This window comes from Triticum aestivum, chromosome 4B (assembly GCF_018294505.1).
Source record: "Triticum aestivum cultivar Chinese Spring chromosome 4B, IWGSC CS RefSeq v2.1, whole genome shotgun sequence".
NCBI lineage: Eukaryota > Viridiplantae > Streptophyta > Magnoliopsida > Poales > Poaceae > Triticum > Triticum aestivum.
The window spans coordinates 466,964,614-467,036,029 of NC_057804.1; the positions used below are offsets into that span (position 1 = coordinate 466,964,614).

Genomic DNA, 71,416 nt, shown 5'->3' on the forward strand with positions numbered 1-71,416 from the left:
TGTCTTCTGAGAACTGAACGCCAGATGACGCCTGTTGCAATTGGATTTCTCCGTTGTACGAGTTAGATCGCGGTCGTCTTGGTTGGGTTCTTGAGAAGGAGGCCCGCAGAACTTGTCAGCATACCCATTGTCAGCAAAGTACTTATCAGCGTTGGTAAATGTACCGTCGTCATTGTCGTTGTCGTCCGAATCCTGTGCCATATGCATGTTCGGATCCTGTGCCATAGGGATGTCTGCCAGGTCCTGTAGCGTTGCGGCGTTCTTGCCATGGCTTGCCGCCGGCACGACTGGCGGTCTTGTCTGTGGGGTGGTGTCCCCCGCCCCCAAACGAATCTGGTTCTTCGGCCAAAGCAGGGGCCAGCTTACGCAGGCGCTGAGGGTCATCTCATCTTCTTCATCGGCCCCAGCGGGTCGAATCGGAGGTAACAGCTCGTCGCAGCCTGGCAGCACCCGAACCACTTCAACCCTATACACTGTGGGTGGCATCGGATTACCGTGGAACACGGGGTTTCCCGGTTGAACGATTCTGCCCTTGGAGACATCGACCAACTCACCGCCCACGAAGTGCAGAAGAGTGCAAGGAACGTCGGCGCCGCCCTATGAAAACATGTAGGGCATCAGGGATGCCCAGTCAAAGGCAAGGAGATGAAGTCACCGCATGAAAGGCTTAGTTACCGTGATGCCATCGAGCTCGGTTAATGTCGAGGCACCGCCAACGGCGGGCGTGCAACTGACGGAGGGGCCGCTTGCTAGCAAGGTGCCGGCCGGCGTACACCCGGGTGCATTAAGCTCCAATGCCCGTGCCGGCGCCGGAGACACAAATACCGCCTCCGCCGGAGACACTAATGGTGCCGCCTGCGCGCTGTGCGAGTTGCTGGCCGTGAAGCTGGGAACCGGGGGAGGCCCCTGTTGGCCGCCCGCAATCCACGTCGTCAGCCCATGAATCAACGTAGGCACCATGGCGTTGAGCTTCGTTCCCAGTTGTTGTTCCACTTGCTCTTGGACAAGCTCCGGAATCCGCGCCACTTGTGCCTTGAGTGCTTCAACCTCGCGTGACTGGCTTTCCGAGCTGGTCTTTTTCTCCTTTCGCCCACCAGCGGTATAGTATGACGACCATTTTGTGGACAAGCCTTTGCCGGCCACACGACCAGCTGACGTCAGCTTACTGAGCTTATCCTTGTGTTTCATTACGTTCAACGCCCTATTTAAAGGGGTGTTGAAAGGGGAGCTCTGAGACAACCCCGCGCTACTGCTTTCAGTGTCCTGCGGAAGGAACGTAAACCATTTAGAAATATTGGGGATTAATTAGAATGCAACCATATGGAGCTAATTATGTGGGGGTGTATTCCTTACCAGAACAAGCTCGAGCGCCCTGGTCTTCGGATCCGTGGTAAGCTCCTTTGTTACCGGGTCCTCCTTGTATCGGGCCCTGAGAAAGTTCCTGGTCTGCTTGTCACGGTATTTCTCGAAGCAGGGCGGTAGGCCTTGCTCGGCACGCTCCGCGTCCTCCTTGTCCCATATAGGCTCCGCCACTCTGTAACCGCCGGGATCGAGTTGGTGGACCCCTAAGTTCAACTGCCGCATTTCTTTCCCCCACTGACTTGATTCGGAGGTTGCGCTGCTCTCGCACTTGATCTTGAACTCATTGTAGTCATCTTCGCTCATCAAAGGATATTTTGCCTTGATCTTGTCATAACTATCACCTTTTTCAATCATTGCCTTCACCGTGCTTCTCCAAGTAGACAGGGCCGTGCTCATCCTCGTGAGGGCGGCACTGTTCACTTTATTCCCTGAGAGGCGTGTGTTTGCAAACTCGGCGGGGAACTTGTATCATTCGTGCAACTTCGTGAAGAGGAGGCTGCGCAAATTCCCTCGGTCCTTATGCCTTAGGTTCTCGGTGTTGATCGAGACGGTGCTCCGGAGAATGCACCTGAGCTGAACCGAGTACCCCTTGACTACTTGTTTGGGTGCCGTCGGATTCCCGTCGGAGTTCACTTTAGTAAATTCCTCCCTGACGGTGCCGAGCATGCTCGGGTGCCGTCGGAGTTCACTTCAGTAAATTCCTCCCTGACGGTGCCGAGCATGCTCGGGTAGCCGTACTTGTACAAGTCTTGCTCATTGGCTACTCCATCCATTCCAATGATCTTCCTTTTGCCTCTCCTCACGACAACATGACTGGGCTTTGGCGGGTCGGTAATGAAGAAGCATTGGTCCACTTGGGAAGCTAGTACCCATGGCTCATTTTTCGCGGTGACGTTTGCGCCTGCGGTCTTGGATTTGGCTTCGGGTATAACCATGGTGGTGAAATACCGGTCTTCTTTTAGGACACTCTTGGACCATCTAACACGGAACATCGGGACCTTCTCTCCAGCGTAGCTCAGCTCCTAGATCTCCTCGATCCTTCTGTAGTATCTGTCCTTATCGTTACCGGTGTAGGATTCCATCGTTACCCCGGAGTTCTGATAACCATCGCTCTTCATGTCCTTGTCCTCGGTGTAGAATGTGTAGCGGTTGATATCGTACGCCTCATAGGTCATCAGGTTGTGCTCGGCGCCCTGTGACAAGGCGAATATGAGTTGTTCTTCCGCAGAAAAATCCTCATGTAAAGGGTACAATAGAAGCTTATGCTTGAACCAACGCGTGAAACATGAGTTGTGCTCTTTGATTATATCTCCGTCCGTCCTCTGTTGGCCTCGGTCATTGTACATCTTCTCAATAAAGGTTTTGTGCTCTACCACCCAAGGATCAACCACGTCTATGTGTTGTAGCGCGACTAGGTTTGCTCTTTCAAAGTCGGCGAGTCGACCCTCGAAGTCGACATGCATTTCACGGCGACCCTCACGATGACCCCATCCATCGAGCCTGCCGAGGTGCCTGTTGACGGGCAGACCAAAGGGTTCTTGATGCCTAGATAATTCGTGCAGTAGGAGATGCACTCTTCGGTCAGAAAGCCCCTGGCTATACTTCCCTCTTGACGTGACATGTGGCGAACGTATCCTTTGATGACACCATTCATCCTTTTGAACGGCATCATGTTGTGCAGGAACATTGGCCCGAGTTGGATGATATCCTCCATGATATGGACCAGCAGATGCACCATAACGTTGAAGAATGCGGGCGGGAAGTACATCTCAAGCTCGCATAGTATCACCATGATCTCTTCCTGTAGCCTTCTGAGTTGCCTCACGCCAACCGACTTCTGAGAGATGACGTCGAAAAAGTTGCATAGGCCAAATAGCGTTTCACGGACGTGCGCGTCCATGATCCCACGGATTGCAACTGGAAGTATCAGCGTCATCAGCACGTGACAGTCATGAGAATTCATCCCGCTGAACTTCTGCTTCACTGGGTCTAGGTAGCTGCTTATCTTCCCCGCATAACCATAAGGAAGTTTTACTCCTACGAGGCAGGTGAAAAACTGCTTGATCTCCTCCTGACTTAGAGTGAAGCACGCGGGAGGGTATTCATTTCCGGTCTTCTTGGCCTTTTTGCCTTTGCGACGACTTTCTGTGTCCTGCTTCACCTCATCATCATCATCATCATTAGCGTGAAGCTCCTGCCTGATGCCCATTGATTTCAAGTCTGCCCTTGCTTGCGGCCCATCTTTGGTCCTCTCTAGCATGTTGAGTAGGGTACCAAGCAGACTCTCGCACACGTTCTTTGTGATATGCATGGCATCAAGGCTGTGAGGCACACGGTGGATCTTCCAGTACGGAAAGTCCCAGAAAACAGACCTCGTTTTCCATACCTTCAGAAGTGGCTCTGGCGCCTTTCGCTTCTTTCCCGGCTCTGGCGCCTTTTGCTTCTTTCCCGGTAGTGGGCAATCTTTCCAATTTTTCAACAGCTCGTCTATTTCCTCGCCGCTCCTCGTACGCGGGCGCCTTCGGGGTTCGGTTTCACCATCGAACAGATCCTTGAGTTTCCTCCACGGGTCATCGTCGCGAAGCCACCTTCGATGTCCCATGAACACGGTTTTCGAAGACCCGAGATCTCTATCTAGCTGGCGATACATTGTGTCATCCATGCACCTTACGCATCCAGAAAATCCGTGGACCACCTGCCCCGCGAGATATCTGTAACCGAGATAGTCGTGCACCGTCGTGAGTAGTGCGGCTCTCATAAGGAAATATTCTTTCTCTGCGGCGTCCCGCGTATTGGTTGGTGTTTTCCACAGTGTGTCTAGCTCCTCTTTCAGCAGCCCCAGATACAGATTGATGTCGTTCCCTGGTTGTTTCGGCCCTTCAATTAGCATACTCATGTGAATGTACTTCCTCTTCATGCGCAACCAGGGGGAAGGTTGTACATCCACACAAACACAGGCCAGGTGCTATGTGTGCTTCTCTGGCTGCCAAACGGATTGACTCCATCGGTGGTCACGCCCAACATGATTTCCTTGGAGCCTTCCCAAATTTTGGGTCTTTGAAGTTCAACGCTTGCCACTGGCTCGCATCCTTAGGGTGACTCAGCATCTTGTCTTTTTTATTTATCTCCGGATCATTTCCGTCATCTTCCCGCTTCTTCTCCTCCCTATCCGCGTGCCAACGCAGGAGCTTTGCTACCTTAGGGTCCATGAAATACCGCTGCAGACGAGGAGTGATCGGAAAGTACCACACCGATTTTCGAGGAGCTTTCTTCCTCTTCTTGTATCGAGTGATGCCGCACACCGGACATATGGTAGACTCCGCGTGCTCGTCCCGATAAATGATGCAATTGTTCATGCACACATGGTATTTCACGTGCGATAAATCCAGAGGACACACGATTTTCTCCGCCTCCTCGAAACTGGTCGGGCACTTGTTCCCCTTGGGAAGATGTTCGTGCCAGAATGACATGTTCTCGTCGAAGCATGCGTCGGTCATTTTGTGTTTTACCTTCATCTCCAGATCCATGAGCGTTACTTTCAGGCGGGTATCCTCGGGCCTACATCCTTCATACAATGGAGTAATCGCGTCTATCTCCAGTTGATCCAGCTTGGCTTTCTCTCGGGTGGCAACTCTTGCGTTATTCGTCTGCTTGAGAAGTAGCTCTTGAATATGAGGGTCCTGCACCCATCCTCCATCATCGTCTGCTCCGGCATCTTCATCTTCATGATCATGCCCTTCGTCTTGATCTTCCTCATCATCATGTCCGACATCTTCTACATGATGACTGTGTACAGCATCACCGTCGTGATCATGTCCTGGAGATTCTTCGTCTTCTCGCCCGCCCTCGCCGCGGTGGTTGTCTTGCTGCCTTTCCTCATTTCTTGCCCGTCCCCCTGGACGACTTCATAGTCATCTTCATCACCTTGCCACCAATAACCATCCATGAAACCACGGAAGAGCAGGTGGTCCCGCACCTGCCTGGAATCCGGGTCTGCAATAAGGCTCTTCAGCTTGCATCTTCGACACGGACATCTTATCTCCGTCTCGTTCTTTTGAAGCATCTCGGCCTTTGTGGAGCTCAAAAACCTATTCATGATGCCTTCGGTCGTCGTGCGGACCATGGTCGCCTGCGGGGTAGAGCAAAATGATATTTTAGAACCAAGAAAAAATTTGGCATGACTTTCCCTAAAAATAGGACCAAAAAGAATGCATAGTGCCAAAATTCTCGCCGAAAGGGAAATGAATCAACATTCCGGCAAAATATTGGCAACTATCGCATTTCAAATACCGGTACCTGCAAACACAAACATATATGCAACACCACAAACATACATAGATCTAGCTAGGCCACAAGAAGTGCATGTGCACGTTGTTGGAGCGAGCTAGGGAGAAAAAAAGTAGATCTACAACATGAAGATAGCTTTCCCCTTACTTACCTATCAAAAAAAGGTAATTTCACCACTTAATTTTGATGAATCTATGGTGCAAATGAGGTGAGGAGGAGGCAGCCGACAAGCTTGGAGAAGGAGGTGGAGGGAATGAAGTGGGGAAAATGAGTGTGTAGATGTGGCTGTGCAAAATATCTAGCTGGTCCCAGGTTACTAATGGCACACCACACAACCATGCGCCATTAGTAACATAACATACTAATGGCGCACCACACAGCCGTGCGCCATTAGTAGTTTTGCAAAAAAGTAATATATATATATATATATATATATATATATATATACTAATGACGCACCGTGGCATAGTGCGCCATTACTAGTTTAAACAAGTAATGGCGCATTTTGCCACGGTGCGCCATTAGTAGTTTTGCAAAAAAAGGAATAAAAAAATATAGTACGGGCGCACTCTGTGGCTGGTGCGCCATTACTAGTTAGAACTAGTAATGACGCACTTTGCCTAGATGCGCCATCAGTATGTTTGGAAAAATGAAAAAAAATTGTTACTAGTGGCGCACCTTGTGTATGGTGCGCCATTAGTGTCTTTCATACTAATGGCGCATCACCACATGGTGCGCCATTAGTATATAGTAATGGCGCACCACTTCTCTGGTGCTCCATTAGTGTCAATTTCATGTATAGCCCTTTTCCTAGTAGTGAGAGGGGAAGGGTGCGGCAGCCCTCCCACCTCCCCTATATTTATAGGGGCAAGGAAGAGGGGGGCCGGCCCCCTCTAGATGGATCTAGAGGGGGGCGGCGGCCAAGGGGGGAGGCTTGCCCCCAAAGCCAAGCCCCACCCTAGGGTTCCCCCCAACCCTAGGCGCATGGACCCTAGGGGGTGGCACCCAGCCCACTTAGGGGCTGGTTCCCCTCCGTATTCAGCCCATGGGGCCCTCCGGGGCAGGTGGACCCTCCCGGTGGACCCCCGGAACCCTTTCGGTGGTCCCGGTACAATACCGATATACCCTCGAACACTTCCGGTGACCAAATAAGGACTTCCCATATATAAATCTTTGTCTCCGGGCAATTCCGGAACTCCTCGTGACGTCCGGGATCTCATCCGGGACTCCTAACAATATTCGGTAACTACATACTAATTCCCATAACAACTCTAGCGTCACCGAACCTTAAGTGTGTAGACCCTACGGGTTTGGGAATCATGCACACATGACCGAGACAGCTCTTCGGCCAATAACCAACAGCGGGATCTGGATACCCATGTTGGCTCCGACATGTTCCATGATGATCTCATCAGATGAACCACGATGTCGGGGATTCAATCAATCCCGTATACAATTCCCTTTGTCAATCGGTATGTTACTTGCCCGAGATTCAATCGATGGTATCCCAATACCTTGTTCAATCTCGTTACCGGCAAGTCACTTTACTCGTTCAGTAATGCATGATCCCGTGACTAACTTCTTAGTCACATTGAGATCATTATGATGATGCATTACCGAGTGGGCCCAAAGATACCTCTCTGTCATATGGAGTGACAAATCCCAGTCTCGATTCGTGCCAACCCAACAGACACTTTCAGAGATACCTGTAGTGTACCTTTATAGCCACCCAGTTACGTTGTGACGTTTGGTACACCCAAAGCATTCCTACGGTATTCGGGAGTTGCACAATCTCATGGTCTAAGGAAATGATACTTGACATTAGAAAAGCTTTTAGCAAACGAACTACATGATCTTGTGCTATGCTTAGGATTGGGTCTTGTCCATCACATCATTCTCCTAATGATGTGATCTCGTTATCAATGACATCCAATGTCCATGGTCAGGAAACCATAACCATCAATTGATCAACGAGCTAGTCAACTAGAGGCTCACTAGGGACATGTTGTGGTCTATGTATTCACACATGTATGACGGTTTTCAGTCAATACAATTATAGCATGAACAATAGACAATTATCATGAACAAGGAAATATAATAATAACCATTTTATTATTACCTCTAACTATGAATAGCTTTGTAACATCCCAAATTTTCAATTTGGAATGTTATACATTAGATCATCATTGCATATCATATTTTATTACATTTTTGGTTGATCCTAGAAATTCTACGCAACTCAAGGACCCACGGAGAGAGTTGGAGATTTCATTATTTTCATATTTGAGTTTTCTCAAATTTTGAAAAGAGGATCATTTGGTTTTAATTATTTTCTCTCCGAATATTTCCAATATGAAAAATAAAGAGAGAGGATAAAATGACTTCCCCAAAATAAAGAAATATTGAAGGGAAAATATTAAAATCAAATAAGCGTTTTATATGGAGTTTTATCACTATTTTATTTGAATTAGAAAAGAGTGCATTTTTCAAAATTGCATTAGAGGCCCAAATAAATGTTCACTTTGTCCGCTATATTTTTAGAGGACGGTGAAAATTTATTTCAGGATTTTTGGAGTCCATTTAGTATTTCTTCCATTCATTTTTCTGCTCGTCGGACTATTTATAAAAAAAGTCAAACCGACCTACGGGCCGTGGGCGACCCGGACTCCCCCGCCGCCCCGGGCCTTATAAGCCGCCCCACCCCGCCGCCAGCGGACCCCGCCAGCCCAGCCCGCCGTCGCTGAAACCCTAGCCACCGCCGCCGCCGCCGCCTGCTGTCGCCGTCGCCCCGCCGCCCCGCCGGAGTTGCCCGCCGCTGTCGGAGCCGCCGCCCACCGCCGTTGTCGGAGCCGCCGCCCACCGCCGCTGACACGTTTGCTGAGGTAGCCATCGGTTTTTTTAAAAACCGTTCGATTTTATTTTGAAAACGTAGATTCATTTTATTTAGATTAGATCAGTTCGTTTTTTTCTTGTTTAGTTAAATAGCGGGCGTTCACCCATTAGCCGCAGACAGCGAACGTTCGTTCGTTGGCCTGTTCATCAGTTTTTTCTTTTTCCAGGGTTTTTCCGCGATTATTTTCGATCGCGATTTCTGCTCTAATATTCATTTTAGTTTATCTTTTCGCTCGTTTATCTGAATCAGGCGACTCAAGCGCCTGGATCTTTGACTCGAAGCCCTCTTTCTGTTTAATCAACTTGAACAAGATTTTGGTACTGTAAAATTTGACTTTAGTCCAGATTAGTAAACGGATCTTGTTTCTTTCGCAGTTTGAGTTTCGTTGCTCCGTTTGATTTGATTCTTTTTGCAAACCGGAGTTCTTAAGATGAACTTTCTGGTTAGATCTCTTATTTGAGTTTTACCCGTGCTTCTTTTTGAGTGCTTATGTATGTATCTATTTGTTTGCGATAGAGTACCCGGAGTGCAAAGCATGCTACTACGAGTCTCTAGGTTTCACGGATCATCAGCAAGGCAAGTAACACTTTGATCATACCTCTTTACTACCCAGTTTTTATGCATTAGATCAACCCTCAAACATTTGCATGGTTAGGATCTGATTAACATGTGGGTTTTGGGAAGTAGATGATGAGGTAGAACCAATTGCCCTGTTTATTGTTAAACCTTTGGGAGTTACTTCTACATTATACTTATATTGCTATGGTATGATCGTAGACGTGGTTTGTGTGAGTGTATCCATGACAGATGTGAGTATTGCTAAATAATGGTTAACTTAAGGTGGCTACTTTAATACACATCTGGGTGGATTGCTTGAGGCACCGTGGAGTACCCAGTGGTTGTCAGGGCACCTGGAGAATCCAGTGTTGTCCAAGGATATCCCGGAGTATCCGTGTGATCATCCTACGGTCCGCCACCCAGGCTCAAAGGGATCATAAGATTATTGATGCTAGAAACTTCCATGTGCAGCCACAAGCTATTATGGGGTCTAGCATAGTTGAGTATGTTGCATGACCTCTTTCAGTGGTGGGCTAGCAGATGTAGGGAAAAGTAGGTGTAACTGTCCACCCAGAGTAAAGAGTTATTGTTTCAGAAAGATTGTGTCTCGAATCTCCGACCATGGATGTGTTCGAGTCTTGTGGGGAAAAGTGCACAAACCTCTGCAAAGTGTACAAACTAATCATGGTTAGTCGTGTCCCCAGTTATGGACGTTTTGAGTATCTGGTTCTTGGATTATCATGTTGATCTCATCACTCTAAATATAATTTGATTGGGTTTAATGATGATGCTTAATTGGGATTGAGTTGGAGGAACCTTCTCAATGTTTAACAACCACCATGATAGTTAAACAAAATTTATTTCTTTGTTGTAGGGAAAAATTGGCTTTATGAAAAACTGTAACCATAGAGCTTTCCACCAGCCATATATGCATGTAGTGATAGCATTTATTCCGTTCATTACTCTATGTGTTACAGTGCCAGCATATTCCATGTGCTGACCCATTTCGGGCTGCAACATTTCGTGTTGCAGACTTTTCAGACGATGAGTAAGGTGCCATAGGTCGTTGTCTTTCACTCAGCTATGCCGTTGGAGTTGATGGACTCACTTTTTCTTCCAAGCCTTCCGTTGTTATTGATTTTAGATGGCCTTAAGCCATATTATTGTAATAAGTTCTCTTTTGAGACATTCGATGTAATAAGTGTGTGATTGCTACTCTGTTATAGATCCTCGAGTACTGTGCGTGTCAGCATTACCGATCCAGGGATGACACTGATGCACAGAGATCAGACTATTTGAGGTCTGGTCGCTACAAGCTTGCTGTTATTATAGTACGAACTCTAGGATAGATTGATCAAAAATAATAGCTTTGAGGTGGTTTCGTACCCTACAAACATTTTCTATCTTTTGTTCTCCGCTAATAGGAACTCGGGAGTGATTCTTTATTGCACTTTGAGGGATAATCGTATGATCCAACTATGTTAGCATTGTTGAGAGATTGCACTAGTGAAAGTATGCACCCTAGGCCTCGTTTTCCATAGCATTGTTGAGAGATTGCGTAGTAGACATCATATGTGTAGTTGTGGTTGTCACATTAGCCATGTTCTATGCGCTTTTTGCAATGATGATTATGGGTTTTGTTTGACAGTATTGCTAAAGCACATCTAGATGTTCTCTAAGTAATGCACATCTAGGTCCTATGCCATTGATGTTACGCGAGGATTCATGCAGATATTTTCCTTTGTCTTTTTTTCTTTTCCTTTGTAGTTTGATTATTAGTTTCTTCATCAATAAGAAGAGCTCAATGTATTGCTTCCCAACTATCATACTCCGTTCTTACCGGTGCATAAGTCAGATTACGAAAACCAAATAATCCCAAACCTCGTTCCTTGTTTTTGTCCTAAAAAAAGAAAGTAGCCCATAGGAGTCCTACAACTAGTATGCATTCAATGACTTCAGACTACTTAGCATAACATGCATGCAATGGTCAATTCTCTGCATGCAATGGTATTGATTACCAAATAATCATCAAGTTCTCTCGTTTTCCCCCATCTAGTTCGCCGGTATGGAGGGAGTAGTACGAAAAATGCTTGTTTCATATTTGGACGCTCCAATGCGTGTGCGTAATTAATTATCACATTGAGAACCGTTCAACCCCAGGAATTTGGAGCGACTGGGTACAAATAATTACGGTTGATTATATCAGCGGCTAGGTAATATGTCAACCCGCGCTTCAATTGGCATTCCTCTTCTCTGCATACCCCGCTTAAGTGTCCACCATCTTCATCGTCCCTGGCCGGCCACGCTACACACTTGCATACACTCTGCAATCCCGCTTTCTCGCGGTTTTTATACGACCGTAGCCATGTCGAGTGACAGCAAGGACGGCACTTCCCCCAGCAGTCTGGCGCCCGATGATAGGTCAACATCGAAATCATCCCGCTCGTCTTCCATGAGTCCGACGTCGAGCACATACCTCGATTATATCCGGATCATGGAAGGGACGCCGCCTCCGAAGTCGTCAGACGACAACTATATGGACGAGAAGACGTCGGAGGACGAAGAAGAGCATGCCGATGATGATGAGGAATGGTTAAACGAGGAGGAGGAGGACGACGATAGCAACGACGATGATGATAGCGTCGGCGATGAAAAGCCAACGGTTAGCGGCAAGAAGTGTCCTCGCCAAGACGATGGCGCGGGGCCATCCAACAACAATAACAAGAAGGAGAAGGACTAAATTAAGAAGACTCTATATACTCCCTTCGTTTCAAAATGTAGTGCTTCCTCTATTTTTGTGCTTCAACTTTGACCATAAATTTAATCAACGAGACAGGCTGCGGCGGGAGCAAAAGTTATACCAGTGAATTTGTATTCAAAAGAAGTTTTCAATTATATAATTTTTTCTCCCGCCGCAATCGGCCTCGTTGGTTAAATTTCTGGTCAAATTTGGAACTCAGGAAGCGTGGGCGCACTATATTTTGGAATGGAGGGAGTATCTCTGCTTCCGTTCGCTCAAATTAATTCATTATCACTGTCTCCCTGTCAATCTCATCGCAGACGGTTAGTAATACGTACTCGACAAAGATCTTTTACATTATCTCCACAAGTTGGTTTCTTGAATTGTGCGCCCTGAAGAGCACAAATTCACAAAAAAGACTGTAGGGCTGTCTATAATGATCGCACACAATTCTGATTACCGACCTGTTTGCCGGGTATCACACGCATCTTGTTACACCGAATCATTTGTGTTCAACTCAATCATCGCAAAACGGTTCATCAAAGCAAAGTGTATGCCGTATATCTCACACACCTTGATATGGCTGCCCGTTTCTGTTATTCTGTCTCATCGCAAACAGTTCGCATGGATCAACCGTATGCCCCGGATCGCACACGCAACTAAAATTTAAACCGTGTGATGTATCCTTCATTGCAAATGTTTTGCATCTTTTTTGACGATTTTTTACATCACCATTTGCGATTAATGCATCGCACACAGTTTCGTCAAAGGGTCTCTGATCGTAGTGTCGCGTTAGCAGCATCTTGCAGTAATGCCATATGCATGATACTACATCTGTAGTGCATAGTATTATAGCCGGTATCTTAAGTGGTCTCATTTATTGCCATGCATGACACATAGTAACATAGAATTTATTATGATAATGTATCATAATATGATACTCGACCTTCTTTTTCTTCCTTTAATACTACGCCACCTCATCAAGATTGCCTAGTTGGCATGCATGATACTTGGTTTGATACTTCCATTACAGGCAGTCTAAGGGAAACAAGACACCTGCAAGAGCCCTTGACATACTAGACAATGAAGACCACAATAGTCACCCACCACTAGCAACAAGATATAGTGGTTATTGATGGAACATCAGTTGGGGCTTCACCCCACGTAGTGTAGGGCTTGTAATCTTTCGATGTTGTTTTAGAAGGTTTGGGAAACCAAGAGCTAATCAAAATGCTAGATAGACACATCAATTGCCAAGATCAGGAAAGAGCCAACAAATCTGGTAACACCTAGCCCTAACAAGAATGGAGCATCAAAGTTAGGAGACAAATACTATGATTGTTGCATCAACTAATTAGTTTATACACATAAATTTTGATAGTCATAGTAACTATCATTGTTCTAACTCGAAAAGATGCTTTGAGCTTGGAAGAAGCACTATTTCGGCCTAAAACGACACAAAAGTCCACTCGAACAATTTTCTCCAAAATCGTTTGAGTCGCAATCTAAATTATCATTTCTCTCACTACCATATCACTGCCGCACCGGTGTCATCTCAACAATTTTGTTTATTTACTTATTACGATTTAGTTCTACTCACTTTGCTTAAAACCTATTGACCAACATATTTTAAAGGGACATTTGCATTTTTGCCCCTAACTCTAACCACCTACTCAGATTTGCCCCTAATTTCAAAGCATGCTCAAATTTGCCCCTCTGCCGTTAAGTCACTACTCAGAAATGTCCTTCCGTCCAGTCAAAGGCCTTTGACTGTCAAAGGCCCATGTTTACTGTAGCAGACAAAAAGTGCTACAGTATTGGACGAAAAAGTGCTACAGTACTGTACGGAAGGGCATTTCTGAGTCGTGACTTAACGACGGAGGGGCAAATTTGAGCATGCTTCAAAATCAGGGGCAAATCTGAGTAGTGGGTTCGAGTTAGGGGCACAGATGTAAATGTCCCTTTTTTAAAAGAATTGGAGTTTATTCTGGGAATATTTTCTTTGTAATGTATACTTTTATCATGGCAATGACGCATCAGGAACAAATAGCATCCAGTTATGACAAAATCATGCATGAAACCATCGCAGGACAAAAAATGGGTCTTTTTCAATAGCATGAGATTGCAATTCAAACTTTTGTATGCTTCTAATTACTAACTATCATACTGATCAAAAGGTTAAAATGTGTCATTACTTTACTTAAAAGACTGCAAATTGATTTAAAAATGTGATATGGAGCATAAGACTTCCATTGTGCTAAACATACAAAATGCTACCATTATTCCGAAAATTCATTTCTGAGCCCGGGCTCAGCTGCACCTGATATCTTAGCCATCCAGTCACATGTGGATCAGCGCCATAAGTTGTATTCTAACAAGTATTCTCACTGTATGTGATATAGAAATATTGTGGGCCATCATCGCATTTAAAGCGGCCGCCGTTAGAAGGAACAGCTCGTCCCGCACGGCTCTGCATTTTTCCTGCGCCATCCTGTATTCCTGTTCCATCTGCCATTTACCACATGCACGCTGAAATCTCCATGCATGTAAGCTAACATTATTAATCAAAGATCGTGTTTAGCAAATTCTCCTCTACTCTTCTTCTCACCTCGCCGATACACTTCACCGTGATAAACATACATGCACAAATTAACATTCCACGCCATTTCAACCATGGGCCATTAAGTTTCTGGCTGTACAACAGTTTACAAAAGGCTAGGGATTTTGGATTCCTTTAGTTTGAACAGCCTGCTCCCAACAAATTTCTTTCACGCACAAGGGTGTCACGAATCAGTAAACAACTAATCGGAAAAACAAATCAGTACACAACGTACGTGCCATCCAAAATGGTCAGTGGCAACGTTGCTATCTCCCCAACATCAAAGTCCATCTATGGTTCAATTCGCCCTCGCTTAGCCAGACCTCTGCTCATCTCCTCTGTATCTGATTCCTCCAGCTTTTCAGCGCCGCCAACGCTATCAAGAAGGCTGGTACATCGTTGATAATGACTGCGCCGGCTGGATCGTGCTCGCCGAAGCTCTCCTCACCCGCCAGCTTGACCGTGCTAGATTCCCCGCCTTTTGCGGAGGTCTTCCATGCTTCCTCCTCAAACTCCAACACCTCACGCTGCATTGTTGTTCATGTTACTGCCTGACAAATACCGTCCGAGAGAAGACAAGACAATCTTTCTGAATAACGATCTCACCTCGTATTGATCCCACTGCTCTTCACCCTCCTCGCCGGTCGTGGTCCACGCCTCCGGCTTCATGGCCGTCCTGCAAGCGGCAAGTCAATGCAACGGCCATTGTACTGCTACATACTACACATACACTATCTGTATGTCAACGTACCTCAGTGACATCGCCCCTACGCTGCTCAGTGCCACCCGTCGTCTTTTTTTTTCTTCTGAAACTTCACCCGTCGTCGTTATCTTACCACTTGCTTCACCAACGACTGCCGCGGGAGCCATGCACGCTCTACCTGCTCTGTTCTGAACAAAGTTTTGAGAACCAACTGGCTGGTTGTACCATCCTTTTTATAGTGCTCCTGCCTGGCATAACAATCCACTGCAATTTTAAAAATCGCATTCACTGAAGCAGCAGTTCAAAATTCGAATTGCATCACGCTACCCGAGACCTGCACAAGTTGTATGCCTACTGAACCATGTGATTAGCACTACCGCTAAGTTGGGTGCCTGTCATCTCAGCGCAGAATACACCCTTGAAGTAAGGCTTCACCCACTTAGTTCTAATATCATATATCTGCGTCATATATGGATGCTTCCGTAAATTGTACTTATCCAACAGCATACCTGAAGCAGCCTCAAACTCGTCGATCATCAACATGTGGTTCACAACCTTGTGAAACTCAGGTCTGAACTCATTCTTCTTCATGCACAACGGACCCAGACACTCCTTTGCTTTCTCAGTATGTGCCATTTGCACCATCTGTGCACACTGTGTGGATACACTTTGGCAATGGCCGGCTTAGCTATGATATAGTCTGCAAAGACTGTCAAAAACAACTAGTCAGCTATATCAAATGCAAGAAAACCAGAAATGAATATTGCCGCCCCAAGTTAGTACAGTGCAAAACCTATGAGTATTGTTTTTGGAGCAGGTCCACCCATCATAATAAGAAATTGTGCAAACACCCACTCAAAACTTTCTACTTGCTCGTCCGTGCACATCAAGTCCACATAATAAATAATCCATGTTAATCCCTCCTGTCAGAAAGCACTGTCATCGAAAACAAAATTCAGATGAACACAAATATCTCTCACCAAAGAGCCATACACGATCTCTTGCACTAAATTGGTTCTCTCAGGATGCAGTCTACTCTTGCCATACCATATCCCAAAGCCAACCTCCGCTGAACAAAAGTTGTCAAAGTCATACGCCTCACCCAACTAGTCGAAACTCAAACCAAGTTCTGGTTTCACCACACTCTTAGTAGGTTCTTCTGTAAATTTGCGGATAGATTGCTTGAGGCCACTCATCCGTGAGGCACATGGGCTTCTATTGTGTGTGTGGGTGGGCGGCACTGTCTAGCCTCAACCTGAATTTAACCAAACCCACGTTTTAATTTTAACAGTAAATGAACATTCAAATTTACAGAAATCACATACTGTAATATTAGAATTGCACTAGACATTTATCACAGGATGCGAACATACTGCAATATTCAACCATGCCACCTGCCTTCTGAACATTCTTAGTTGCCGAGCAAAATGATGGCCACGTTGAACTGAGAAAAAAAACTCTGCATTATCTCGTGCACCTAGGGGCATCCGGTTTGACCTTCCCCGAGGATTGTGCAGAAATGTCGGCGAATCATTCTTCCTTCGCCGGATCTCACATTCGGACCTCCTAGGGCTGCCGTCGCCTAATTGCCAGGCGGCCCAGGCCCGCAGTTTTGATTCGCCGGCGACTATCGGGTCTGCATCTTCCAAACTATCGGCTAACTCCTACCTAAGTGGAAATCTGCGACCCAGAACGGAGTTACCGGCGGCCGGGGATGGGGGAATTCCGTGGATTACGCAAACAAATTTGTATGAATCACACAGATCCGGGGAGGAGCGCTGGTGTAGGAGAACTCACCGGTCTACTGAATCCAGCAGGAACTCCAGCCCGTCAGCTTCCATCGCGGCGCCCCCGGAAGAAGCAGCAGCCGCCGCACGACTCGTCAGCTACCCCCACGAACCCTCCACAACGACCAGGTGTGACGGCTCAGCTTTCCTGTAACGTCTGAACCACGGCCCATGACCACCGCGCGCTACGAAAAGGGCCCACCTGAGCGCACTGCAGCGGGGCGTATAGGTCTCGTATCCTTATTTTTTCCTGGTTCAACTCTGCCACGTCTGACACACTATCTACGATCCCAACGCACTAACCAAAGGATCAGATTTCAGGGTCATCTGAGCCCGAGCACCAAATCGCCTCGTCCCCATTATTCATCTTTTACACATGCTTGTGAGAGATAATCTCACCATTCCTTTACAAGAGGTGAGAAAAAATAAATTCATCAATTCCATCTCTCCAAGCAAACATGAGATTTAACAATTAGATATATAATTGAAATCATCTCATTCAAAGGGAATGGAACCATCACACAACATTCGCCCTGTTCTGCAAGCAAACATGCCCTAAAGAAAACTAGAATTATGGAGGAAAATACCCCCCTTCTGACAAAATAAGAAATCAGAAATTATACAAAATGGAAGAGTAGAGTTCGCCGTTGGATTCTCGGTTCTCTCATCGAAATAGTTTTCCTCGTGACATCACGCTAGCTCTTCTTTTTCGAAAAGTCCTCCAGTCTGTTAATAATTTGCAATAGCAGTACAAAGATCCCCAAAAGTAACAAAAATTATAACTAGATCATTGGACCATCTAGAGACAAATACAAGCACTGGTTCAAGCCAAAGGTAAACCGTCGCCATCTCTTTCCCTCACCAAAGCCAGGGAAATCTTGTTGTAGTAGACAATCAAAAAATCACCGTGTCTCCAAATGAGCAGCGCACCAGAACAACAACCACCATCGAGGATGAGAAGTGTAGATCGAAAAGGCCATCCATGCAAACAAATCAACGAAAACATGGGCTGGCTGAATCCAAAGCAGATTCACCAAAATCCATCGCCGACTAGATCAAAGAAGATTTGACGTAGACACACCTCCACACGCCGTCCGTCGACACTAGGCGCATTGTCCGAGCGGAAATCAGATGGGAGGACATTATTCTAACCCTGCAGTGACGCCACTGCCCTTGACCAAGACACTAAAACTACCTAATGCAAGGACATGATCCCTCCTACCAAACCGGGGGGGGGGGCACCGGAGGCGGCGTTGGCGAGGAAGATGGAAACCCTAATCTTTTCCCGAGTCGCGTGTGAAGTAAGAGGGCAACTGTTGCCAACAAATCGTATTTGCCAAAACTGAATTCAGTGTGGCTAGATCCCAGTCAAGTGACATAATAACATGTGAGAAAGAAAAAAAAATTGGACGGGCCTCAATGCAAAATCTTACGAATATAACATCGACTGAGGCATAATCAAGCCTATGTAGGCCGGGGCGAACCCCCCATTTCGAAAAAAAAAAATCAAGCCTATGTGGACTGAGATTTAACAAGACCGATCTTCTTTTCCCCAACCCAGAGGCAGGAATAAGAAGCGGCGAAACTGCCTCGTTTTATTAAATAAACCAGAGATAGTTCTCCAATTATTCAGAGGAAAGACATGTACGACCTGGCTGCGAACACAGGCTGAGAACCAGTGAGAGCCTGAGAAGATCCATTTGATGAGACTACCCATGGCGTCGGCATCAACATTGAGATATTTCTGACGCCAGTCATGGTTACGTTAACTGAAGATCCCCGAAGTGCACATGCGCGTGCCTGGAGACTGCAGCTCGTGCCAATTTGAGCAGATGGGATCGGCGACCCAGCCGATCTGCCCCCAATCCGAGCGAACAGTTTTGAGAGGCTAACAAACTTCCAGAATGGATAATGCCGATATCCGAAAAGACCAAGCCTGGCCACGAATGCCCGCTCTCCCGGATATCCTCTCCATCTTTTCTTATCCTCACGTAACACGCCGAAAATAAATCACAACAAGATATACGTACCTTCTAAGTTTTCACAGCAGAGAGCATGTGAAAAATATTGTCAGAAAAATCTCTTTGACCAGCTATGATCAGGAACGTACACAACTCAAAGAAAATTCACAGGACACGAATCCTATTTTTTGCCATCATTCCGTGAACACCATATCTAGGTGCTGTAATTTAGCTATACCATAGTACTAGCTAGCTTCTATTTTTGCACCCCGCAAAAAAAAGAAGCTTATATTTTGCAGCGTAATATTCAGAATACAGACTGACGTTCAGTAACAGAAAGGAGAATTCAGACTGACATACTGACTTCAGAGGGCGCTGTTTCACCGTAAACTGCATAAGGGCACCGGATAATTCCTTTCAGCTAGCTAGCTTCCAAGCAGCCGAAAATGACGCGCGTGCTTCAGATATCCCGGATCCCAGGGTCTTCTCCGTCTAGTGATCTTTTTCAGCTTCGTTGGACCCAGAGCTGGCCATTTTCATCCAGCCCTCTCTCTAGCTTGGCAATGGCCGCGAGGGCGTGTCCTGCTGCTTCTGGTTACCGTGTGTGCTGAAGCATCTGACGCGCTTGCGCCGAGCAGCAGGAGCTAGCCGTTCATGCTCTTCTTCCCTCCCCTTGGCATCTGAAGCAGTAAGAGCTCAAGTTCACAGAGGGCGTTCGTCCGATCTACAAAGCCCAGGTCTGGTGTTTTATGATGGTTCGCCTTTGTGCCAGCTTAAGTTTCAAGTCGTTCTCCATCTTTGCCGTCTTATGCATGCAGACATGCAGAGCTTAGTGTCGCCTGCGACTGTAATTAGTACTGCTTCTTTCTCTTCTGCCCTGGATGAAACCGAAGCAGATTCTCTTCTCCTCGTTATCGTTTTGGCTTTTGGCTAGTAGACCATCGATGATCGATGATCGATCGTTGTAGTTCTGCTCTTTGTTTTGATCCATCACTTCTCCTGCCTTCATGTTTTGCCTGCATGCAGGTTTATTACTCTGATAGTAAGATCTTAACGCCGCCGATCATGCTGAACACACCACCTGTGATGAGTGTGTGACCTATTTTAATTTGAACTAGTCCATTTTGTGAGAAATTGTTCACATGCAGAAATATGCATGTGCACGATAAGCAAGAGATAAGTAGGCCCCCTTGTTTGCACTTCGCCGCCTATATATGGCTAGTCTCGATTCCTCATCTCTCTTGATCCGCCACATCCTGGATCTAGATAGTACCAAACTTTGTAAATTATAATGAAGATTATCCACACCTCGTCCTCTCTACTGCATATACCCTCGATCTGATGGTTCTCGCCATTCTTTGACATGTTGATCGATCTCTTTGCAAGCGTCGCATCATCTAAGCTTTGCAAGTATATATTTTGAACTAGGTAGCCGTTGTTACTTACGGGATGGTGCACAGATCATTCATTTCTAACACGTAATGAACCATCTTGATTTTCTCCATGCAGCTGTACATCGCCTTAGCTAGCTTGCAGATCGCAAGCTAGATAGTAATGGAGAACCACCAGCTGCCCTACACCACCCAGCCGCCGGCAACGGGCGCGGCCGGAGGAGCCCCGGTGCCTGGCGTGCCTGGGCCACCGCCGGTGCCACACCACCACCTGCTCCAGCAGCAGCAGGCCCAGCTGCAGGCGTTCTGGGCGTACCAGCGGCAGGAGGCGGAGCGCGCATCGGCGTCCGACTTCAAGAACCACCAGCTGCCGCTGGCTCGGATCAAGAAGATCATGAAGGCCGACGAAGACGTGCGCATGATCTCCGCGGAGGCGCCCGTGCTCTTCGCCAAGGCCTGCGAGCTCTTCATCCTCGAGCTCACCATCCGCTCCTGGCTGCACGCCGAGGAGAACAAGCGCCGCACACTGCAGCGCAACGACGTCGCCGCTGCCATCGCGCGCACCGACGTCTTCGACTTCCTCGTCGACATTGTGCCCCGCGAGGAGGCCAAGGAGGAGCCCGGCAGCGCAGCCCTCGGGTTTGCCGCCGGAGGGGTTGGTGCGGCCGGTGGGGGCCCAGCCGCCGGGCTGCCGTACTACTATCCGCCGATGGGGCAGCCGGCGGCACCTATGATGCCGGCCTGGCATGTTCCGGCGTGGGAACCGGCGTGGCAGCAAGGCGGGGCGGACGTGGACCAGGGTGCCGGGAGCTTCGGCGAGGAAGGGCAAGGGTTCACGGGCGGCCATGGTGGCTCAGCTGGCTTCCCTCCTGGACCTCTAAGCTCCGAGTGATCGATGCCAGAGCTGTATGCGCGCATTGGATACTCAATGCTGTTTACCACGGCGCGCAATGTAACTGTAATTGTGTAAGTATATGGCATGTCTTGCGTTAGTTAAGGACTAACAACAAGCAGTTATTTATCCATTTGAAAAAAAAACAAGCAGAAAACTACCATGAGTTTGAATCCAGACATGCAGGATATGCATCATCCGTATGCGGCCAAATTTCATGTTTTGACCTTTTTAGGTTGCTTGAGCAAGATCTAACCTTCGCCTACCGCTATGTGCCCTGGCGGTAGGGTTGAACAAGCTACCGCCGTGGCCACCGGCATTAGAGCGGCAGCCCCCGTCAACCCGCCGTTTGTGGGATCCAACAACCCTACCGCCAAGGCTTAAGACGGTAGCATGGCTAAAGCTACTGCCGACGGACACGGCGGTGAGGTATGGCGCGCCTTGTCTTCGTCAATCCATTCTGTGACAGAAACGCACAGATTTGTGTGGTAGGTTCACACATCCTACCGCCACACCCGACAGCGGTCGGGTGTGCCTGGCGCAGCTTGCGTTCTGTGACTGAAAAGGGAAAGTTCTGTGCGGTAGGATTTCAAATCCTACCGCCAGGGTGCCTGGCGGTAAGCTGTGAAATACTACCGCCGTGGTACCTGGCGGTAGGGTCCCCACCCACTTTTTTAAACAAGAACTTGACTATTTCAATTACAACTATGAAAATAGTGTTTGCATATGACAGATAAACACACTGCAACAAAATAGTGTCTGCATATGAAAATATGATGACCTCACACAATATATATAGCAAATTACATCCAATAAGTTTAAATATCAAATAGTTTCAACATAGTAAAATAGGTAGCAATAACACAAAACCGAGTACACTAGTAGATAAAGGGGCTTTTGTCCCGGTTGGTAAGGCCCTTTAGGGCATCTCCAACCGTTGGCCCCCCAGGAGGGGCAAAAAATCGCCCCCTGGGGGCGCACCGGCGCTAAACCGCGCACTGGGGGCGTGTTGCCCCCCAGTCTCGGCGCCCACGGGTAGTCAAAAAGTCCAAAACGACTCAATTTTAACACAAACAGCGGCGAGTTCAAACTTAAACTTAAACATATTTCGTCCAAACTTAAACATATTTTACAAAAAAGAAAGAAACTACCGCGGGCTACCCCCGCCGTCTCCCTCGCCGCCCGCCTCGTCGCACGCCCACGCGGTTCTACATGCCGAGGAGGCTGTAGAACCGCGTGTAGTCACCGCCGTCGCCGTCGTCGTCGTCGCCGCCGTCGCCGTCGTCGTCGTCGCCGCCCCCACCTACGCCTCCGCCGTCCCTGCTGCATCCCTCCCCCGGTTGGCGCGGCGGGTTGGATGGTCCGGGGGCGGCGTCGTCGTTGTCATCGTCGCTGTCGAGGACCACGACGCCGTGCTCGTCCTCGCGCCCACGCTTGCAGGCGGCGATCTCCTCCAGGGCCCGGCACTGCCGGACCGTCTCGTCGCGGAGGTAGTCCTCCCGCGCCCACCGCATGGCGTCCTCGTCGGAGAAGCCGCGCCGGGCTATCTCCTCGTACTCCGAGGGAGGCCCGGCTCCGGCTTGGGCTCGACGAGGACGAAGCGGCCAGTGGGTGGTGGGGCGTTGGCGCTGATGCGAACGCGGAACTGCGGGTGCGTGCACTGACCGGCGTACCCTGGGGCTCCGGCTTGACGGGGTGGAGGCAGGGCGAGCCGCCGGACGAGGAGGAGGACCCCCCGGTCTCCATGCGCCTCGGGGTCCAAGAGCTTCCCCAGCGGCGTGAGAACTAAGGGGGATCGGGGTACTCGAGGCGCGGCGTGTTGCCGCCCTCGATGTACTCGAGGACAGCCTCCAACGTGCGCCCGGGCACGCCCCACCACCGACGCCGGCCGGCGGCGTTGAGCCTGCCGGAGGGCACGACGCCGTTGGTGGCCTCGAGCTGCTGGGCGTGACGGCGGCGGAAGTACGGTTCCCAGAGCGGGCTGTCGGGGACGTACCTTGGCCCCTCCCTCGCCGCACGCGGCAGGTTCGAGCGGATGCGTGCGATCTCCACACGCCGCGCCGCGCCGGTGGGTACCGGGGGCACCGGCACGCCGCCCGCGCTGATCCTCCACGCCCCCGGCACCCGCATGTCCGGCGGGACCGGGTACTCGGCCTCGTAAAGGAGGCGAGCCTCGTCTTCATGAAGATGGCGGCGGCCGAAGCCGTTCGCCGCCGCGCCGTCGCCTGGGAAGCGCTCGGCCATGGCCGTGAACTGGAGACGGCGAAAGAAAGGAGAGGAGAGGGAGGAACGACGACGGCGGGAGAGTGTGCGAGCCGACGAGTGCGTCGGGCGCGGCATATATAGGCCGAGGCGCCGCCCATGCGCGTGCCACCGTGTGTACGCGTGGTGGGCGAGGGAGGGCGAGGGACGCGCGTCGTCCGGTCTTCACTGCGCCGCCCGTGAGGCATCAATGGCGCAGGCTGACCGGCGCGGCAGCGCGCGGCAGCTTTGGCATTGATTTGCCGCGGGAAACGAGGCGATGCGGACGACGAAGAGTCAAGAGAGCCGTGTCGCTGACGCGGCGGGCCCGTGGCTTTTTCGCGCCAAAACAGTTCGCCCGGCGCCCCCGGGCGCCCCCAGCGCGCCAGTTTCAAAATATAATGTGTATTATATTTTTTAAGTCAAACTTCATAATTTTTACCAAATATATATAGAAATTTAACAACATCTTGAATACCAAAGCAAATAACATTTGATTCATTATATAATATGTTTTAGTATGATATGTATTTTGTATTGTATATGTACATATACTCATTCTGTTTCAAAATACTTGGCATGGTTTTAGTTCAAATTTGACTTGTCGTGGTTCTAGTTCAGCATTGAACTAAAAACATGACAAATATTTTGGAATGGAGGGAGTATAATTTTATTTGTAAACTTGGTCAAAGTTTGTAAACTCCCGCAAATTTTTTTGTAAAATTTGAGTTTTGCAAAGGCCAATATGCATTACATTGGGACGGAGTGAGTGTGGTATATAATTTATACTTTGTTCTCCCTTTGGCCTGTGGTATATATACTACATATAATTTATTATCTTTGAATACTTTATTATTACCACTAATCCTACATTATGTCTAAATAGTTTATTTCCACTAACTCAATTCTATTAACATGCGACTATGCCAACTCACAATGCCATCATGCATGAAAGAAAGACTTGTCTTAGCATGCATCATGCATTGCACTAATATTCAAAGATGAGAAATTATATGTACTTTAGTTTCAGTTTTCATATAATTGTTAATCCAAATACTAAAGTTTCATACTGTCAAATCTCATAGAAATAATTGCATCGAATTCTTGCAGCAAACCAAGGGGTATCATCTCTACTACATATAAAAGTATACAGATCAAGCATACAAGACAAAGATTCCTGGCTCCAATGGTGTTACTGAGGTCCCACTGTAGCATCGAGCTTCGCCCACAGGGTGCCGTCGGGGAGTGTAAGAGGAAGACAACTCATATTTTCCCAAGGACTGATGTGTAATTCTTAATTTCTATAAGGACATCTTTTCAAGGGTTGATTTACTTTAATATATGACCTTTGGCATTTTCACAAATAAAAACATACAAAAATAACATTACTGTATTTTTATTACAATGCCATCTTTATGTATAGTACTCCAAGTCATTATTTTTATTATTTCTAAATGTATCACAAGTAAAAGTTATAGTCAAAGTTATGCCTTGCAAATTGTTTAAAGTAAAACATGTCTTATATTTCTGGATGGAGACAATAGAAAATTTTATGTCTTTGGGATGCTTAATCACTTTCATTTTCATGTATTTTTGCTCCTCTGCCACCTAGAACGGGAATAAAAAACAATTATCTTGCAAACAAAATATGCTTTGTTAGAGTTATGAAAGGGCATTTCCCTCTCTAAGTGATTTTGGTGTTGTTGACAATGCATTTTACGGACTAACCGTGTGCTTAAGTTACACGTGCATATTCGAAAGTGGCACGAGATGGTTAAGTTCCCCCTGGGAAAGAAAAAGAAAGAGGACGGTGTTTTTGGCGGTTTTACTTTCTTTGAGTCGTAGGAAAATCGTACTATTAAGAGGGGATCCATGTTGGAAGGTATGGGTGAAATCAAATCATGTACACAAAATATTATTTGCACCCATGCTACCTTACCACTTTTTCTAGGAAGATTCAAATTCAGCCTATGTTTGGTTTACTAGGTAGTACCATAGTGGTAGGCGGTTGTACTATTAAGAGTACTTCTGCTGTCTGCTCCAGGCGGGTAGTATCATGTACTAGGCCGGTAGCACCTCTCCCCTACTAGATCGACACTAGCGGAGCAAGTGTCGGACCTACTATTGTAGAGACGTCATTCTGTTTTGGTAGCGGCAATGCCACAGAAGTACCGGCTATTGTATTTTAGCTGGTACTACCGGTGTCCAAAGCGGTAGTACTGCTTGGACATGTCTACTGCAGCTCTGCAGAGGGGTTATTCCTCTCTGTTTTGCACACGGTGCTAGGGCGACACTACTACGGCACTACCGTCTATTTATTTTAGCCAGTACTACCAGGATCCTAAGTGGTACTACTAGTTAAACCTTCATAGTGTTGTCTGAAGGTACCAGCGGTAGTACCTTCTTCGGAGCGGTAGTACCGTTTAGTGCAAAAAACTATATAACAATTGGATTTGGAGAAGACTATAAAAATACGATCGTCTTTCCCAAGTCGACCCACCTCTTTGCGCTCTCTCTCTCTCTCTCTCTCTCTCTCCTTGTTTGTTACCCAAAGCTCTTTATATATCTTGCTCGATTTCCCTCCCTAGCAACTCAAACTTGTTGATCTTCTAGGATTTGAAGGAGACGACCTAAATCTACACGTCCACCAAAGGGCGTGAGGAGAATAAGGTGAGCTATTATGGTGCTCGGTGAGCATCGTTCCACTTTACCTTTCCAATGGGGATGTACGTCCCCCAAAGGAGGGAACTTCGTGAACTACATCATCATCCCCACTTGCAGTTTATTCTTTACTTCACTTACTTGTTGCAAGCTTACTTTAAGTGTTAATCTTTCTAACTTGTTATTCTTGAGCTTGGCATGTAGGTTGTCCATCTAGTTGGATATCTAGATAACCTATATTCATGTTGTATCCCTTCAAATTGAAAAAGAAGTTAAAAATTGTTAATCGCCTAGTCAACCCCCCGCCCTTCTAGTCGACCATACTGATCCTTTCAAGATATAACAAAACTAATTTGTATCACGTGATGATCATCTAGACAAGCGTGATATTATAGAGGGTTCTGTTTTAGCTTGGAGGCAGATTACTGAGGGTGTCGGTAGTTAACGTAGTCACAAAAAGTGTTATTTCACTATGAACTAGCCCACCATGTGTCCAACTAAATGAGATTCTTTCTTGATGGGCTTATCTTTCTAACCTTGTCTTTTATTACTTCTCTCTTTCTTTGATTTGACCATGAATATTGTCTACGACCTACATTGACTTGGTCTTGCTCGTCCTTTCGCCATGTGGATTGTTATGTAGGATTATGACAGACCCTTGGTGAATTCTTTTAGGAGTATGACTGTTTGTTCATAATATCGACCAACTATTATTCTCTCATGAACAACGGCCTTGCAACTTCTATGCTAGTGTTGGGAAATGTTGCATGGAACTACGCACACGCAATGATCTAAACATGGAGATGCATAGCAACTAGGGGGAGAGTGTGTCTATGTACCCTCGTAGACCGTAAGCGGAACCGTTTCACAATGCGGTTGATGCAGTCAAACTTTCTTCGCGCTCCACCGATCGAGTGCCGAACGTAAGGCACCTTCGAGTTCTGCACACGTTTAGCTCGGTGACGTCCCTCATCTTCTTGATCCAGCAAGATGTCGAGGTAGTAGATGAGTTCCGTCAGCAGAATGGCGTGGTGACAGTGATGGTGAAGTGATCCTCGCAGGGCTTCGCCTAAGCACCGTGAGAATATGACCAGGGGTGTAAACTGTGGAGGGGGCACCGCACACGGCTAGGAAATTGTCTGTTGTGTGCTAGGAGCCCCCCTCCTCATATATATATATATATATAGGTGGGAGGAGGGAGGAGCAACCATAGGAGGCGCCCAAGTAGGAGGAATCTACTTGGAGTCCCTCCCAAGCCACGCGCCCCCTGCCATATATAACCGAGGGGGAAGGAAAGAGGGGGGAGAGGGAAGGAAGTAGGAATCCTAATCCACACTTTCCTTGCCCGCCTGTCTTTCCTTCTCCTCCTCATAGGGCTGGCCTCTATAGGGGTGCACCAGCCCCTTGTGGGCTGGTGTGTTCCTTCACATGGCCCATAAAGCCCATATCTTTGCTGGGGGTGCCCGAAACTCCTTTCCCGTGACCCGATAAGTACCCGGTACCGACTGAAACACTTCTGGTGTCCGAATACCATTGTCCTATATATCAATCTTTACCTCTCGACTATTTCTAAACTTCTCATCATGTCCGTGATCTCATCCGGGACTCTGAACAAAATTCGGTCACCAAATCATATAACTCATATAACACTACATCGTCAACGAACGCTAAGCGTCTAGACCCTACGGGTTCGATAACTATGTAGACATGACTGAGACACCTCTCCGGTCAAAAACCAATATCGGAACCTGGATGCTCATATTGTCTCCTACAAATTCTACGAAGATCTTTATCGGTCGAACTGTGATGACAACATACATAATTCCCTTTGTCTATCGGTATGTTACTTGCCCGAGATTCGATCGTCGGTATCTTCCTACCTAGTTCAATCTCGTTACTGGAAAGTCTCTTTATTCGTTCCGTAATACATCACCTCGTGACCAACTCCTTAGTCGTTTGGTTGCAAGCTTATGAGGTGTATTACCGAGAGGGCCCAGAGATACCTCTCTGATACTAAGAGTGAGAAATCCTAATCTTGATATATGCCAACTCAACAGACACCTTCGGAGATACCTGTAGAGCATCTTTATAATCACCTAGTTACGTTGTGACATTTGATAGCACATAAGGCATTCCTCCGGTATCCTGGAGTTGCATAATCTCATAGTCGAAGGAATATGTATTTGATATGAAGAAACAAATAGCAATAAGACTGAACAATCATTATGCTAAGCTAACGGATGGGTATTGTCGTGGTGGGCGCACAGCAGATGCCAAGGGATGGCTAAAGAGAGGAGGAGGCTCGAGGGCGCTGGTGGGCTCTAGAGGCGAGGTTGGCATGCGTGGGCGCGGGACGCTGGACATACCCAGGTTCGGGGCTCTCTGGAGAGATAATACCCCTAGTCCTGTCTAGTGTAGTTGGATGATCGATAGTACAATGTTTCTCCTGGAGCAGTATGGGGGAGGAAGGAAGTTGGCCAAGGCTTGGGCTTCTCCTTCTCTCCGGTGTTGCGGCTTTGGTGGCTAGTCCTATGCTTGCTTGTGTTTTCCTTGTGTCTCATACATATGCATATGCATGTCTCTCGTATCGTCCGCCCCTGTAGGCTTGGGTTCCTGGGGGGTTTTATAGATCAACCCACCCAGGGTTACAATGGTAATACGTTGAGTCGGTGGGTCCGTATTGTCGGTCTCTAGGATAACAGGATGGGTCCCGCTTGAGGGCTTGTGGTTCGCCGGGTTCCCCTAGGTGCGGGCCCCGAGTGCCTAGGGGACTATGCGTTGTCTTGTCGATCGTCAGGGCGCGGCCGGGTCGAGTCGTGTACAGTGCTCTTCGTCAGGCTGCCGCTTGCTGTCGTCAGCGGTGAGGGCGGGAGCACTGTTGCCACGCCAGCCCTAGTCAACGGGTAGGTGAGGGGCACTGTTGCCACGCTCCGGCTGACCATAGGCATGGGTGGAAACACTGTTGTCTTGGTCAACGGTGGTTGAGGTCTCGTCCCATCATACGTCCTGGAAGGGACGGGAGCTGACCCATGGTTGGGTTGCCGTGGACGCCACGGGTGGGGTTGGCTTATTGGGGAAGCCTTGGTTGCGCCGGGTTGAGTTGTCTTGCGCCAGTCGCTGCGGTCGGGTCAACGTACCTTGCCGGGTCGGAGAGCTTGGCCGGGTTGTGGGCCTTGCCGGGTCGAGCAACCCAGCCAGGCGCATGCCGGTTCGCGGGGCGATGCAGGCCCCGCTGTTTTTGAAAAGGATTCGGGTTCCGTTGCCTTCCCCGGGTTCATCCCCCCGATAGTAGTCCCCGAAGCTGTGAAGGTCCGCCATCTTCGGATGAATGGGCCTTCGCAGTTTCCCCCTTGAGCAAGGCAGATTCTGCAAGCGCCGGGTCCGGCAACACCCACTGTGTGCCGGTTTTCTCGAAAACCGAATCGCGGCATCCCGGCCGTGGCGGGAACCGAGGAGTCCGTCGAATCCTGAGGCAATCCCTTGGGCATCATGCAAGCTCCACGTGGCGCCCGGAAGTCGAAGGGGCCTGACAGGTCACGCGCGTGATGCAACCGATGCACTGTGGCGCCCGTTGCTCCAAGCAGAACTTCCTCCGCCGTCCATCTTCTTCTTCCTTCTTCTGTTCATGGCGCTGCCGTCGGGCTCCTGGATGGGCTCCAACATCACCATCGAGGACATCACGCAGCTTCGAGCTTGGCGGCGCCTGCCGCGGGAGACGGACGTCGGCATCCGCCTGCCGCGCGGCGAGCAGAGGTCCCGGCCCGAGGGGCAGGAGCGCATGGTCTTCCTTACGCATTTCGAGCGCGGGTTTGGGCTGCCGGTGAGCACCTTCTTCCGCGCGTTCTTGGAGTTCTTCGGGCTCCAACCGCACCATCTTGGCGTCGGCGCCATCGTCCAGCTCTCCGGCTTCATGACCCTGTGCGAGGGGTACCTGGGGGTCAAGCCAACGGTCGACCTCTAGGCGCGCTTCTTCTCCTTGATGCAGCAGGCCCCGTCAGCCAGGGAGTTCGCCGACTGCGGTGCCGCCGTCATCTCGAAGCGGTCGGGGGCGGATTTCCCAAAGATCCCGCTGGAGGATTCTGCCAAGAAGTGGCAGAACTCCTTTTTCTACGTCCGCAACCTCGGCGCGGACCACATCAACCTCCCGCTCTTCGCCATCGCGCCACCGCGGGCAAAGACGAACTGGGGCTACTCACTCCGGCGCCCATCGTAGGAAATCGTCAACCTCTGCGAGCGGGTGACGGTGATGAGGACACAGGAGGGGCTCACCAGCACCGACCCCCTTGCCGCGTTCATCACTCGCCGGGTCCTTCCGCTTGAGAGGCGCTCCTGCCTCATCGGCGAAATGATCGGCCTTCAGGACCCCAACCGTATGGAGTCGATGCGGCTGTCCGTGGAGCAGGTCACACGCGGTGTGAACGGCATCTCCAAGGCCAACCTTGGAGAGGACTGGCGATTCGGTAAGGCACCGTACAGCCAGTCGAACCCGGCGCCGAAGGGTGAGTGTTTGGTCTTCTTACTTTGCTGCCGCGTATCTTCTCATTCGTCTCGATGCGACGCGGGAGATACTTCTGAACGCGATTCGGCATCCTTACGCCCGGGCCCCATCACAGGTGGCGCCAGAGGATCCCACGGCTCATGGCGGCGAGGAGGTGGACGAGTCTGACACCGGCGCTGGGTGTCGCGCGGGTAAGTTTTGAATCTTTCTTTCTTCATTTGCCTTGAATTGTTGATTATGTCGTCGTGCGGGCGATGCTGACGTCGGTTATTGGTGTAGCAGCATTGGGCGGGGAGGCGGCGACGCGGGCGGAGCCGGGTCCTCACATGGGGCGGCGTCGATCCGCCCACATGGAAAAGACAGCGTCGCGCGTGACCCCGGTCCCCGAAACGCACGGCGGACCCGGCCGAGCCTGGGAAGCCGGCCAAGAAGAAGTGCGGTGGCGGGCACGGGAGGCCAATCCTGGTCCCGGTCTTGACGAGGTGAGCTTCATTTCCTGTTTGCGCCTGGATTTTTTTGAGCCAGTCTTGTCTCTTTTTTGCTTATTCTGCCTTCTTCTTCAGGTCGCCAATCACGCTGGCAAGGGCGGCGACGGAGGCCGCGGCCGCTGAAGGTGCCGTGTTCCGCAGGAGCGGGTCTGATCTCGCTGTCCTGGCCGAGGAGGAGGGACAGGGCGACTCGGACCTCGGCCTGGACCTGAATGATGCCGAAGCCTTGTCCTGGCGGGACAGGAACCGGGCTGAGGCGGAGCTGGAGGCAGCGTCGGTCCAAGCTTGGACACCCGCAGCGGCGGCATGGGCGCGAGCCGGCGCGGAGCCGGCCTGGCGCGAGATGTCGGAGGGCATGGTGGTGGCGGCGACGGTCTTTGAGCCGTCGTTGGCAAGGGAGCGTGGTCGTGGAGGCCGGGCTGAGGTGGTCATCCTCGACCAGGAGGTCGTGGAGGTGGGGGCGACACCCCGCCGCGGGCCGACATGGTCGTGTGCGTGGGGACCGATGGTGGTGGAGGCGGCGGCGTCTTGGAGGAGGCACTGCGGGCGGCGGCGCCGGAGGCGCCGCCGGCTATGGTGGAGGCACCATGGGCGGCGGTGATGGAGGTGGCGACGCAGGGCGTCCCGGTGTCCGGGTCGTCGTTGGCGCCGGAAGGGGCGTCGGAGGAGGTGTTGGCCGCATCACAAGCGGCCAGCGGGGGGCACGCCTTGGTGCCCCGGCAGGGAGGGCGCCGATCTGCCGTGCCGCAGACCGAGCAGAGCGGAGGTGCCGCTGTCTTCGGGCCTCAGACCCAGGAGGAGGTGGCGCTAGATGTCGTTAGCCGCCACCTGCGAGGCCGGACAGAGCGGCTTGAGGCCTTCGCCCAGGCCGAGGTGGAGCGGACATGCGACCTGGAGCACGCCGTGCTGGTAAGTCTTCTTTCTTTTGTTTCCTTGCAATTTTCCTTTATGGGGGCGCGCCAGCGCACCCACTGGGTGTAGCCCCCGAGGTTCGGGTCAACTACGTAGTAGTTGGGTCGAATCTTTAGATCGTCGGCCTTGTTCTGACTTCTGTCTTTTTTCAGCATCTTGACGCCTTCCGGGTTGCCACTTTCAACCGTCTCCTGGGCAAGCACCGGGAGCTCAAGGAGCAACTTGCTGCCAAGGAGGAGGAACTTTGCGTCGCCGCAGGTACTTTTGTGCTCTTTTCTAGCGGGGGCGCGCTAGCGCACCCACTGGGTGTAGCCCCCAAGATTCGGGCCAACTGTGTAACAGTTGGGCCAAATCTTAAGTCTTGTCTTTTTCTTCTGCTGAATCCTTCTTTTTTACAGCCGAGGTGTTGTCTTGGCAGACTCGGTTGCTCCAGGCCGGTCATCATTATGACCGGCTTGTTGCCGATACCGGCCGTCTTGGCGTTGAGGCAGCGCAAGCGAGGGCGGAGGCGGCCGCGGCCCGACGATCTCTTGATGAGGCTGACCTGTCGGATTTTGGGTTCCGGCAGACCTTTAAGGTTCAAACTCTGGGGTGCGCGCGGAGATCACTCCCCCTACCAGCTCACATCTCGTCGCCTCACAAAGGATCTAGGCTACACGAAGAACAACACAAGGGACGCAAGGTTTATAGTAGTTCAGGCCACCATGGTGGTGTAATACCCTACTCCAGTGTGTACTGTGTGGATTGCCTCAGGGGCTGATGATGAACAATACAAGGGAAGAACAGCCTCGCAAGGGATATTCTTGCGTTGGTGGTTCTGGCTAAGGTTCTACTGGTCGATCCCCTGCCTTGAGAGTGGCTAGTCCTATTTATAGAGCGAGGCCCTGGTCCTCTTCCCAAATATTGAGCGGGAAGGGCGCCAACAATTGGCCATTTTGAAGGGGAACATCTAGTACACTTATCCTGACTAAAGTTGGTCCTCCCCTGCCAAAGGCTCTGACGATGACGCCTTCCTGGGCTCCATGATGACCTCCATCATGTCGTTCTAGTGGTCTTGGTCTTGTTGCACCGAAATGGTAACCTTTGCCTGATGCCTTGGCATGTGCTTGCCCCCTTTGCACCAAAGGGGAAACAAGGACACTGCCCAAGCCGGCGCCCACCTGGCGCCCGCCTGGCTTCGGTCGTCATGGCTTGTGTCACGGGCACCTCATGAGGTACCCCACCTTGATCTCTCCGCCTCCTCGTGAGCCAGCCTGATGAGGTTGTGCCTGAGGAAGCTTCCTATCGTCCGCCCCGCGAGGCTTGGCCCCTCGCGAGGGTCTTGAGCTTGTGTTTGACGAAGATGGGCCGTACTGGGCCGCTCCTTGAGCCACACCACAGGCCGCAGGCAGGCAAGTCTGGGTACCCCCATTCCCAGAACACCGACAGTGGCCCCCGGGCCCAAGGCACGCCCGGACTTGGCTTAGCAGAGAAGCGAAGGGGCAAGTGCAAAGCGCCGCGGGCCCCAACAGCCTGCGGCCTTGGGCGACGCATGGCAGTTGATTGGACGTGGGCATCCCCGCTTCCCCACGCCCCTCATTACGCGCCCGGCTTGGCAGACCCGTGGTTGCACACAGTCATTCCCCTTTTCGCCGTTCGCGCGTCTCCTGTTCTTCTTCCCCTTGAGCTCCAGCCTCTGCTTCCAATCCAACCTCGAATTCTTCCCCCTTCCCATCACCATGGCGCCGACGAAGAAGGAGAGGGGGAAGAAGCCCGCACCTTCTTGCTGCTCGCCGCCGTCGGCGGCTCCTGCCATCGATCGGTCGATCATACTTAATCTAGAAGCCTTGGGCAAGGTTAGCTCTGCCCTCGCCACCATCTTTAATGAGTGCCGGAGGACGACGGTCTGGCCTGCATCTCACTCCTCCTTTGACAGAGTAGTTACCGAGGTCCGATTCTTCACCGATGCCCTGTGGGCGGGTCTGGTTCCCCCCTTTTCCGATTTCTTCAATGCTGTACTTTCCCATTATCAGATCCACATGATGCACTTGGGTCCCGAATCATTACTCTCCTTGCTGTTTTCGCCTTTGTTTGTGAGGCGATGATGGGCATTCCTCCTTCAGTTGCCCTGTTGTGCCATTTCTTCTCTTTGCACCTTAGCGACCCCACTCAATGCTCGGGGTGCGTGAGCTTCCTTGCTGCGCCAGAGGCAGCTGCCTCGGGGGTTGATTTCAACCTTCCTCCTCCCGTGTCTGGGTTCCGAGAGCGATGGCTGTATGTGGATGTCGGAGTGCCCAACCCCCTGCTCTCGGAGCGAACCTTGCCCGTTGTCCCCAACTCAGGCTGGGGCCATGAGATGCTCACGAGCCCCCGGCTCGCCTTCGTCTGGCGTTGCTTCGGGAACTTGAGGGTGCTCGACGTGACGGTGCCCAAGGTGGTGAAGGAGTTCCTTCAGCACTGCATTGCTCCTCTCCAGCGTCACTCCCATTGGATGTGGGCTTTTGCGGGGCATGAAGACCGCATGAGGCTCTAGGAGGAAGACCTGGCGCCCGAAGTGCTGAGGAAGGTCCTTATGATCCTGACTGGCGATCCTTCCCCAGGCAGCCTTCGGCAAGGGGCTGCCCTATTGTATATTTGCTCGGGCAGGGCCAACTTTGTGAAGCAGATGCCCATCTTTGACGAGTGGGGAATGCGTCCGGCTGGCCTCACGGGGCCCCGCGAGAATCCCGTCGTTGTGATTGCCCTTCCGGGCGCCCCAAGCGGCTCCGCCTTAGGTGATGAAGCAGGGAGACGGGAACCGCCGGGAGCCGAAGGGGGTGATGTCGAGAGGCTGACGCCGCGCAGAGCCCCAGAGGCGGCATCTCCCGAAGCCTGTCCTGGGGCAGCGGCAGGCAAGGAGTCGCGGCCTTCAGCTCCTGAGGCTGGGGCTTCTAAGGCCCCGGCCGTGGCTCACGAGGCGGCGCCTGGTGGCGTCCTCCAGGCTGATTCCCCTTGCGCTGACCACCCTGATGCCTCCTCCATGCCGCAGGCGGACCCTTGCGCCGAGCTCCTAGGCCGCTTTTGCATAGACTTCGAGGCTCTTCGAAAGAGAAAGGAAGCCTCGGGTGGTGATGATTACCCCTGCCGCCTATTGAAGCGCAGAAAGTACTTTGCCATTGGCGAGTAAGTCTTCTCCCTTCTTGGTCCCTTACTTTCCCATTGCTTCAACTGACCATTGCCTTGCAGGGCCCTTCCCGCCGAGTTCATGGAGGCGGTTGAGGAGTCATCCCCTCAAGCTTCGCCCTCTCCACCGATTTTGAGCGCCCCGAGCTCCAGTCCCGCTCTTGCCGTGGGGTTGGTCGGAGAAGTGAGCCGTCCATCAGAGCATCTTGACCCTGCGCGCCTCATGCCCCTCCTTCGCGAGCTCTCCTGGGGCACAGCCAGCCTGCCCAGAGCCCCTCCTTTGGTCATGGACGGCGACTGGCTGAGGTTGATCTTGAATTCTTCCTTGGGGGACAAACCAGCTCCAGGCCAGGTTTCTGGTGGGGCATGCCCGGCCATCATGAGGGCGCCAGCCCCCAGCCCCCTGCCCGGAGGGGGCGTGCCAGTTCATGGCCCTCCGCATGCGCCAGGGGCGGAGGACGACGCGGAAGACGTGCTCGGGTGCGCTCGGGAGCGCCGTGCCCCTCGCCAAGAGTTTCTTTAGAGGGCGGCTGATGCAGTGAGCCAGCTTGGCACGGAGCTTGCCGGTGAGGACGCGCGCCTTGAGGCCGAGGGCCTGCGACTTGTTGAGGAGAGGCGCAAGCTGAAGGTAGCCGTCGCCACTGCGCGTCATCAGCGTGACCTTGACAACGCGAAGGCCGAGGCATCGCTGGCGGCTTTGCGGGAGGCCTGCTCCCAAGCCGTCGAGGAGGCTCAGGAGGCAGACCGACGACGCAAGGCTGCAGAGGAGCACACGTGGGAGATCTAGGCCTGGAGCAACTCCCTAGAACAGCAAGTGGAGTTGCGTCAGGCGGCCCTTGTGTCGCTGAAGGGGGCTTCCGTCGACCAGGCGGAGCTCCAGAGGCATGAGGAGGCGCTGGCGCTGGAGGCCGCTGAGCGCACCCTTGACCTCGAGCGGTTGGAGACGAGGGAGCGCCTGGTGACTCAGGCGGAGGATGATGTCGACGCGCGGGAAGCCCGAGTCCAAGAGGAGGTTGACCGTCGCGTGGCGGAGGCTCGCTCGAATCTTGAACGCGAGTACGGAGAAAGGTTGGAGCTGATAAGGGTCAAAGCGGAGGGCAGGACCGCCGCCCATAAGGCCAAGCTGGATGAAGTGACGCGGCGTGCGGACGCCTCCGGGGCTGCCCTTGTCGTAGCGCAAGCGGAGCTGGCTTCCTCCCGCGCCGAGGTGCTCCTTCTTCATTAGAGGGTTCATGAGGCTGAGGCCGTTGCGCGGCAGAACGAGGACGAGATACGTCAGCGGCAGACCTTGGAGCACATGCATGGCCCCATGCTCCGTGCGCTCCGGGAAAGGGCTAACGCGGCCTAGGGCAACATCTGTGAGGCGGCCGTTGGGGAGCCCCGTGTGATTAACTTTGCTGGCAACCTTCGGTTCTTCACTGACATGGTAACGCAACTGGAGACTCGGTCGGGCAGGGCCGATAGGCTTGTGGAGGAGAGGAACCGTGCTCTGCTCAGACGTGCTTTCTCTCGCATCTTCAGTTATCTTCACGACAGGGACCCCCACTTTGATTTCGACGCTGCCATCGCACCAGTACCCGTGGCTATCCGGGGCGATCTGGCGCATTGGGTGGAAGACAATGTGGACACCCTTGTTAGGGCCTTCACCACTGATGACGACGGCGTGGTCGTGGCTGCCGATGAAGGCGGCGTGGTGAATGATCTGGACGCTAATAACGGCGACGGCGTGGGTGATGGTGAGGCCAGCAACGCCAGTGATGACTCTGGAGGTGCCCTGAAGACGCATTGGGAGATTTATCTGATTGACCGCGCATCTCCTCCGCTATTTACCCTACGCGAAAACAGTTGGGCTTGGCCCTGAAGATTGTAAGAGCATTTTGGGAGGGGGAGCCCCTCGTGTAAAGGTTTGCGGTCGGCATGTAACACCCCGGATGTAACTTTCCATCTTTGTAACTCCAACTCTTGCCATTTACGGATATGTGATATGATATTTCCTTCGTGGTTGGGTTTTTGTCTCTCGTTTTGCATTTGTGCTTGGTTTCATCTTGCATTCTCATCCTCATCATGTGCATGGTGTGATTTCATACATTTTATGTCGTTGTATGTTCCATGCATGAATCTTGCATCATCACCAATTCTCCTTCCTTTCCTTTCTTTCATTTTGCAAGTGCACCTTTTACCTTCTCCTTTAATGTTCATCTTCTACCTATAAATCTTGTAACTTGTCTAAAACCTCTCTACCAAATCTCATGCATTTTGGAGTTCTTTTGGTTAGGTTCAAAAATGCCTCAAGTTTGAATTATATTCAAACTTGTTTTATTTTTCTACCTCTAAAAATGCCCAAACCAATTTATTCAAATAGTTCATAATTCCAGGACCCCAGACATATTTTTATATCTCCCCAACACCTCTTTTAGCTCTCTGTGCTTTCTTGTTATTTTCTGGTTGAAGAAAAGAGAATAGCAGTAGCAGAGCAGCCCAGCAGCAGCACCCCCCTGGGCCCGCCTTCGAGCGCACCAGCACCTGCAGCCCAACTCGAGTAGCAGCAGCAGCCCATCCAGCCCGCTAGCGGCAGGAGCGTCGTCTCCCCTGTACGGCAGCTCATCCAGACGCGCCACATCGACGAGCTCGTTGATTTGACGGCCGTCCGGCGCCCCTAGCCCATATATATGGTGTCCTAGACCTAGCCCTAGTTCCCCTGGTCCACTTCCATCCCTCTCTTTCCCTCGCCGCCGCCAGGTAGGTCTCCACGGGCCTCGTCGTCGCCCTGCCCGCCATGAACCGACCGAGCTTCAGCTCGAGCTCGGGATAGCCGTCGCCGGCGTGCACTCCGGCCACCTCCGCCTCGCCAACATCGTCCGTCTTCCTCCACGACGTCGACTACGTCCCCGTCGTCCTCTTCCTTGCCTAGGATCGTCATGTCCGGCTACCTCCCCATCGTAATCTTCCTCCCTTGCTTCGCGGACAGCAGCCCCACCAAGTTCAGAGGTCCCTCGCCTTGTCTCCGGCTCGTGTCCGTCGATCCCATCTTGCCCTAGGGTGAGTTGGGTAATGCTCCTCCCTCTTCCATCCATCCCATGGCATGTAGGCACCCGTAGGACTTGCCTGATCCGTGTCTTTGCCGCGCCCGTAGTGCTCCGGCGAAGCCTGAAGTTTATTGTTGTGCGTATCTTTGCTGTAGCGCACCCACACGTCCCAGCTCTCCGGTTCTAGCCTAGCCGCGTTTCTCCTCACTGCGCTTGCCTCACGCACTCGCCCGCGCTGGAAAGCAAGGAGCAGTGGCCTCGCCCAGCCTTGCCGCTGTCGTACCAGAGACGAGCTCGAGCTCGTGCTCGAGCACCGCACGCACACGCGCACACATGCGCGCATGCACATGCACGACCCTTAGCAGTGCTGCCTCCCAATCCCGCACCCTCGCCGGTGTTCCACTGCTCTGGTGGTCGCCGTTGTTGCCCGCTGGCGCTGTCACCATCTTCCCCGTGCGGTGGAGAAGAAGGCTCGACCTTCCAGTGGTTCAAAATTGGCCGAGCTCCTTCCTGGTCACGTACGCATGCATAGCCCGACTGGTTGCTCCAACACGCTCTAAAGTAGGAGGTCTAGGGTTCGAGTCCCATGGCCGCGCGTTGTCTTTTATTTTTCTTTCGTGGTGCTGACACGTAGCCCCTTTGATCAGTCACACACGCACCTAGGTCCACCTGTCACCCCACTCCACCTTCCCCTTTTTCTTTTATGTTTATTTTTCCCAGCGAATATTCCATTTCTAGCATATGGAATCTATCCATTTTGGGCAAGTCCATATCTGGACGTTTCCAAATAAGGAAAACGCCATTGTTTTCATATTCCATTTAGGGCAGGTTTTAACTTGTTGCACTTGTGATGATTTTTCTACAGCAACCCCAACATATTATATATGTTTTCGGGGTATAAAAATCCCACCAATCCAGTGGTGGCATTAGTTTCTGCATTTGAGCAAGTTCATGAACATGTCATTTTACATCATGTTGCTGTTTTGTCTTTCATGTGTATATTTATGCAAATATGCTATGAGGTAGTTTTGCAGATGAACATGCTCTTCATCATGCCTACTTGCTTCTGAAATTAAGCTTCTGCCATGATATGTGTTATTTTGAGTTAAACAAGCTTGTTAACATGCCAACATGAATCTGTTTATGCCATGCTCTGTTTTTCTGCTAAGTCTGAATCTGTTAACGAAACTTGATGTGTTTACATGGGTGCCATCATATCTTCTGGTCCTTTTTGGCTCATGGTTAGTAAGGGACTTTTGTTCTATGCATTTAGTACAATCATGCCATGCCTTAAGTTTCTAGGATATGTTCATGTAGCATGATGTTTGCTTGCCCTAAACATTGCTTCCTGATGATGTTTCTGCCATGTTCAGTATTTTCACCAAGTCTGTGAAGCTGATATCTTTTGCACTTTTGCCATGCTTGTTTTAACCTGCTATTTTGTGATTTAGCCGTAGCTCAGTGTTCATCTTTTCTCAAGCATCTCCTGTGGATCACTGCCATATGCTTTGTTGCTATGTTGGGGTGCTGTAGCATAGTTTCTTGTTGCATGCTAAGTAGCATCATGCTGTTAATCGCAGAATTGTGTCATTCTTGTTTTGCTTGCCATTTGCAAACCGTGCATCTGTTTCCAGTGATCTTTATATCGATTTCAACCAAAATCACCGCATCTTTCCAGCGGCATACTTGCTTTGCCAAGTTGATTCCTTGATCATTATTTCCCTTCTGGAGCACGTATATGCATTGCATATCATATCTTGCATATCATGTCATGTATTGCATCATGTTGCTTGTGCATTGCACCGTGGTTGATTGTTGTTCCATTGCTTGTGTTCTTGCTTTGGGTAGAGCCGGGAGACGAGTACGTGAATGAGGAACCTGTTGAGTACGCTAACAAGGATCAAGCTTTCGACAACTCTGAGAACTTTGCAGGCAAGATGACCATACCCTCGATATCACTTCTATCTTTGCTTTGCTAGTTGTTCGCTCTATCGCTATGTTTGCTCTACCTACCACTTGTTTATCATGCCTACCATATTGCCATGTCAAGCCTCTAACCATCCTTTCCTAGCAAACTGTTGTTTGGCTATGTCACCGCTTTTGCTCAGCCCCTCTTATAGTGTTGCTAGTTGCAGGTGAAGATGAAGTTTGTTCCTGGTTGAAACATGGATATTTTGGGATATCACAGTATCTATTGTTTAATTAATGCACCTATATATTTGGTAAAGGGTGAAAGGCTCGGCCTTATGCCTGGTGTCTTGTTCCACTCTTGCCGCCCTAGTTTCCGTCATACCGGTGTTATGTTCCTTGATTTTGCGTTCCTTACGCGGTTGGGTGATTTATGGGACCCCCTTGACAGTTCGCTTTGAATAAAACTCCTCCAGCAAGGCCCAACCTTGGTTTTACCATTTGTCCCCTAAGCCTTTTTCCCTTGGGTTATCTTTATTTACCCCCCCCCCCCTGGGCCAGTGCTCCTTCGAGTGTTGATCCGAACTGAGCTGCCTGAGGGGCCACCTTGGGGAAACTTGAGGGCTGGTTTTACTCATAGCTAGTCTCATCCGATGTTTCCCTGAGAATGAGATATGTGCAGCTCCTATTGGGATTTGTCGGCACATCGGGCGGCTTTGCTGGTCTTGTTTTACCATTGTCGAAATGTCTTGTAAACCGGGATTCCGAGACTGACCGGGTCTTCCTGGGAGAAGGTATATCCTTCGTTGACCGTGAGAGCTTGTGATGGGCTAAGTTGGGACACCCCTGCAGGGTATTATCTTTCGAAAGCCGTGCCCGCGGTTATGAGGCAGATGAGAATTTGTTAATGTCCGGTTGTAGAGAACTTGACACTTGACTTCATTAAAATGCATCAACCGCGTGTGTAGCCGTGATGGTCTCTTTTCGGCGGAGTCCGGGAAGTGAACACGGTTTGGGTTATGTTTGAACGTAAGTAGTTTCAGGATCACTTCTTGATCACTTCTAGCTTCTCGACCGATGCGTTGCTTCTCTTCTCGCTCTCACTTGCGTATGTTAGCCACCATATATGCTTAGTGCTTGCTGCAGCTCCACCACCTTACCCCTTTCCTACCCATGAGCTTAAATAGTCTTGATCTCGTGGGTGTGAGATTGCTGAGTCCCCGTGACTCACAGATTCTACCAAAACAGATGCAGGTGCCGAGGATACCAGTGCAAGTGGCGCAACCGAGCTCAAGTGGGAGTTTGATGAGGACCTTGGTCGTTACTACGTTTCGTTTCCTGATGATCAGTAGAGGAGCCCAGTTGGGACGATCGGGGATCTAGCATTTGGGGTTATCTTCTTTTCTTTTGGATTTGACCGTACTTGGTCTATGAGTGTATTTTGAATGATGTATGAACTTATTCATGTATTGTGTGAAGTGGCGATTGTAAGCCAACTCTCTTTATCCCATTCTTGTTCATTACATGGGATTGTGTGAAGATGACCCTTCTTGCGACAAAACCTACAATGCGGTTATGCCTCTAAGTCGCGCCTCGACACATGAGAGATATAGCCGCATCGTGGGCGTTACAAGTTGGTAATCAAAGCCATCCCCGACTTAGGAGCCCCCTGCTTGATTGAATCGCTGGCGTTGTGGAGTCTAGAACAAAAATGTTTTGAGTCTTAGGATTGTATATATCGGAGAGTAGCATTCTTTTTACTCCTCAGTCCCTTCATCGCTCTGGTGAGGTCTCCTAACGTAGATGTTTTGACTTTCCTCTCCTCAAATTTCACTAAAAAAATTTAGGATCACGCGGGTATCTTGGGATCGTTCTGATAGTCTGGTGACGAGAACATTGTTCTTGGTGCCTCCTGACATTTAGGGGTTGTGGCAGTTGTTGGGGAACGTAGTAATTTCAAAAAAATTCCTACGCACATGCAAGATCATGGTGATGGCATAGCAACGAGAGAGGAGAGTATTGTCCACGTACCCTCGTAGACCGTAAGCGGAAGCGTTATGACAACGCGGTTGATGTAGTCGTACGTCTTCACGATCCGACCGATCCAAGTACCGAATGTACGGCACCTCCGAGTTCAGCACACGTTCAGCTCGATGACGATCCCCGGACTCCGATCCAGCAAAGTGTCAGGGATGAGTTCCGTCAGCACGACGGCGTGGTGACGATGATGATGCTCTACCGGCGCAGGGCTTCGCCTAAACTCCGCGACGATATGACCGAGGTGGAATATGGTGGAGGGGGGCACCGCACACGGCTAAGGAACAATCCGTAGATCAACTTGTGTGTCTATGTGGTGCCCCCTGCCCCCGTATATAAAGGAGTGGAGGAGGGGAGGGCCGGCCCTCTCTATGGCGCGCCCTAGGGGAGTCCTACTCCCACCGGGAGTAGGATTCCCCCTTTCCTAGTCCAACTAGGAATCCTTCCAAGTATTAGGAGTAGGAGACAAGGAAGGGGGAGGGAGAAGGGAAGGAAGGAGGGGGCGCAGCCCCTCCCCCTAGTCCAATTCGGACTTGGCCTTGGGGGGGCGCGCGGCCTGCCCTAGGCAGCCCCTCTCTCTTTCCCGTATGGCCCAATAAGGCCCAATACTTCTCCCCCGTATTCCCGTAACTCCCCGGTACTCTGAAAAATACCCGAACCACTCGGAACCTTTCCGAACTCCGAATATAGTCGTCCAATATATCGATCTTTACGTCTCGACCATTTCGAGACTCCTCGTCATGTCTCCGATCTCATCCGGGACTCCGAACTCCTTCGGTACATCAAAACTTATAAACTCATAATAAAACTGTCATCGTAATGTTAAGCGTGCGGACCCTACGGGTTCGAGAACTATGTAGACATGCTATTCTCGGTCAATAACCAATAGCGGAACCTGGATGCTCATATTGGCTCCTACATATTCTACGAAGATCTTTATCGGTCAAACCGCATAACAACATACTTTGTTCCCTTTGTCATCGGTATGTTACTTACCCGAGATTCGATCGTCGGTATCCAATACCTAGTTCAATCTCGTTACTGGCAAGTCTCTTTACTCGTTACGTAATGCATCATTCTGTAACTAACTCGTTAGCTACATTGCTTGCAAGGATTATAGTGATGTGCATTACCGAGAGGGCCCAGAGATATCTCTCCGACAATCGGAGTGACAAAACCTAATCTCGAAATACGCCAACCCAACATGTACCTTTGGAGACACCTGTAGTACTCCTTTATAATCACCCAGTTACGTTGTGACGTTTGGTAGCACCCAAAGTGTTCCTCCGGTAAATGGGAGTTGCATAATCTCATAGTTACAGGAACATGTATAAGTCATGAAGAAAGCAATAGCAACATACTAAACGATCAAGTGCTAGGCTAACGGAATTGGTCAAGTCAATCACATCATTCTCCTAATGATGTGATCCCGTTAATCAAATGACAACTCATGTCTATGGCTAGGAAACTTAACCATCTTTGATTCAACGAGCTAGTCAAGTAGAGGCATACTAGTGACACTATGTTTGTCTATGTATTCACACATGTATTATGTTTCCGGTTAATACAATTCTAGCATGAATAATAAACATTTATCATGAAATAAGGAAATAAATAATAACTTTATTGTTGCGTCTAGGGCATATTTCCTTTAGTCTCCCACTTGCACTAGAGTCAATAATCTAGTTCACATCGCCATGTGATTTAACACCAATATGCATATCTGTATATGATTAACACCCATAGTTCACATCGTCATGTGACCAACACCCAAAGGGTTTACTAGAGTCAATAATCTAGTTCACATCTTTATGTGATTAACACCCAAAGAGTACTAAGGTGTGATCATGTTTTTCTCATGAGAGAAGCTTAGTCAACGGGTCTGTCATATTCAGAGCCATATGTATTTTGCAAATATTCTATGTTTTCAATGCTCTGCATGGAGCTACTCTAGCTTAATTGCTCCCACTTTCAATATGTATCCAGATTGAGACTTAGAGTCATCTAGATCAGTGTAAAAGTTTGCACCGATGTAACTTTTACAACAAACTCTTTTATCACCTCCATAATCGAGAAACATCTCCTTAGTCCTCACTAAGGATATTATTGACCGCTGTCCAGTGATCTACTATTAGATCAAAATTGTATTCCTTTGTCAAACTCAGAGCAAGGTATACAATAGGCCTGGTTCACAGCATAGCATACTTTATAGAACCTATGACTGAGGCATAGGGAATGACTTTTCATTCTCTTTCTATTTTCTGCCATGGTCGGGTCTTGAGTCTTACTCAACTTCATACCTTTGCATCACATGCAAGAACTCCTTCTTTGACTGTTCCATTTTGAACTATTTCAAAAATTTATCAAGGTATGTACTCATTGAAAAATCTTATCAAGCGTCCTGATCTATCTATATAGATATTGATGCTCAATGTGTAAGCAGCTTCACCGAGGTCTTGCTTTGAAAAGTTCTTATTCAAGTATCCTTTCATGCTATCCAGAATTTTGATATCATTTCCAATCAACAATATGTCATCCACATATAATATTAGAAATGCTATAGAGCTCCCACTCACTTTCTTGTAAATACAGGCTTCTTCAAAAGTCTGTATAAAACCATATGCTATGATCAACTCATCAAAGCGTATATTCCAACTCCGAGATGCTTGCACCCGTCCATAGATGGATCGCTGGAGCTTGCACACTTTGTTAGCATCTTTAGGATTGACAAAAACTTTCTGGTTGCATCATATACAACTCTTCTTTAATAAATCCATTAAGGAATGCAGTTTTGACATCCATTTGCCAGATTTCATAAAATGTGGCAATTGCTAACATGATTCAGACAGACTTAAGCTTCGATACGAGTGAGAAAATCTCATCGTATTCAACACCTTGAACTTGTTGAAAACCTTTCGCAATAAGTCGAGCTTAGTAGATAGTAACACTACTATCAGTGTCCGTCTTCCTCTTGAAGATCCATTTATTTAACATGGCTTGCTGATCATCGAGCAAGTCAATCAAAGTCCATACTTTGTTCTCATATATGGATCATATCTCAGATTTTATGGCCTCAAGCCATTTCGTGGAATTTGGGCTCATCATCGCTTCCTCATAGTTCGTAGGTTCATCATGGTCCAGTAACATGACTTCCAGAACAGGATTACCGTACCACTCTGGTGCGGACCGTACTCTGGAAGACCTACCATGTTCTGTAGTAACTTGATCTGAAGTTTCATGATCATCATCATTAGCTTCCTCATTAATTGGTGTAGGAATCACTGGAACTGATTTCAGTGATGAATTATTTCCAATTCAGGAGAAGGTACTATTACCTTATCAAGTTCTACTTTTCTCCCACTCACTTCTTTCGAGAGAAACTCCTTCTCTAGAAAGGATCCATTTTGAGCAACGAATATCTTGCCTTCAGATTTGTGATAGAAGGTGTACCCAACAGTTTCCTTTGGGTATTCTATGAAGACGCACTTCTCCGATTTGGGTTCGAGCTTATCAAGTTGAAAACCTTTTTCATATAAGCATCGCAACTCCAAACTTTAAGAAACGACAGCTTAGGTTTACTGCTAAACCATAGTTCATACGGTGTCGTCTCAACGGATTTAGATGGTGCCCTATTAAACGTGAATGCAGCTGTCTCTAATGCATGACCCCAAAACAATAGTGGTAAACCGATAAGAGACATCATAGATCGCACCATATCTAGTAAAGTACGATTACGACGTTCGGACACACCATTACATTGTGTTGTTCCAGATGGCGTGAGTTGCGAAACTATTTCACATTGTTTCAAATGAAGACCAAACTCATAACTCAAATATTCGTCTCCACGATCAGATCATAGAAACTTTATTTTTCTTGTTACGATGATTTTTCCACTTCACTCTGAAATTCTTTGAACTTTTCAACTATTTCAGACTTATGTTTCATCAAGTAGATATACCCATATCTGCTCAAATCATCTGTGAAGGTTAGAAAATAAAGACACTTGCCACGAGCCTTAACACTCATCGGATCGCATACATCGGTATGTATTATTTCCAATAAGTCAGTATCTCGTTCCATTGTTCCGAACAACGGAGTTTCAGTCATCTTGCCCAAAAGGCACGATTCGCAAGCATCAAATGATTCATAATCAAGTGATTCCAAAAACCCATCAGCATGGAGTTTCTTCATGCGCTTTACACCGATATGACCCAAATGGCAGTGCCACAAATAAGTTGCACTATCATTATTAACTTTGCATCTTTTGGCATCAATATTATGAATATGTGTATCACTACGATCGAGATCCAACAAACTATTTTCATTGGGTGTATGACCATTGAAGGTTTTATTCATTTAAACAGAACAACAATTGTTCTCTGATTTTAAATGAATAACCGTATTGCAATAAACATGATCAAATCATATTCATGCTCAACGCAAACGCCAAATAACATTTATTTAGGTTTAACACTAATCCCGAAAGTATAGGGAGTGTGCGATGATGATCATATCAATCTTGGAACTACTTCCAACACTCATCGTCACTTCCCCTTCAACTAGTCTTTGTTTATTCTGTAACTCCTGTTTCGAGTTACTAATCCTAGCAACCGAACAAGTATCAAATACTCAGGGGCTACTATAAACACTAGTAAAGCACACATCAATAACCTGTATATCAAATATACCCTTGTTCACTTTGCCATCCTTCTTATCCACCAAATATTTGGAGTAGTTCCACTTCCAGTGACCATTTCCTTTGCAGTAGAAGCACTCAGTTTCAGGCTTTAGGTTCAGCTTTGGGCTTCTTCGCGGGAGTGACAACTTGCATGTCATTCTACTTGAAGTTCCCTTTCTTTCCCTTTGCCATTCTCTTGAAACTAGTGGTCTTGTCAATCATCAACACTTGATGCTCTTTCTTGATTTCTACCTTCGTCGATTTCAACATCACGAAGAGCTCGGGAATCGTTTTCGTCATCCTTTGCATACTATAGTTCATCGCGAAGTTCTACTAACTTGGTGATGGTGACTAGAGAATTCTATCAATCACTATCTTATCTGGAAGATTAACTCCCACTTGATTCAAGCGATTGTAGTACCCAGACAATCTGAGCACTTGCTCAGTAGTTGAGCGATTCTCCTCCATCCTTTAGCTATAGAACTTGTTGGAGACTTCATATCTCTCAACTCGGGTATTTGCTTGAAATATTAACTTCAATTCCTGGAACATCTCATATGGTCCATGACGTTCAAAACGTCTTTGAAGTCCCGATTCTAAGCCGTTAAGTATGGTGCACTAAACTATCAAGTAGCCATCATATTGAGCTAGCCAAATATTCATAACGTCTGCATCTGCTCCTGCAATAGGTCTGTCACCTAGCAGTGCATTAAGGACATAATTCTTCTGTGCAGCAATGAGGATAAACCTCATATCACAGATCCAATCCGCATCATTGCTACTAACATTTTTCAACATAATTTTCTCTAGGAACATATCAAAATAAACATATGAAAGCAACAACGCAAGCTATTGATCTACAACATAATTTGCAAAATACTACTAGGACTAAGTTCATGATAACTTTAAGTTCAATTAATCATATTACTTAAGAACTCCCACTTAGACAGACATCTCTCGAGTCATCTAAGTGATCACATGATCCAAATCAACTAAACCATAACCGATCATCACGTGAGATGGAGTAGTTTTCAATGGTAAACATCACTATGTTGATCATATCTACTATATGATTCACGCTCGACCTTTCGGTCTCCGTGTTCCGAGGCCATATCTGCATATGCTAGGCTCGTCAAGTTTAACCTGAGTATTCCGCGTGTGCAAAACTGGCTTGCACCCATTGTAGATGGACGTAGAGCTTATCACACCCGATCATCACGTGTTGTCTGGGCACGACGAACTTTGGCAACGGTGCATACTCAGGGAGAACACTTCTTGATAATTATTGAGAGATCATCTTAAAATGCTACCGTCAATCAAAGCAAGAATAAGATGTATAATAGATAAACATCATATGCAATCAAAATATGTGACATGATATGGCCATGATCATCTTGCGCCTTTGATCTCCATCTCCAAAGTATTGTCATGATCTCTATCGTCACCGGCACGACACCATGATCTTCATCATCTTGATCTACATCAATGTGTCATCACATGGTTGTCTCACCAATTATTACTCTTGCAACTATTGCTATCATATAGCGATAAAGTAAAGCAATTATTTGGCACTTGCATCTTATGCAACAAAGAGACATCCATAGGGCTTCTGCCAGTTGCCGATAACTTCAACAAAACATGATCATCTCATACAACAACTTATATCTTATCACGTCTTGACCATATCACATCACAACATGCCCTGCAGAAACAAGTTAGACGTCCTCTACTTTGTTGTTGCAAATTTTACGTGGCTGCTACGGGCTGAGCAAGAACCGTTCTTACCTACGCATCAAAACCACAACGACAGTTTGTCAAGTTAGTGTTATTTTAACCTTCGCAAGGACCGGGCGTAGCCACACTCGGTTCAACTAAAGTTGGAGAAACTGACACCCGCCAGCCACCTGTGTGCAAAGCACGTCGGTAGAACCAGTCTCGCGTAAGCGTACGCGTAATGTCGGTCCGGGCCGCTTCATCCAACAATACCACCGAACCAAAGTATGACATGCTGGTAAGGAGTATGACTTGTATCGCCCACAACTCACTTGTGTTCTACTCGTGCATATAACATCAACGCATAAAACCTAGGCTCGGATGCCACTGTTGGGGAACGTAGTAATTTCAAAAAAATTCCTACGCACATGCAAGATCATGGTGATGGCATAGCAACGAGAGAGGAGAGTATTGTCCACGTACCCTCGTAGACCGTAAGCGGAAGCGTTATGACAACGCGGTTGATGTAGTCATACGTCTTCATGATCCGACCGATCCAAGTACCGAACGTACGGCACCTCCGAGTTCAGCACACGTTCAGCTCGATGACGATCCCCGGACTCCGATCCAGCAAAGTGTCGGGGATGAGTTCCGTCAGCACGACGGCGTGGTGACGATGATGATGCTCTACCGGCGCAGGGCGTCGCCTAAACTCCGCGACGATATGACCAAGGTGGAATATGGTGGAGGGGGGCACCGCACACGGCTAAGGAACAATCCGTAGATCAACTTGTGTGTCTATGTGGTGCCCCCTGCCCCCCTATATAAAGGAGTGGAGGAGGGGAGGGCCGGCCCTCTCTATGGCGTGCCCTAGGGGAGTCCTACTCCCACCGAGAGTAGGATTCCCCCTTTCCTAGTCCAACTAGGAATCCTTCCAAGTATTAGGAGTAGGAGACAAGGAAGGGGGAGGGAGAAGGGAAGGAAGGAGGGGGCGCAGCCCCTCCCCCTAGTCCAATTCGGACTTGGCCTTGGGGGGGGGGGCGCGGCCTGCCCTAGGCAGCCCCTCTTTCTTTCCCGTATGGCCCAATAAGGCCCAATACTTCTCCCCCGTATTCCCGTAACTCCCCAATACTCTGAAAAATACCCGAACCACTCGGAACCTTTCCGAACTCCGATTATAGTCGTCCAATATATCGATCTTTACATCTCAACCATTTCGAGACTCCTCGTCATGTCCCCGATCTCATCTGGGACTCCGAACTCCTTCGGTACATCAAAACTTATAAACTCATAATAAAACTGTCATCGTAACATTAAGCGTGCGGACCCTACGGGTTCGAGAACTATGTAGACATGACCTAGAACTATTCTCGGTCAATAACCAATAGCGGAACCTGGATGCTCATATTGGCTCCTACATATTCTACGAAGATCTTTATCGGTCAAACCGCATAACAACATACTTTGTTCCCTTTGTCATCGATATGTTACTTACCCGAGATTCGATCGTCGGTATCCAATACCTAGTTCAATCTCATTACTGGCAAGTCTCTTTACTCGTTACGTAATGCATCATTCCGTAACTAACTCATTAGCTACATTGCTTGCAAGGCTTATAGTGATGTGCATTACCGAGAGGGCCCAGAGATACCTCTCCGACAATCGGAGTGACAAAACCTAATCTCGAAATACGCCAACCCAACATGTACCTTTGGAGACACCTGTAGTACTCCTTTATAATCACTCAGTTACGTTGTGACGTTTGGTAGCACCCAAAGTGTTCCTCCGGTAAACGGGAGTTGCATAATCTCATAGTTACAGGAACATGTATAAGTCATGAAGAAAGCAATAACAACATACTAGACGATCAAGTGCTAGGCTAACGGAATGGGTCAAGTCAATCACATCATTCTCCTAATGATGTGATCCCGTTAATCAAATGACAACTCATTTCTATGGCTAGGAAACTTAACCATCTTTGATTCAACGAGCTAGTCAAGTAGAGGCATACTAGTGACACTATGTTTGTCTATGTATTCACACATGTATTATGTTTCCGGTTAATACAATTCTAGCATGAATAATAAACATTTATCATGAAATAAGGAAATAAATAATAACTTTATTATTGCCTCTAGGGCATATTTCCTTCAGCAGTGTCCCAGGGAGTTGAGCTCCGAGGTGTTGTCGTCACAATTTTATCGTTGCAGTTCGGGAATACCTGAGTTTTGCCGACATCGAAACTCTATTTTATGCAGTTGTTGGTGAGATAACCTCGACGTCACCCAGTATTGGGGAGTTCAGGAGTATTGCCATAACTCGTATAACGGATGCTTTTCGAATGTTGAGGTACACGGTTTCCGAAGGTTTCTTGGTTATGTGTTGACGGATGGATATAGCTAGATGTAGGGATTGTTAGTTTGGGTGAGATATATTGCTTCCCCTGTATCCCCAACACCTGATTGCATAACCAGAAAGTTTTGGGAGTTTATAGGTGGGATTCAAGTAGCTCTAGCATTTCTTCCCGCAGATATTTGGTTTGTGATTGGGTAATCCTTAACACTTATTTGTTCCAGTTGTACCTTGTTATTTCATTCATCAACCCCTTATCAAGTGGCTTCTCACCCTAATGGACGCGATGTTAGCTTTGGAATTCATTCGTTCATCCTTGTTCGAATATTTATTGTGAAGACTATATGTTGCAATTTCTATCCGTTGATTCAACTTGTCTATCTGTCTATCAAGATGCTAACGGATGTCACCCTCTTCAGGATGGCTTGACCAACGCGTCAGAATCCGGAATTCAATGATGGGAGTCAGGCGAACCCTCCACCTCCACCTCCGCCTCTGGAGGCATGGAAAGCTTTGATGGCAGCCACAAACGCCAACGCTCAGATGATGATTCAGCTCATGCAGGAGCACAACCAAGGCCAAGGCATCCAAGGGAATCAAGGTCAAGGGCAGTTTAACCATCATCCTCAGTTTCCTACCCTCAACCAGTTCCTTGAAAATCAGCCGAAGTCTTTCAGATACTGTGTCGAGGCCACAGACGCCGATGATTGGCTTGTGGATATCAACGAGCATTTTGAATGTAGCAATGTCAGGCTTGAGGACTACGTCAAGTTCGCTTCTTTTCAGCTCAAGGACCAAGCAGCTGACTGGTATCAGCAATACAAAGATTCCAGAGGAGGTCGAGTGATTATTTGGACTGACTTCTATCGGGACTTTAAAGCTCACCACATTCCTACCAGTGTTGTTGAGAGCAAGCGTGAGGAGTTCCACAATCTCAAGAAAGGCAGCATGTCTGTGTACGAACACAACAAGCAGTTTCAGAAACTTGTTCGCTTCGCTAAACAAGACGTTCCTGATGAGACGAGTATGATTTATCAATTCAGAGGTGGCCTCAGAGAGGATCTGCAGTTAGCTCTCGTTCTTATTGAGCCTACTCGGTTCGATCAATTCTACAACATGGCCCTCAAGCAAGAAGGTGCTCAGCTCAAGTGTGAGGCTTCTAAGAAGAGAATCAGCGATGCAGTCCGGTCTTCTTCTTCCTCACAAGTGGCAGCTAAGCAGCAAAAGTTCTACCTTCCTCCTCCTACATTTCGTCAGCCTTACCAGCAGACGAACTCAGGTGGTTGTGGATCTTCCCACCCACCCAACCCAGGCTATCAGAACAAGTCTCAGCCTCAAGCTCCAAGGTCAAATGTTCCTTATCATCGTCCGCTCTCGGAGGTGACTTGCAACAAGTGCCAACAGAAAGGTCACTACGCGAACAAGTGCTTCAACCAAAGGCGCCTTCCACCTCCTCCTCCTGTGAGATCTTCAAGCAATGCAGTGGTCAAGCATAATCCCAAGTATGCAAAGGTGAACATGATGAATGCAGTGCAAGCGGAGGAATCTACTGATGTGATAATGGGTAATCTTCCAGTTAATGATTTTCCTGTAAAAGTCTTATTTGATACCGGTGCATCGCATTCTTTCATGTCATATCCTTTTGCATCGAAGCACAATTTTGACACAGAGGAATTACCTAAAGCTATGCAAGTTATTTCTCCGGCTAAGCGTTTGAGCTCTAGCATGATGGTTCCGAATGTCGGTATCAAGATGGGCGACTATAAATTTCTGTCTTCTCCAATTGTTCTTGGCGACTCTGATATTGATCTAATTCTCGGGATGGACTGGCTTTCTAAGCACAAGGCTCAGCTTGATTGTGCTGCCAGGGAGATTCAATTGACACACTCTTCTGAGGATGTTATCATCTATGCTGCTCATGACGAAACCATTCGGTTGTTTTCTCTCAATGAGAAGGGCGAGTTGGATGCTATTTCTCAAATTCCAGCCGTTTGTGAGTACCAAGAAGTCTTCCCAGAAGAGATTCCGGGTATGCCTCCTCACCGGCCAGTCGAGTTCGTTATCGATCTTGAGCCTGGCACTGAACCCGTTTGCAAGCGTCCATACAAGCTCGGACCTAAAGAGCTAAAGGAATTGAAGAAACAGCTCAATGAACAAGAGCGTCTGGGTTTGATCAGACCGAGTTCATCTCCATGGGGTTGTGGAGTTCTTTTTGTCCAGAAGAAGGATGGCACGGACCGACTGTGCGTCGATTACCGTCCATTGAACAAGAAGACAATCAAGAACAAGTATCCACTTCCCAACATCAATGAGCTATTCGAGCAACTCAAAGGTGCTAAAGTATTCTCCAAGATTGACCTTCGTATGGGTTATCATCAGATTCGCATTCGCGAACAAGATATTCCCAAGACAGCATTCAGAACAAGCTTTGGTTCTTATGAATATACTGTCATGTCTTTCGGCCTTGTCAATGCTCCTCCAACGTTCTCTCGCATGATGAACTTCATCTTTAACCCTACACCAATGAATTCGTCTTGGTGTATCTCGATGATATCTTGGTCTTCTCTAAGAATAAGAAGGATCATGCCAAACATTTGTGATTGGTGCTCGACAAGCTCAGAGAGTATCAATTCTATGCGAAGTTTTCCAAATGTGAGTTTTGGCTTGATGAAGTTCTTTACCTTGGTCATATCATCTCCGCCAAGGGCATTGTTGTTAATCACGAGAAGGTGTCTGCAGTTGTGAATTGGCAACCTCCTTAGAATGTCAAGCAGCTCCGCAGTTTTTTTGGTCTTGCAAGGTATTGCCGAAGATACATTGAGAACTTCTCTAAGATTGCAAAGCCTCGTTCCAACCTCCTCCAGAAGCATGTCAAGTATGTCTAGATGCCTGAGTGTGACGTTGCTTTCAACACCCTCAAAGAGAAGCTAGTCACAGCTCCTGTCTTAACTCCTCCTGATGAATCCAAGCCATTCGAAGTTTTCTGTGATGCTTCTCTTCAAGGTCTCGGTGTTGTGTTAATGCAAGAGAAGAAAGTTGTGGCCTATACCTCTCGTCAGTTGAAGCCCAATGAAAAAACTACCCCACTCACGATCTTGAGTTGGCGGCAGTTGTCCATGCATTGATAACATGGAGACATCTCTTGTTGGGAAGGCAAGTGGACATTTTCACCGATCACAAGAGCCTCAAGTATATCTTCACTCAACCCAACCTCAACCTCAGGCAAACTCGATGGGTCGAAATGATTCAATAGTACAATCCAAGTATTGAATATGCTCCTGGCAAGGCGAATGTGATTGCAGATGCTCTGAGCAGAAAGGCTTATTGCATCAGCTTAATTCTCAAGCCATTGCAACCAGACCTTTGTGAAGCTTTCCGGAAACAAAATCTCCAAGTTGTTCCTCAAGGCTTTCTTGCCAACCTCATAGTCTCTCCTACTTTGGAAGATCAAATTCATGAGGCACAACTCCTGGATACCATGGTGAAAAAGGTGAAACGTGGTATCGACAAGGGCATTCTCAAATACAAGTGCTTCCACATTGATGACAAAGATACTCTTTTCTTCGAGGATCAAATTGTGGTTCCTAAAGGCGATCTGAGAAAAGTCATCATGAATGAGGCACACAATTCCCTTCTATCCATTCATTCGGGAAGTACGAAGATGTGCCATGACCTCAAGCAGTCGTATTGGTGGACTCGAATGAAGCGAGAAATTGCTAGATTTGTGAATGAATGTGACGTCTGCAGAAGGGTGAAAGCAGAACACCAATGACCAGCTGGTCTCCTCCAACCTCTTGCTATTCCAGAATGGAAGTTTGATCATATCGAGATGGACTTCGTGACTGGATTTCCTAAGTCCAAGCGTGGAAATGATGATATCTTTGTTGTCATTGACAAGCTTACTAAAGTGGCTCATTTTCTTCCTATCAAAGAATCTATTACAGCAGCTCAGCTGGCAGAACTATACACCTCCAGGATTGTCTCCTTGCACGGCATTCCACAATTGATTTCTTCAGATCGTGGAAGAATTTTCACCTCTAAGTTCTGGGACTCCTTCTAGAAGGCCATGGGCACCAACATTCGCTTCAGAACAGCTTTCCATCCTCAAACAAGTGGCCAAGTCGAGCAAGTCAATCAAATCCTCAAAGACATGCTCAGAGCTTGCGTCATCTCTTTCAGTATGAAGTGGGAAGATTGTCTTCCATATGCCGAGTTCTCCTACAACAACAGCTTCCAAGCAAGTTCGGGCAAGGCCCCATTCGAAATTCTCTATGGCGGAAAGTGTCGTACTCCTCTCAATTGGTCCGAGTCTGGTGAACGCCAACTTCTTGGCAACGACTTGATCACAGAAGCCGAAGAAATGTGCAAAGTCATTCATGAGAATCTCAAAGCCGCAGAATCGCGCCAGAAGAGCTATTACGATGACAAGCACCGTGACTTGGCTTTCGAGATCAGAGACCATGTCTACCTCCGCGTCTCTCCAATGAAAGGCACTCGTCGCTTCGGTATCAAAGGGAAGCTTGCCCCTAGATACGTGGGTCCCTTCAAGATCATTGGCAAAAGATGCGATCTCGCCTATCAACTTGAGGTTCCGTCCAACTTCGTGAACATGCACAAAGTGTTTCACCTGTCACAGCTTCGCAAGTGCTTCAAGACGCCTGAGCGCACTATCAACTTCGAAGAAATTGACCTCCAAGAAGATCTCTCTTATCATGAGCTCCCCGTTGCTATTCTTTAAGAAACCGAGCGCAAGACTCGCAACAAGTCTATCAAATTCCTGAAAGTGAAGTGGTCGCACCATCCCGACCGAGAAGCCACCTGGAAGCGCGAGGATCACCTCCGTTCCGAATATCCGGAGTTCTTTCAGTCCTAGATCTTGAGACGAGATCCTCTTGTAGTGGTCGAGTGTTGTAACACCCCGGATGTAACTTTCCATCTTTGTAACTCCAACTCTTGCCATTTCCGGATATGTGATATGATATTTCCTTCGTGGTTGGGTTTTTGTCTCTCGTTTTGCATTTGTGCTTGGTGTCATCTTGCATTCTCATCCTCATCATGTGCATGGTGTGATTTCATACATTTTATGTCGTTGCATGTTCCATGCATGAATCTTGCATCATCACCAATTCTCCTTCCTTTCCTTTCTTTCATTTTGCAAGTGCACCTTTTACCTTCTCCTTTAATGTTCATCTTATACCTATAAATCTTGCTACATGTCTAAAACCTCTCTACCAAATCTCATGCATTTTGGAGTTGTTTTGGTTAGGTTCAAAAATGCCTCAAGTTTGAATTATATTCAAACTTGTTTTATTTTTCTACCTCTAAAAATGCACAAACCAATTTGTTCAAATAGTTCATAATTCCAGGACCCCAGACATATTTTTATATCTCCCCAACACCTCTTTTAGCTCTCTGTGCTTTCTTGTTATTTTCTGGTTGAAGAAAAGAGAATAGCAGGAGCACCCCCCCTGCGCTGGCCTCCCAGCGCACCAGCGCCTGCAGCCCGACTTGAGCAGCAGCAACAGCCCATCCAACCTGCTAGCGGCAGGAGCGTCGTCTCCCCTGTACGACAGCTCATCCAGACGCGCCACGTCGACGAGCTCGTTGATTTGACGGCCGTCCGACGCCCCTAGCCCATATATATGGTGTCCTAGACCTAGCCCTAGTTCCCCTTGTCCACTTCCGTCCCTCTCTTGCCCTCGCCGCCGCCAGGTAGGTCTCCACGCGCCTCGCCGTCGCCCTTCCCGCCATGAACCGACCGAGCTTCAGCTCGAGCTCGGGATAGCCGTCGCCGGCGTGCACTCCGACCACCTCCGCCTTGCCTACGTCGCCCGTATTCCTCCACGATGTCGACTACGTCCCCATCGTCCTCTTCCTCGCCTGGGATCGTCAAGTGCGGCTACCTCCCCGTCGTCCTCTTCCTCCCCTGCTTCGCGGATAGCAGCCCCACCAAGTTCAGAGCTCCCTCGCCTTGTCTCCGGCTCGTCTCTGTCGATCCCATCGTGACCTAGGGTGAGCTGGGTAACGCTCCTCCCTCTCCCATCCACCCCATGGCATGTAGGCACCCGTAGGACTCGCCCGATCCGTGTCTTTGCCGCGCCCGTAGTGCTCCGGCGAAGCCTAAAGTTTATTGGTGTGCGTATCTTTGCTGTAGCGCACCCGCACGTCCCAGCGCTCCGATTCTAGCCTAGCCGCGTTTCTCCTCACTGCGCTTGCCTCACACGCTCGCCCGCGCTGGAAAGCAAGGAGCAGTGGCCTCGCCCAGCCTTGCCGCTGTCATACCCGAGACGAGCTCGAGCTCGTGCTCGAGCACCGCACGCACACGCCCACACATGCGCGCATGCACACGCATGACCCGTAGCAGCTGCCTCCCAATCTCGCACCCCCACCGGTGCTCCACTGCTCTGGTGGTCGTCGTCGTTGCCCGCCGGTGCCGTCACCATCTTCCCCGTGCGGTGGAGAAGAAGGCTCCACCTTCCAGTGGTTCAAAACTGGCCGAGCTCCTTCCTCGTCATGTACGCATGCATAGCCCGACTGGTTGCTCCAGCGCTCTCTGAAGTAGGAGGTCTAGGTTTCGAATCCCATGGCCGCGCGTTCTCTTCTATTTTTCTTTCGTGGTGCTGACAGGTAGCCCCTTTGATCAGTCACACACGCACCTAGGTCCACCTGTCATCCCCCTCCACCTTCTCCTTTTTCTTTTATGTGTATTTTTCCCAATGAATATTCCATTTCTAGCATATGGAATCTATCCATTTCGGGAAAGTCCATATCTGGACGTTTCCAAATAAGGAAATTGCCATTGCTGGCATATTCCATTTAGGGCAGGTTTTTAACTTATTGCACTTGTGATGATTTTTTTACAACAACCCCAACATATTATATATGTTTTGGGGTAGAAAAATCCCACAAATTCAGTGGTGGCATTAGTTTCTGCATTTGAGCAAGTTCATGAACATGTCATTTTACATCATGTTGTTGTTTTGTCTTTCATGTGTATATTTATGCAAATATGCTATGAGGTAGTTTTGCACATGAACATGCTCTTCATCATGCCTACTTGCTTCTGGAATTAAGCTCCTGCCATAATATGTTTTATTTTGAGTTAAACAAGCTTGTTAACATGCCAACATGAATCTGTTTATGCCATGCTCTGTTTTTCTGCCAAGTCTGAATCTGTTAACAAAACTTGTTGTGTTTACATGGGTGCCATCATATCTTCTGGTCCTTTTTGGCTCATGGTCAGTAAGGGACTTTTGTTCTATGCATTTAGTAGAATCATGCCATGCCTTATGTTTCTAGGGTATGTTCCTATAGCATGATGTTTTCTTGACCTAAACATTGCTTCCTGATGAGGTTTCTGCCATGTTCAGTATTTTCACTAAGTCTGTGAAGCTGATATCTTTTGCACTTTTTCCATGCTTGTTTGAACCTTCTATTGTGTGATTTAGCCGTAGCTCAGTGTTCCTATTTTATCAAGCATCTACTGTAGATCACTGTCATATGCTTTATTGCTATGTTGGTGTGCTGTTGCATAGTTTCTTGTTGCATGCTAAGTAGCATCATGCTGTTAATCGCAGAATTATGTCATTCTTATTTTGCTTGCCATTTGCAAACCGTGCATCCGTTTCCGGTGATCTTTATATCGATTTCAACCGAAATCACCTCATCTTTCCAGCGGCATACTTGGTTTGCCAAGTTGATGCCTTGATCATTCTTTTCATTCCAGAGCACCTATATGCATTGCATATAATATCTTGCATATCATGCCATCTATTGCATCATGTTGCTTGTGCATTGCACCATGGTTGATTGTTGTTCCATTGCTTGTGTTCTTGCTTTGGGTAGAGCCGGGAGACGAGTACGTGAACGAGGAACCTGTTGAGTACGCTAACGAGGATCAAGCTTTCGACAACTCTGAGAACTTTGCAGGCAAGATGACCATACCCTCGATATCACTTCTATCTTTGCTTTGCTAGTTGTTCGCTCTATCGCTATGTTTGCTCTACCTACCACTTGTTTATCATGCATCCCATATTGCCATGTCAAGCCTCTAACCATCCTTTCCTAGCAAACCGTTGTTTGGCTATGTCACCTCTTTTGCTTAGCCCCTCTTATAGCGTTGCTAGTTGCAGGTGAAGATGAAGTTTGTTCCTGGTTGGAACATGGATATTTTGGGATATCACAATATCTCTTGTTTAATTAATGCACCTATATATTTGGTAAAGGGTGGAAGGCTCGGCCTTATGCCTGGTGTCTTGTCCACTCTTGCCGCCCTAGTTTCCGTCATACCGGTGTAGGCTCCTAAGTCGGGGATCTAGCATTTGGGGTTATCTTCTTTTCTTTTGGATTTGACCGTACTCGGTCTATGAGTGTATTTTGAATGATGTATGAACTTATTCATGTATTGTGTGAAGTGGCGATTGTAAGCGAACTCTCTTTATCTCATTCTTGTTCGTTACATGAGATTGTGTGAAGATGACCCTTCTTCCGACAAAACCTACAATGCAGTTATGCCTCTAAGTCGTTCCTCGACACGTGAGAGATATAGCCGCATCATGGGTGTTACATGGCGTTCTTGTAGACACAACGCCGCATGTGCGCTTATGCTGAGCCATTGGCCCCACGATGGGACAGTTAACTTTGTTTACCTTTGGCCCGGACGGGCCCCGAGCGGTCTTGCGGGGGTTGAAGTGCCCCGAGTGCCTCCTGAATGGACCCACTGATCCTGTAACGAGAACCTCCGAGAGGGCGTAGTGATAGCAGTCCGGGCTACGTATGTGCCTGGCCTGGCCCGACTCGTGAGGGGCTCGCGAGGGGAGGCAGCTGATGCTGAATGGACGCAAAGTGGCAACCAGAATGCGAGAGATTGCTCGAACGAGACTAAACACCCCTTCCCCGAACACATGCAAGTCTCAAGCTCAAATCCAACTTAAGTTCAAACCGAGGAAACTCGACAACCAAGAGAAAGTCAAAAAAGCAAGAAAGCCGCGTCCGGCACCTAGTCTAGTCTTCGACGTCTTCTCACCAGCGCGGAGCTAAGTGCTGCCACTGGGCGTGGGAGGGAGCCCCCGAGGCCCGAGGGCAGCTCTCCGGAGACTCCAGGGCGTGTACAACCCCACTCATTATTACATGAGAGTGTCACGAGGCGACGAGCTTCACAGGCACTAGGCCTTCTTCACAGGTACCGGCCTTGCTTCATATCACCAGACGAGGGCCCCGCCTTGCGCCACACTATATTTCCACCGATGACGGCCGGAGACCGATGACGCCGCCGATGGGATAGAACGGTCGCCAACGGTTCCCCCAACGACCACGGGTCCTCTGCCGGGGGCAGGCCCTGGGGCACCTCCCCGGCAGAGGGTCTACCTCCTTAGGACGCCTTGCTCCGAGCGCCGTGGGGGTGAGGCCGGATCTCGGCCCCTCTCCGGCAGCTCCCGGTGCCCTCCTCCTGAAGGGTAGGAAGCTACAGGATTGGGGGGGGGGCATTTGCCGCAGCGACCTGTACCTCCTGCGACTCATGGTTAGCGTAAGCTTGTTCCTGAGGAATTAGCGGTACCCGATAGTTGTTGCCACCGGCGCGGTCGTCGAGGCCCTCCTGGGGTTCCTGAAAGAGCTCAGCTTCCGGGATCTCATCCCCCCATCCTGGGCCAAGGAACGAGCCATGGTCTTCTTCCAGTGCGCGCCCTTGATCTACCATGTGGGGCACATAAACTTCCAGGGCCGCTGCCCCGAACGCCTCGTTGTAGTGCCCCACGTGCCACGCGGTCCTGCTCGAAGTGTTGCCTTGGGTGTGGTAGCGTGGCGGCCCTCCGGGGCCGTGGGCTGCAGTGAATGCCCCTTCGCTGATTGGTGGCGGAGCTGGCACTGCTGGTCGCTCGGTGCTGATGGCCAGGTTAGCGCTGGGGAGGCCTTGGAACCCGCTTGGAGCTGCATGGGCGCGTACGGGACCTCCATTCGGTCCGCTCTCGACCTGGGGTGGCAGCTGGGCGCAGAAGGGATGAGCCCCCGAGGCAGCAGAGCTCAGGAGCTCTACCACCCGCTCCAGTAGCACATCGCGGCCGCGCTCCAGCATCCTGCATCGTAGTAGTTCTCGGGCCACCGTGAGCGCGGCCCTTGAGTTCGCCTACTCCCGTCGGGTGTACGGCGTTGTGGCTGCGGTGTGGCTTGAAGCCCTTGCTGCTGAACGCACCTGCCGCAGCGTGAGAGCAGGCGACGCCTGGCCATGTCGCCCCGCGGCCCGCAGCGCCCTGCGAAGCGCGGGCTACCTGGGGCACAAGGTTGAGGTCGCCCTAGGTGGGCGGCTCGGTGCGGGCAGGCCAGGCCGCCCAGGGGTCGGGGTTGCCCGTCGGGTCGCCGAACATGATGATGACGATGCGACGGAACGCGAGGCGGTGGAAGAAGGATTCCGGTGCACCCCTACCTCGTGCGCCAAATGTTAGATTTTGGGTTCCGGCAGACCCTTAAGGTTCGAACTCTGGGGTGTGCACGGAGATCACTCCCCCTACCGGCTCACGTCTCGTCGCCTCGCAAAGGATCTAGGCTACACGAAGAACAACACAAGGGACGCAAGGTTTATATTGGTTCAGGCCACCATGGTGGTGTAATACCCTACTCCAGTGTGTGTTGTGTGGATTGCCTCAGGGGCTGATGATGAACAATACAAGGGAAGAACAACCTCGCGAGGGATGTTCTTGCGTTGGTGGTTCTAGCTAAGGTTCGACTGGTTGATCCCCTGCCTTGAGAGTGGCTAGTCCTATTTATAGAGCGAGGCCCTGGTCCTCTTCCCAAATATTGAGCGCGAAGGGCGCCAACAATTGGCCATTTTGAAGGGGAACATCTAGTACACTTATCCTGACTAAAGTTGGTCCTCGCCTGCCAAAGGCTCTGACGATGACGCCTTCCTGGGCTCCACGATGACCTCCGTCATGCCATTCGGCTGGTCTTGGTCTTGTTGCACCGAAATGGTAACCTTTGCCTGATGCCTTGGCATGTGCTTGCCAACTTTGCACCGAAGGGGAAACAAGGACACTGCCCAGGCCGGTGCCCGCCTAGCTTCGGTCGTCATGGCTTGCATCACGGGCACCTCGTGAGGTACCCCACCTTGATCTATCCGCCTCCTCGCAAGCCAGCCTGACAAGGTTATGCCTGAGGAAGCTTCCTATCGTCCGTCCCGTGAGGCTTGGCCCCTCGCGAGGGTCTTGAGCTTGTGTTTGACGAAGACGGGCCGTACTGGGCCGCTCCTTGAGCCACGCCGCAGGCCGCAGGCAGGCAAGTCTGGGTACCCCCATTCCCAGAACACCGACACGACCAGCTGCATGAGCAGATGGCGGGTCACAAGAGCCGCCAAGAGGCCGAGGTGGAGCTCCTTGAGGCAGAGGCTGCCAAGGTGGTGGAGACGCAGCAGGCCCTGGTCGAGGCGGACCAACAACGGGGCCAGCTGGTCGATGACAAGGGCCGGCTCCAGGCCGAGGTGAATCGCCTGCGGGAGCAGGCCACCGCGGCTAAGGAGGCCCGTCAGGATGAGGCCCGCTGCTGCGAGGCGGCCGAAGACAAGGACACCGAGCTGAAGGCGGCCCTTGCTTTGGTGGCCAATCTGGAGAAGACACTCAGGGAGCACGACCGCGCCATGGAGCGGGAGCGGCGTGGTACATTGTTTGAGGTGCAGCACCTGGAAGAGTCCTTCTCCAGTAAGTGTTGCTTCTTGTAGTTTGCTGGGTCGGAGCCCGGCCTTTCTTCCTTGTTGTTCTTCTTCTAACTTGCTTCTTCCTTTGCGACAGGGGCCTTCCCGGAGACGCAGCGGCTGGCAGAGGAAGCCGTCCGCTATCAGCGCGACCCGACCGGCGTTGCTGGGTCTAGGACGGATCCACGGACGGCCTGGACCTTCCCGGAGATCATCGCCGCTACTGAAGCCCACCTGCGGGTCCTGGGGACGCACATGGAGCGGCTGTCCCGGGCCGGCACCGCGAAGACGACGGCCCTGTGGCCGGACTCCGTCCATCCGCGCATCTTCTCGCGCTTGGTGTGTTGGTTGGAGATGGGCCAGGACCGCCTTGGCGAGTGGCGTGTTTCTGCCGCTCGTGCCGGTGCTGAGATGGCCCTACGGTTCGCGCTGTCTTGGCATCCGGATCTTCAGCTGGACGCGCTGATGGGCCAGCGTGCCGGCTCAGAGTAGTTGTTGCAAGAGCAAGCCGGCCGGATCGCCTCCCGGGCTAGCTACATTGCCGAGTTCGTCTTCCACGACGAGTTCCATCCGGAGCGGGCGGAAGATGGCAGGGTCGTGGACGGCGACGACTACGGCTTGCTTCTTTGTGATCCGGAAGGGAGCTCAGAGGAGACGGGCATCTACGGCGACGCGGATGCCGAGGAGGACAGTGGTGCCTCGCCGGTCCCGGAGGCTGCCAGCGGAGAGCCATCGACGTCGCGACGCGACACTGGAGATACCTGAGACACTTTATGTAGAATCTTGTTAAGTAGCAGGTCCACCCACCCACTGGGGGTTTTTAGGGTGTAATGAACTCAGGCCGTGGGCCTTTAAGTATTTGTGTGTAAATGTCGTGAGTGCTCTTTTACTCTTTGCCTTCCGCTCTTCTGAACCGATTTCATGCATTTTTCCTCTGTCAACCCCCCCCCCCCCCCCGCGCGCGCGAGTCAGACGGCCGAGGATCCGGTCCATGACAAGGAGTTCGATTCTTTGAGAGGAGCGTGCAGGATTTGGGTCCTTAGAAGCATTGAGCGCGAGCGAAACACCCACTGGACTGGCTGGCGGCAATCCGACTTAGCCGGTTGGTGAGCAGCCGGTCGTGCGGCTACTCATTTGATGGTCGACGGGCCGGGTTGATCGACCCGGCAGCCTTTAACTTAGTGTATGAAGCGTAAAGGAGCTTTGGCCCGTTGTGCTTGCCCGCCGACAGCCAAAGCTGGATCTGCGGTTTTAGGGCAAAGTGGGGGACCATGGCATCCCAACTTTATCAGGAATCACTAAGTAAGGCGGCGGGGTGGCGACCGAGCCCCCGGGTCGAGCGAGTCGGACCGGTGGTCGGGTTTAGTGGTGAAGTGATGCAGAAAAATAAGGACGCAATAAATTGGTCGACAAAAGGCAGCCCTCGAGTCTCATTCGGAGACCCCCTAGTTTCATGCGTTTACAAAAGGCAAGGATACATACACTCGTGCGACTAACTGTAAAATGGTTGGAGGAGTTCCGCATTCCATGGTCGGGTCGTTTCTTTGCCGGCGGTGTCCTTCTTGCGCTTCTTTGACTTGCGCGCGTCGATGAGGTAGTAGGCGTTGTGATCGCGCAAGGCCCTGCTCATGATGAATGGGCCCTCCCATGCAGGGGACAGCTTGTGCTGGCCTGCCTGCTCTTGGACGAGTCGAAGGACGAGGTCGCCCTTGCGGAATGCGAGGGGCATGATCTTCTTGTTGTGGTAGTGCCTCAGGCCTTGCTGGTAGATGGCCGAACGGCTAAGTGCCCGAAGGCGCGCTTCTTCGAGCAGGTCGACGCCGTCTTGGCGTACCTCTCTGGCTTCGGCTTCGGTGTACATCGCGACGCGCGGCGAGTCAAACTCGACGTCGGTGAGGATGACGGCTTCGGCTCCATAAATGAGGAAGAATGGGGTGAACCCCGTTGACCGGTTCGGCGTGGTGCGTAGACTCTAGAGAACTGCTGGCAACTCATCAAGCCAGCTGCCGGGTGAGCGGATGAGTGGCTCGATGAGTCGTGGCTTCATGCCGGACAGGATGAGTCCGTTGGCCCGCTCGACCTGCCCGTTGGACTGCGGATGTGCCACGGAGGCCAGGTCGAGGCGGATACCGGAGACGGAGCAGTATTGCTCAAGCGCACCCTTGGCGAAGTTGGTGCCATTGTCGGTGATGATGCTGTTCGGCATGCCGTAGCACACCGCTATGTCCTTGATGAACCGGACGGCTATTGGCCCGTCCAGTTTCTTGATAGGTCTTGCCTCGATCCACTTGGTGAATTTGTCCACTGCCACCAGTAAGCGTGTCATGCCGCCTCAAGCGGTTTTGAAGGGTCCCACCATGTCGAGTCCCCACAGCGAAGGGCCAGGCGATCGGTATGGTGCGGAGTGCTGACGCCAGCTAGTGGCTGCGTTTGCTGAAGCGCTGGCACCCTTCACATTTGAGAATGAGCGACTCGGCGTCTTCGAGGACCGTGGGCCAATAGAAACTGTGGCGGAATGCCTTGGCCACCAGGGATCGCGATGCGGCGTGGTGCCCGCACTCGCCCTGGTGAATGTCGAGGAGGATGTCGATGCCGTGATCCTGCTCGACACAGTGCTGGAACACGCCAGTAGAGTTGCGCTTGACGAGCTCGTTGTTGATGATGTTGTCGGTGGATGCCCTGCGCTGAACTTGCCGAGCTTCGGTCTCGTCCATGGGGAGGACCCCGTTCTCCAGAAATTCTGATATTGGGAGGGCCCAAGATGGAGCTGTAACCGCGGCGAAGACGGCCACCAGGGTGGGTTCCAAGTCGGCAGTCCCCGAGCCGGGTTGAGCAGCCCCCGGGTCGGGGATGGCGACGGCCGGGTCCGGGATGATGGTGGCCGGGTTGAGCTGAGCAGCCCCCGGGCCGGGTTAAGTAGTCCCTGGGCCGGCTTGAGGTGTGCCGGGTCTTCTGGAACATGAATGAACTCGGAGTCCGGCGACGGCTTGATGGACGGCTTGCGCAAGTGCTCGAGAGAGACGCCAGACGGGATGGCTTGACGAGACGAGGCGATCTTGGCAAGTGTGTCGGCTGCTTTGTTCTCCGTGCACGGGAAGTGGAGGAACTCGCAGCCCTCGAAGGATCTGGACAGCTTCTAGATGAGGAAGCGGTAGCTTGCCATATTGGGGTCGCGGGCGTCCCATTCGCCGGAACACTGTTGTACCACCAGGTCCGAGTCGTCGTAGCACAGGATGCGCCGGATGCCGAGTTCCTTGGCAAGCCGGAGGCCATGCACAAGGGCTTCATATTCGGCGACGTTGTTGGAGGTGGCGAAGTAGATCTGGAGCACGTAGCGGAGCCGGTCGCCCTTCGGAGATGACAATACGATGCCGGCTCCCAAGCCGAGTCGCATCTTGGACCCGTCGAAGTGCATGCGCCAATGCGTCGAGTCGGGAGGCGGCGGCAAGTACTGGGTCTCGGTCCAGTCGACGAGGAAATCGGCCAGGGCTTGAGACTTGATCGTGGTGCCAGGCTTGTAGATGATGGTGTGGCCGGCTAGCTGGATCGCCCATTTGGTGACCCGGCCAGAGACGTCCCGGCACCCGATCATTTCTCCGATAGGCGCCGTGCTGACGACGGTGACGATGTGCTCTTGGAAGTACTACTTCAGCTTCTTGGCGGTGAGGTACACACCGTAACACATCTTCTGGTTGTGCGGGTAGTTCTGCTTGGAGATGGAGAGCACCTCGCTCAGGTAGTAGACTGGTCGTTGGACGGCTTGGATCTTGCCCTTCTCTGGTCGCTCGACCACCAGCACCGTGCTGACCGCTCGTGGGGTCGTGGCTATGTAGAGCAACCGTGGCTCCTTGTCGGTTGGCGCGGCCAGGACTGGTGCGGTGGAGAGCATGCGCTTGAGGTATTGGAAGGCCTCGTGTGCCTTGTCGTTCCACTCGAACGGGCTTGTCTTCTTCATCAGCTGGTACAGGGGTAGTGCCCTCTTGCCCAGCCGGCTTAGAAATTGGCTGACCGAGGCCAAGCATTCGGTGAACTTTTGGACATCGCGCAGCCGAGCTGGCTTGCGCATGCGCTCGATGGCCTTGATCTTCTCCAGGTTCGCCTCAATGTCGCGTTCCGAGACGAGGAAGCCGAGTAGCTTTCCAGCCGGGACGCCGAAGACGCACTTTTCCGGGTTAAGCTTGACCTTGTATTCAGGAGGTTGGCAAATGTTTCCTTCAAATCGTTGAGGAGCGTGAGGTGTTGCTTGGTCTTCACCACGATGTCGTCCATGTACACGTGGATGTTGCGGCCAAGTTGTGGCAGCAGGCATTTCTGCATGCAGTGTTGGAAGGTGGTGCCGGCGTTCTTCAATCCGAACGACATGGTGATGTAGCAATACGCCCCAAAGGGCGTGATAAAGGACGTCTTCAGGGCATCAACCGGGTCCAGCTTGATATGGTGATAGATGGAGTAAGCGTCCTGGAAGGACAGGAGCTCGCACCCGGTGGTTGAGTCGATGACTTGGTCGATCTGCGGGGGAGCGAACGGATCCTTGGGACAGGCCTTGTTAAGGCTGATGTAGTCGATACACATGCGCCAGGTCTTGTTCTTCTTTAGGACGAGAACTGGATTGGCCAGCCACTCGGGGTGAAACCCTTCCACTATGAAGCCGGTCACCAAAAGCTTGGCGACCTCTTCACCAATGGTTCTTCTCTTCTCTTCGGAAAATCGTCGGAGGGGTTGACGGACAGGCCTGGCGTCCTTGCGGACGTGAATTTTGTGCTCGGCGTACTTCCTCGGGATACCCGGCATGTCCTTGGGGGTCCATGCGAAGATATCCCGATTCTCACGGAGGAAGTCGACGAGCTCTCCTTCCTATTTGTTGTCGAGGCGGGCGCCTACGACAATGTACTTGCTGCAGCTGGGGTCTTCTGGGTTGAGCTTCACTTTCTTGGTCTCCTTGGAGGGCTTGAAGGCAGCCTCGTCTACCGGGTCCGGGGTCGGAATCGACGCTGCGGAGGCCTCGCCTGGCAAGGCGACAATTCGGTCGAGCTGGCACCGCTCCTCGGCAATGACCAGCGACTCGGCCGACCTGGCGCCATCTCGGGCGCACTCCAGAGACTTGCGGTAGTCGCTGGTGACGGTAATGAGGCCTTTGGGACCCGGCATCTTCATCTTCAGGTACGCGTAGTGGGGAACCGCCATGAACTTGGCGAGCGCAGGCCGGCCCGGCAATGCATGATATGCGCTGGACAGGTCCACCACCTGAAACCAGATCGGTTCGCGTCGGAAGTGGCTGCTGTCACCAAACAGGACATCGAGCCAGACTCGGCCAATGGGCGAGCAGGAGAAGCCGGGTACGATGCCGTGGAAGACTGTCCGTGTCGACTCCAAGTCCTCGGCCTTGAGGCTGAGCATGGTCATCGTGTCGCGGTAGAGGATGTTGATGCTGCTGCCGCCGTTGATGAGGACTCGAGAGTACTTGCATGTGCACCGCACGATGATGGTGGGGTTGAGGACGAGGGCGTATCCACCTGGACTTGGCATGACTGCCGGGTGATCCTCCCGGGTCCAGGTGATCGGGCGATCCGACCAGTGCATGAAATCCAGCTTGGCCGGGATGACGGTGTTCACCTCCTGCCGAAGAAGGCGCTCGCTGCGCTTGTCATCGTCGAGGCTGGTGAAGACGATGTAGGCCGCGTTCTGGTCCAGGTAGGCGTCGTTCCGCATCGCATCGCCAGTGGGAGGCGGCGGTGGAGGCGGAGGTGGTTGTCCTACGCCTAGAGCTGGAGCCAGAGCCGGAGGAGGCAGAACGTCTCCCCTCATGATGCGCTTGGTGATGGCGCACTATCGAAGCGTGTGCGTGGAGGGTCTTGCACCGCTGTGGTGCTTGCATGGGGCATCGAGCATCTCTTCGAAACTCATGGCAGGTTGCCACGCCATCTTGCCGGTCTGTCGGCGCTTCGCCACCGGGTCTGCCGCGGGCTCGGCGGCCGCGATGAGCCGGTTGTCGTGACGCTGCGCCGGCTGGTCGGCCTTGCGCTTGTTGTTCTGGTGATGCTACTGCCGGCTACTTTCGTCGGCCGGCTTCGGGGGAGGAACCGGCTTCGCCTTGCCGGCTTCATCCAGCGCCACCTAGATCATCATGGCGGAGTCAGCGTTGGCGTACTTGTCCGCCGTCACCATGAGCGCGGCCATGGTGTCCGGCTTGGAGCGTAAGAGCTTGTGCTTGAGGAGGGTGTCGTCTCGGCACCCGCTGACGAAGTACTAGTTCGCCAGGACTTCATGGACGCCCTCGCAACTCTTTCGGAGCTTAGTCCAGCGCGCGAGGTACTCGCGACCGGTCTCCGTCGGCCCCTGCACGCACATGGCGAGCTGGCTAGGGCGACCGAGTCGCTTGTAGGTCCCCGTGAAGTTGTGGACAAAGGCCTCCTCGAAATCGACCCATGCATTGATGCTGCCCATCGGTAGACTGTTCAACCACGTGCGGGCAGACCCCTGGAGCATGAGTGGTGCGTAGCGCACGGCTAGACGACGGTTGGCACCGGTGATGCCAATGGTCGTGGTGTAGTCGGTGAGCCAGTCTTCTGGCTTCACGGTCCCGTTGTACTTGAGGTGTCGTGGGGGAGCACGAACCCCTTGGGAAAGGGCTCCTCCCGGATGCATGGGCCAAAGCACGCCGGCCCGATAGCGCCGCTCTCCTCCACCTCCAGGGAGCGAGCAAGCTGATCGAGGCGGTGGCGTGCATTGGCATCATCGATGGCGCGCGGGCCGAGCCGACTGGCGGCCAGGCCCCGAGGGGCTGGGTCGGTTGGAGCCGGACGCCGGCCATGCTGGCCGAGTCCGCGCTGGGTCTCCGGGGCGGGTTCGCTGCCCAGAACGTCGGCGGCTGTGGCGACCGGGTTCCGCCGAGTCCGTGCTTGGCTGGAGTGCGCCTCGCCGGGCGGTGAGGAAGCCGTGTGCAGAAGGTCGCCGGGTCCGCCAAGGCGGGCGGAGCCGGACCCCGCCAGCTTGGCGAGCTGGTTGAGGCGATCCTGCTGGGTGTTGGCGGCATGGAGGAGCTCGCGCATCCGCCTGATGTGATCCTTAAGCTCCTCGCCCGTGAGTTGGTCGAGGCCGACCGCGGCTGCCTCCGCAACGCGCATGTTCTTCACTGGGGTCTCGTGGACGGTCTGGACAGTGCCGAGGGCCCGGCCGATCGCTCATCCCCGGGTACGCACATCGGCGACCCGGGTTGGCTCGGCCGCGGTAGGCGTGAGTCCGTGGGCGGCATCATGCTCCATCTGAGCGGCCTCCCTGCACTCTGTTGGCGCCTTTCCTCGAGCTGGGTTCGCGCCTCGGCAACATTGGTGGCATCGACGTTGGTGCCGATGGGATGCGAAGGCTCTGTATCGCAGCGCGCAGCAGATCAAACGTCTCGGTCCGTTCCACAGTGGCCCTGGCTTCCGCATCCTTCCTCGTCTTGCTCGACGAGGAAGAGGCGCCATCGTCGGTGATGTAAACCTCCACATGGACGTCCATCCCCCCGGTGGCAATGCCACCGCCGAGAGAGAAGGGAGAGCCGTGAGCGCATCAGAGATGCGGAGCGCGGCGAAGGAGGCGGCGAGCGCGCCGACAACATCGTCTGCCAGCGCGATGGACTCGTCGGTGTAGGAGAAGGGCCCTGTCTGAAGCATGCTCCCGGCCAGCTCCTCGAGCTTCCCCACAGTGGGTGACAACTGTCGTGGTGGGCGCACAGCCGATGCCAAGGGATGGCTAAAGAGAGGAGGAGGCTCGAGGGCGCTGGTGGGCTCCAGAGGCAAGGTTGGTATGCGCGGGCGCGGGACGCCGGACATACCCAGGTTCGGGGCTCTCCGAAGAGATAATACCCCTAGTCCTGCCGAGTGTAGTTGGATGATCGATAGTACAATGTTGCTCCTGGAGCTGTATGGGGGAGGAAGGAAGCTGGCCAAGGCTTGGGCTGCTCCTTCTCTCCGGTGTTGCGGCTCTGGTGGCTAGTCCTATGCTTGCTTGCGTTTTCCTTGTGTCTCATACATATGCATATGCGTTTCTCTCGTATCGTCCTCCCTTGTAGGCGTGGGTTCTTGGGGGGGTTTATAGATCAACTCACCTAGGGTTACAATTGTAATACGCCGAGTCGGTGGGTCCGTATTGTCGGTGTCCGGGATATCGGGCTGGGTCCCACTTGAGGGCTTGTGGTTCGCCGGGTTCCCCTAGGTGTGGGCCCCGCGTGCCTAGGGGGACTGTGTGCCGTCTTGTCGATCGTCAGGGCACGGCCGAGTCGAGTCGTGTATAGTGCTCTCGGTTAGGCTGCCGCTTGTTGTCGTCGGCGGTGAGGGCGGGAGCACTATTGCCACGCCAGCCCTGGTCAGCGGGTAGGTGAGGGGCACTGTTGCCACGCTCCGGCTGACAACAAGCATGGGTGGAAACACTGTTGTCTTGGTCATCGGTGGTTGAGGTCTCGTCCCATCGTACGGCCTGGATGGGACGGGAGCTGACCCGTGGCTGGGTTGTCGTGGATGCCACGGGTGGGGTTGGCTTGTTGGGGAAGCCTTGGTTGCACCGGGTTGAGTTGTCTTGCACGAGTCGCTGCGGCCGGGTCGACGTACCTTGCCGGGTCGGAGAGCTTGGCCGGGTTGCGGGCCTTGCCGGGTCGAGCGACCCGGCCAGGCGCGTGCCGGTTCGCGGGGCGATGCGGGTCCCATTGTTTTTGAAAAGGATCCGGGTTCCGTTGCCTGCCTGGGGTTCATCCCCCTGACAGGTCATGTCCATCACATCATTCTCCTAATGATGTGATCCCATTATCAAATGACAACTCATGTCCATGGTTCGGAAACCTTAACCATCTTTGATCAACGAGCTAGTTAGTAGAGGCTCACTAGGGACACGGTGTCTGTTTATATATTCACACATGTATTTAGGTTTCCGA

The 71,416-nt window shown here is 50.7% G+C and overlaps 2 protein-coding genes across 8 annotated transcripts; one reads left to right on the plus strand and one right to left on the minus strand.

Moving 5' to 3' along the window:
* Positions 1-14,481: 14,481 nt before the first annotated feature.
* LOC123092753 (uncharacterized) lies at positions 14,482-17,145 on the minus strand. Of its 7 annotated transcripts, none has more exons than XR_006444837.1 (7): positions 16,940-17,145; positions 16,190-16,397; positions 15,936-16,078; positions 15,652-15,851; positions 15,191-15,390; positions 15,046-15,115; positions 14,482-14,966 (listed from the first exon to the last, which is right to left on the minus strand). XR_006444837.1 is itself a non-coding variant. In XM_044514572.1 (5 exons), exons 3-5 carry the CDS (start codon positions 15,307-15,309, stop codon positions 14,769-14,771), a joined length of 387 nt encoding a protein of 128 aa, XP_044370507.1. In that variant the 5' UTR covers positions 15,310-15,390; positions 15,652-16,397; positions 16,940-17,145; the 3' UTR covers positions 14,482-14,768. The 7 variants fall into 7 exon arrangements, 4 of the variants coding, with proteins under 4 accessions (XP_044370507.1, XP_044370509.1, XP_044370510.1 ...); XR_006444838.1 differs by adding an exon at positions 16,516-16,822 and having other exon boundaries at positions 15,936-16,397; positions 16,940-17,089; XR_006444839.1 differs by having other exon boundaries at positions 15,191-15,406; positions 15,936-16,397.
* A 2,185-nt stretch (positions 17,146-19,330) lies between these two features.
* Positions 19,331-21,348, plus strand: LOC123092752 (nuclear transcription factor Y subunit C-2). Its single transcript, XM_044514570.1, has 2 exons — positions 19,331-19,627; positions 20,400-21,348. The coding sequence occupies exon 2, from the start codon at positions 20,445-20,447 to the stop codon at positions 21,171-21,173; it is 729 nt and encodes a 242-aa protein (XP_044370505.1). The 5' UTR covers positions 19,331-19,627; positions 20,400-20,444; the 3' UTR covers positions 21,174-21,348.
* The last annotated feature ends 50,068 nt before the right edge of the window (positions 21,349-71,416 follow it).

Excerpts from the sequence above, each read along its gene's own strand:
- LOC123092753 (XM_044514572.1), bottom strand. The coding sequence starts at position 15,309 with ATGGCTCCCGCGGCAGTCGTTGGTGAAGCAAGTGGTAAGATAACGACG. Across the intron at positions 15,116-15,190 it reads GTAGGGGCGATGTCACTGAG|GACGGCCATGAAGCCGGAGG; the intron begins GTACGTTGACAT and ends TGCCGCTTGCAG. Across the intron at positions 14,967-15,045 it reads AGCAGTGGGATCAATACGAG|CGTGAGGTGTTGGAGTTTGA; the intron begins GTGAGATCGTTA and ends ACAACAATGCAG.
- LOC123092752 (XM_044514570.1), top strand. The coding sequence starts at position 20,445 with ATGGAGAACCACCAGCTGCCCTACACCACCCAGCCGCCGGCAACGGGC.